At 40.4% G+C, this 63,914-nt stretch overlaps 6 non-coding genes and 14 pseudogenes across 6 annotated transcripts; all 20 read left to right on the top strand.

The window, feature by feature from the left end:
* Window positions 1–4,089: 4,089 nt before the first annotated feature.
* LOC121556019 lies at window positions 4,090–4,209 on the top strand (annotated as a pseudogene).
* Window positions 4,210–11,596: 7,387 nt separating this feature from the next.
* On the top strand, window positions 11,597–11,715 carry LOC121559347 (annotated as a pseudogene).
* Window positions 11,716–12,127: 412 nt separating this feature from the next.
* Window positions 12,128–12,246, top strand: LOC121559319 (annotated as a pseudogene).
* Window positions 12,247–12,658: 412 nt separating this feature from the next.
* Window positions 12,659–12,777, top strand: LOC123484824 (annotated as a pseudogene).
* Window positions 12,778–13,187: 410 nt separating this feature from the next.
* LOC123484828 lies at window positions 13,188–13,306 on the top strand. The gene has a single exon (XR_006658721.1). It is a non-coding gene; the product is annotated as a 5S ribosomal RNA (ribosomal RNA).
* An 18,243-nt stretch (window positions 13,307–31,549) lies between these two features.
* On the top strand, window positions 31,550–31,668 carry LOC123484818 (annotated as a pseudogene).
* Window positions 31,669–31,936: 268 nt separating this feature from the next.
* Window positions 31,937–32,054, top strand: LOC123484826 (annotated as a pseudogene).
* Window positions 32,055–32,876: 822 nt separating this feature from the next.
* Window positions 32,877–32,995, top strand: LOC123484820 (annotated as a pseudogene).
* Window positions 32,996–33,262: 267 nt separating this feature from the next.
* On the top strand, window positions 33,263–33,381 carry LOC123484827. The gene has a single exon (XR_006658720.1). It is a non-coding gene; the product is annotated as a 5S ribosomal RNA (ribosomal RNA).
* Window positions 33,382–33,782: 401 nt separating this feature from the next.
* Window positions 33,783–33,901, top strand: LOC123484819 (annotated as a pseudogene).
* Window positions 33,902–34,169: 268 nt separating this feature from the next.
* LOC123484821 lies at window positions 34,170–34,288 on the top strand (annotated as a pseudogene).
* A 743-nt stretch (window positions 34,289–35,031) lies between these two features.
* On the top strand, window positions 35,032–35,150 carry LOC123484817 (annotated as a pseudogene).
* A 6,200-nt stretch (window positions 35,151–41,350) lies between these two features.
* On the top strand, window positions 41,351–41,469 carry LOC121562793. The gene has a single exon (XR_006658717.1). It is a non-coding gene; the product is annotated as a 5S ribosomal RNA (ribosomal RNA).
* A 544-nt stretch (window positions 41,470–42,013) lies between these two features.
* On the top strand, window positions 42,014–42,132 carry LOC123484823. The gene has a single exon (XR_006658719.1). It is a non-coding gene; the product is annotated as a 5S ribosomal RNA (ribosomal RNA).
* A 270-nt stretch (window positions 42,133–42,402) lies between these two features.
* On the top strand, window positions 42,403–42,521 carry LOC123484822 (annotated as a pseudogene).
* A 359-nt stretch (window positions 42,522–42,880) lies between these two features.
* Window positions 42,881–43,000, top strand: LOC121560643 (annotated as a pseudogene).
* Window positions 43,001–49,445: 6,445 nt separating this feature from the next.
* On the top strand, window positions 49,446–49,564 carry LOC123484816 (annotated as a pseudogene).
* Window positions 49,565–49,974: 410 nt separating this feature from the next.
* LOC123484825 lies at window positions 49,975–50,093 on the top strand (annotated as a pseudogene).
* Window positions 50,094–50,503: 410 nt separating this feature from the next.
* Window positions 50,504–50,622, top strand: LOC123484829. Its single transcript, XR_006658722.1, has one exon. It is a non-coding gene; the product is annotated as a 5S ribosomal RNA (ribosomal RNA).
* A 279-nt stretch (window positions 50,623–50,901) lies between these two features.
* Window positions 50,902–51,020, top strand: LOC123484815. The gene has a single exon (XR_006658718.1). It is a non-coding gene; the product is annotated as a 5S ribosomal RNA (ribosomal RNA).
* Window positions 51,021–63,914: the final 12,894 nt, after the last annotated feature.

Genomic DNA, 63,914 nt, shown 5'->3' with positions numbered 1-63,914 from the left:
GGTGGGGATTCTGGATACGGTCGAGAGATATTATGAATGCTTATTTAAAAAGAAGAGGTTAATGATTCCTGTATGGATAAGGTGCTTGAACACGTGGATACTAAGTTAACAGAAGGGGAAAAAACATGTGTGATGAAGATATGAGTCTAACTGACATTAAGGAGGCCATATTAGATGCTAATTGCAATAGGAGTCCGGGGGGTCTGATGGCCTAACTGCGGAATTTTATAAATCTTTTGCAGATTTGTTGGCTCCAATTTTAAAAGAAAACTGTATGAATATATTGAAAAGACTCAAGTGGTGCCAGATTCACTGGCCACAGGAGTTTACTAACCATACTGTATAAAAATAAAGGGAAAGTCGTGTAAATTTGGATAATTATCGACCGTTGACACTTTTAAATTGTGATTATAAGATTGGGAACAATAAGGGATGTGATAAAGCATATGGGGAGGAAGGGGGTTTGTGATGAGTTTGGATCTAAATAAGGCTTTTGATAGAGTTGATCATTCCTTTTTACTGCGTACACTTGGGAAATTTGGGTTTGGTGAAAGAATGATAGGTTGGATTAGATTACTGAATGGATATGCAAGGAGCAGAGTAAAATGTAATGGGATTTTAACAGATTCTTTTCCTCTGGAGAGATCTGTTAGGCAGGGATGTCCGTTATCAGCTGCTCTTTATAGTTTATCGGTGGAGCCGCTTGCAGCAATGATTAAAGCAAACAAATTAATTCGAGGTATACTGGGATACCGGATGGGGGAGAGTGTTATACAGCAATATGCGGATGATACTACATGTACTGTGATAGATGTTGAAAGTGTGAAGAATGTAATGGAGTGTTTTGAGGTATATGGCAAGGCATCAGGGGCAAAACTTAATGTTGAAAAATCTGAAATAATGTATGTGGGGATAGATGAAAAAAGTGGACTGTGGATTCCCTTTCAAAAAGGCTGAAGGTTATATAAAGACTTTAGGGGTGGTTTTGGGGGTAGATAAAGAAGGGACGAGAGATGAGACATGGACTGGGGTTTTGAATAAAATAAAACATACTCTATCCTATTGGAAGGCAAGAAAACTGTTCTTGAGGGGGAAGGTGGTGGTGATTAATTCTTTGGTGGCATCCAAATGTATCTATGTTCTAGGTTCGTTGGATATGCCACAATGGGTGTTAAAAAGAATTTAATGGTTTGGTTACAGATTTCCTATGGGAGGGGAAGGTGACTAGGATTGCAAGGGCAACTCTTATCTCGGATTTAAAGGATGGGGGGTTGAAATTGGTGGATTTGGATGGGAAGAGAAAAGCAATGAGAATAAAAACTGTGCAAAAATACTTATATGGGGAGGTAGATTATGGATGGAAAAGGTTTTTCAAACATTTTTTGTACAAAAGTGAGGGTTGTGAAGAAAGTGGATTATTGATGTCATGGAAGAAGGATATGTTGGAGGGTTTGCCTGAGTTCTATAAAGAGGTGTTCTTGGCATGGGGGGAATTTCTTCCTAAGATTGAGTACACATGTACAAATAAGGACAACATATTTAATCAGCCTGTGTTTTTGAATCCGAAAATAGAGAGTGGTGGGAAGGTACTGTACAACAAAATGTTCATGAAGGCTGGGTTAATATTGGTAAAAGATTTTCTTTACGAGGTTATACCGGGGTTTTTAATGGGGCAGGCAATTCTGGATACTGTGTGGGAGTTTGATGATACAGTGGAGAGAAAATTAGTATTACAGATATATGAAAGAATTAAATTATGCATTCCGGGTGAGTGGATAAAAGTGATAAATTGGGAGGGGGAATATGAGGACTTGTATGTGCTGCCAAGTCTCTATGTGGGTAAAGGATCGGGGAAACAAGTATTATCAAAAGTAACACAGAAAAGATTGTACAAGTGTATGTTGAAGTCTGTGTGTGTGAGGCCTGCGGCTGAGAGGATTTTGAGAAAAATGTTTATTGATTTGGATGTTTCTTTGATGTGGGAGAATTTGGTTTTGTTTGGGAATAAACGAAATTGTGAGAACATGGATTTTATGATACGGCATAATCGTATATACACAAATATTATTTTACATCAGATAAACCGCGATGTACGGCGGGAATGTGATGTGTGTATGATGAAGCCAGAGTCTTTGTTGCATTTATTTGTTGAATGTCCAAGTCTGACAGGTTTTTTCAAGGAAGTAAAACTTTTGTTGTGGAGGCACTGGAGAAAAGAGTTTTTAGAAAGTTTTGCATGGGATAGGTTAATATTATTTGGAGTAATGGGGAAATGTTTGGGTGTGAATGTGTACCTCGTCAGATCTCGGAAGCTAAGCAGGTTTAGGGCTGGTTAGTACTTGGATGGGGGACCACCTTGGAATACCAGTTGCTGTAAAAGCATGTAAGAAGCTATGACGTGGACTGATAAATCTGTGTTATATGCTGAGATGTGAAGATGTGATGTGAAATATGAATGCTATGATATGTAAAAATAAGCTGTGAAGCTATGAGATGTGAAGATGTGATGTGAAATATGAAGCTATGATATGGAGAAAATAAGCTGTGAAGATGTGATGAAATATGAAGCTATGATATGTAAAAAATAAGCTGTGAAGATGTGATGTGAAATATGAATGCTATGATATGTAAAAATAAGCTGTGAAGCTATGAGATGTGAAGATGTGATGTGAAATATGAAGCTATGATATGTAAAAATAAGCTGTGAAGATGTGATGTGAAATATGAAGCTATGATATGGAAAAAAAAATAAGATGTGAAGATGTGATGTGAAATATGAAGCTATGATATATAAAAATAAAATAAAAAATAAAAAAATACGCCAGATCTCGTCCGATCTCGGAAGCTAAGCAGGGTCAGGCCTGGTTAGTACTTGGATGGGAGACACTCTTGGAATACCAGATGCTGTAAGCTTTTGTCCCAGTAGAGCGTGCTCTTGTGTCATGGAGCAACTGCCTTTTATTTATCAACCTAATAATATCATGGATTGTTTTGGACTAAATGCAGTTTGTGTGTGCTGCCCTGCCCTGATCAAATCAAATAATGGACAGTGCGTTTCCCTCAAAATATAGGCAGTACATGCAGCCTTTGTTTTTAGTCTAGGAGACAGTCAATGTCTGTAGTCCATTAGGGCACTATAAAATCCCTTCAATGTTTTGCCTGATTCTGTTAATTCCCAAGTTCCCTTTTCACCGTTTAGATTTCCCTGTTGACCGTTTGTCCCTGTTTTGGCAGGTTTTCGCTCTCAAAAGTACACCTTTTTAATAGCAAAACAGCACAATTGGATGTTCTATGTCCACAACAATGTTTAAACCCTATCAGGTGACCATTTGTGAGGTCTGGGAAAAATTTAAGACATTTAGATTTTGGGGGTGTAGTTACCCTTAAATGCAAGCGTGCACCAGGAAGAGACCTTTGTTTGGTTAAGCGGTGTTGCTGTAGAACAAATGGCCACTGGAGTGATGCAAATGATCGCGGTATAATTCTGCCAGGCAGGCATAGGCTACTTTGTAGTTAACATTTACTTGCGAAGGTTTTGGGGAAAGCCATTCCTTCCCTACCAGAAGAAGGTTATCATTAGCATCATCGCTAACGGCTACACAAAGTGTAGATATATGCGCGCACCGCACACATGCACACAGACAGGGGCATTCCTGTGCCGTTTCAGAAAGTTCCATGGAAATACGAATCACTGATGCATTTTGTTCATGTCTTATGATTGACTTGGGCAAATGAATGTGTTTTCTAACAAGTTGAATAGATTTAGTTGATTTCTTACTAAGTTCAATAAATGTTTGACTATTGTTGAATTTCGGTTTAATGTCTGGATTCCGTGATTCGGTCCGCAACGCCTATTTTATAGGGCCCTAGTCAATGAACTTGTCATAAATCAACATAGGATATGCCCTCTTCCCCCAACAAGACTCATATATATATATATATATATATATATATATATATATATATATTGGAGATTTAAGCAAGGGTTGAGCTTCTTCAGTTTGTGTCACAAAGTGGATACGTTTCTGTGTCCCTTTCAGAGTGAGTGACACATTGACTTTATATAGTGTACCAAGAGCTGTTCCCTCGCTTCACGGCCATACCAGCCTGAATACACCTGATCTCGTCTGATCTCTGGAAGCTAAGCAGGGTCGGGCCTGGTTAGTACTTGGTTGGGAGACCGCCTGGGAATACCAGGTGCTGTAAGCTTTTTGTCCCAGTAGAGCGTGCTCTTGTGTAATGGAGCAACTGCCTTTTATTTATCACCCTAATAATATCATGGATTGTTATTGGACTAAATGCAGTTTGTGTGTGCTGCCCTGCCCTGATCAAATCAAATAATGGACAGTGCGTTTCCCTCAAAATATAGGCAGTACATGCAGCCTTTGTATTTAGTCTAGGAGACAGTCAATGTCTGTAGTCCATTAGGGCACTTAAAATCCCTTCAATGTTTTGCCTGATTCCGTTAATTCCCAAGTTCCCTTTTCTCCGTTTAGATTTCCCCGTTGACCGTTTGTCCCTGTTTTGGCAGGTTTTCGCTCTCAAAAGTACACCTTTTTAATAGCAAAACAGCACAATTGGATGTTCTATGTCCACAACAATGTTTAAACCCTATCAGGTGACCATTTGTGAGGTCTGGGAAAAATGTAAGACATTTAGATTTTGGGGTGTAGTTACCCTTAAATGCAAGCGTGCACCAGGAAGAGACCTTTGTTTGGTTAAGCGGTGTTGCTGTAGAACAAATGGCCACTGGAGTGATGCAAATGATCACGGTATAATTCTGCCAGGCAGGCATAGGCTACTTTGTAGTTAACATTTACTTGCGAAGGTTTTGGGGAAAGCCAATCCTTCCCTACCAGAAGAAGGTTATCATTAGCATCATCGCTAACGGCTACACAAAGTGTAGACATACGCGCGCACCGCACACATGCACACAGACAGGGGCATTCCTGTGCCGTGCCAGAAAGTTCATGGAAATACGAATCACTGATGCATTTTGTTCATGTCTTATGATTGACTTGGGCAAATGAATGCGTTTTCTAACAAGTTGAATAGATTTAGTTGATTTCTTACTAAGTTCAATAAATGTTTGAATATTGTTGAATTTCGGTTTAATGTCTGGATTCCGTGATTCGGTCCGCAACGCCTATTTTATAGGGCCCTAGTCAATGAACTTGTCATAAATCAACATAGGATATGCCCCCCCCCCCAACAAGACTCAAATATATATATATATATTGGAAATGTAAGCAAGGGTTGAGATTCTTCAGTTTGTGTCACAAAGTGGATACGTTTCTGTGTCCCCTTCAGAGTGAGTGACACATTGACTTTATATAGTGTTCCAAGAGTTGTTCCCTCGCTACGGCCATACCAGCCTGAATACGCCCATCCTGATTGGAGAAGTGACGACAGGTGCGAGGTTTGAGCTGTGAGTGAGTGTTTGCTGAAGAGTGTTTGCTCGAGAGCTATTTTTGTTAATTATTTGGATTTCGAAATATATTTTTTTGTTTGTTCTTGCAGTTGAATAGTTTTAAGTTTGGTTAGTCTTCCCCCCTTGCAGTTTTGCTGCTTGGGGGAGAGTTTTTCTTTTCTGATTCTTTTTTGAATCACTATGACGGACAACATGGAAATGACAAACGGAATGGACAAAGACAACGAAAGGGCGCAACGGAAGAAAAATGAAGATAAAGAAGGAAATGAAATATGGCAAAGAATACACGGTGGCAATTGAGTTGGTAGGAGAAGACAAAGTGACGACAATGGAACTACTACGAGCAATTAAGGAGGGGTGTGGAGAGGTGGTGGGATGCCGAATGAAAGGAGAAAAAAAGTATGAAGTTACGATGAGAAACGGAAAAGGAAAAGAACGTTTAATGGATGGAATATGGATAAAGGACACCAGGATTTTGGCGAGAGATGTTAATGTGAAGGAATTGGTGGTGTCTTTTATGAATCTCCCAGTATATGTAGAAGATGGTGTGATACTGGGTAAGCTGAGTAGCTGGGGAGTGGAAGCCGTTTCGGAGATAAGGAGGAGAGTTTGGCCAGGAACGGAGGTGGTTGATGGGACACGTTTTTGCAAAGTCAAGTTCACAGAAAAAGTGACATCATTGCCTTACTCTACAAGAATTGAGACGTTGGAGGGAGCAGAATATTTTAGGGTCCTTCATGACAAACAGGTCAGAGTGTGTCGGTTGTGTATTCAACCCGGGCACATAGTTAAAGACTGCCCTGAATTTAAGTGTTTCAAATGTGGCAAGCAAGGACACTATGCGAGAGAATGTGTCGGAGAGAAGGAAAGGAATTTCTGTGGTGGATGCAGAAAGAGATTGGCGGAGTGCAACTGTGGAGAGGTTATGGCTGAAGAGGGGAGTCAAGCACTATTCGAGGAAGCAGGTGTATTGTCGCAAGAAGGAGAAGAAGATGGAGGAGAGGACGTGGTGGAGAGTGGAGAGACGGAGGAAGGAAGAAGGGAGAAGGACCAGAAGATGAATGAAATTGGGAGTAGTATGGACTCAGAAATAAGAAGAGGGAGTTTTCAGGAGGAGGGGGGAGTGGACTGGGGGAAGCACGGGGACTCACAGGTTTTGGGGGATAGCACAGTACTAACAAGTACCTCGGGGGTGAAGAAATGGAGAGGGGTTCGAGTTTGAGAACAATAACAGAAACGACAACGACGGCTATACATGAGACGGAGATGAACACGGGGAGCACAACGATGACAATACCAGAGACGGAGATGAACATGGGGAGCACAACGGATGAGGGTGACAAGAAGTTGAGTTGGCTGGATAACATGGACTTGGAGGAGATATCGGACACGGATGATGGAGAAAAGAGTGAAAGAACGAGGGAAGGATACAGGAAGAGGAAAGCGGGGGAAGAGGGAGAGGGGAAAGGGGGAAGAGGAAAGAAACTGGATAACAGGTAGAGGATAATGAAATTATATTTTACTATTTTATTATTTATTAGAATGGTAAATATAATGTCAATAAATGCAAATGGTTTGAGAACTATGGGAAAATTTAATAGAATAGTACAAATGAAGAATTCAGATATTTTATGTATTCAAGAGACGCACTGGGATAATGCATGTGTTTTAGGAGTTAAAAAAATATGGAGGGATTTTATTTATGTTAACAATGGCAGGGGAAATTCAAGTGGGGTTGCAATTTTATTAAGGAAGGATGTAGTAGAAAATGTGAAGAAGATATATAATGATAATAATGGGAGGATTTTAATTTTGGATTTTGAATATATGAATAGGGTTTTTAGGATTATAAATATTTATGCGCGAATAATGAGATAGAGCGAAATAATTTATTTTAGAAGTAGGGAAATGGTGTAAGGGTAACTGTATTTTAGTAGGGGATTTTAATGTAAAAATGAATAGATTAGATATGAAAAGGGGGAGCTATTTTTAGAAATGACGTATCTAGGGGGTCTTAAGGAAGATTATGTTTGAAAACAGTTTGATTGATATATGGAGGGAGGAGAATCCGAACAAGAGAGGAATTTCTAGAAGGCAGGTGGTTTTAGGGGAGTTGAAACAGACGCGAATAGATCTGGTTTTAGTAAATGAGGGTTTAAGGAATTTTATGAAAGAAATTAAGTATGTTTTTACAGCTTTTAGTGATCATGCGGCGGTGGTATTTTCTTGTGGAGTAAGGACACATACTAAATCTGGTGGGCTGTGGTGTTTAAATAATAGCTTGCTAGAGGAGGAAAATTATATTGAGATGATATCAGAATGTATTGGGGAGGCCAAAAGACAACAGTTAATGGAGGTGAATATGGGGTTGTGGTGGGAGGAGCTGAAAACCAAATGTAAGGAATTGACTATAAAATATGCTGTTAAGAGGAATTATTTTTTGAAAAAGAAGGAGAGGAAACTACGTAAGAAGGTTAAACATGAACTTGAGTGTATAGAAAAGGATGAAGGTCATGGGGTGGAGGATTATTTACTGGCTAAGGATGCACTTGATGAATATGAGAAGAAGAAATGTAATGCGGCGATTGTAAGGAGTAGAGTGCAATATGCGATAGAGGGGGGAAAGGTGTACTTCATTTTTCTTGAATTTAGAAAAAGAAGACAAGAGAAGATTTATATTACGGAGTTAATTAATGATAAAGGGAAAAGGTTAATGATTTGGTGGGGATTCTGGATACGGTCGAGAGATATTATGAATGCTTATTTAAAAAAGAAGAGGTTAATGATTCCTGTATGGATAAGGTGCTTGAACACGTGGATACTAAGTTAACAGAAGGGGAAAAAAAACATGTGTGATGAAGATATGAGTCTAACTGACATTAAGGAGGCCATATTAGATGCTAATTGCAATAGGAGTCCGGGGTCTGATGGCCTAACTGCGGAATTTTATAAATCTTTTGCAGATTTGTTGGCTCCAATTTTAAGAAAACTGTATGAATATATTGAAAAGACTCAAGTGGTGCCAGATTCGCTGGCCACAGGAGTTTTAACCATACTGTATAAAAATAAAGGGAGTCGTGTAAATTTGGATAATTATCGACCGTTGACACTTTTAAATTGTGATTATAAGATCTTAGCCAAGGTCTTAGCTAATAGAGTTAAAAAAGTTATGGGAGGAGTAATAGCAGAGACACAAGGATATAGTGTACCAGGGAGGGATATTTCTGACACAGTGGGAACAATAAGGGATGTGATAAAGCATATGGGGGGAGGAAGGGGGGTTTGTGATGAGTTTGGATCTAAATAAGGCTTTTGATAGAGTTGATCATTCCTTTTTACTGCGTACACTTGGGAAATTTGGGTTTGGTGAAAGAATGATAGGTTGGATTAGACTACTGAATGGATATGCAAGGAGCAGAGTAAAATGTAATGGGATTTTAACAGATTCTTTTCCTCTGGAGAGATCTGTTAGGCAGGGATGTCCGTTATCAGCTGCTCTTTATAGTTTATCGGTGGAGCCGCTTGCAGCAATGATTAAAGCAAACAAATTAATTCGAGGTATACGGATACCGGATGGGGGGAGAGTGTTATACAGCAATATGCGGATGATACTACATGTACTGTGATAGATGTTGAAAGTGTGAAGAATGTAATGGAGTGTTTTGAGGTATATGGCAAGGCATCAGGGGCAAAACTTAATGTTGAAAAATCTGAAATAATGTATGTGGGGATAGATGAAAAAGTGGACTGTGGATTCCCTTTCAAAAAGGCTGAAGGTTATATAAAGACTTTAGGGGGTGGTTTTGGGGGTGGATAAAGAAGGGACGAGAGATGAGACATGGACTGGGGTTTTGAATAAAATAAAACATACTCTATCCTATTGGAAGGCAAGAAAACTGTTCTTGAGGGGGAAGGTGGTGGTGATTAATTCTTTGGTGGCATCCAAATGTATCTATGTTCTAGGTTCGTTGGATATGCCACAATGGGTGTTAAAAGAATTCAATGGTTTGGTTACAGATTTCCTATGGGAGGGGAAGGGGACTAGGATTGCAAGGGCAACTCTTATCTCGGATTTAAAGGATGGGGGGTTGAAATTGGTGGATCTGGATGTGAAGAGAAAAGCAATGAGAATAAAAACTGTGCAAAAATACTTATATGGGGAGGTAGATTATGGATGGAAAAGGTTTTTAAACATTTTTGTACAGAAGTGGGGGTTGTGAAGAAAGTGGATTATTGATGTCATGGAAGAAGGATATGTTGGAGGGTTTGCCTGAGTTCTATAAAGAGGTGTTCTTGGCATGGGGGAATTTCTTCCTAAGATTGAGTACACATGTACAAATAAGGACAACATATTTAATCAGCCTGTGTTTTTGAATCCGAAAATAGAGAGTGGTGGGAAGGTGCTGTACAACAAAATGTTCATGAAGGCTGGGTTAATATTGGTAAAAGATTTTCTTTATGAGGTTATACCGGGGTTTTTAAGGGGGCAGGCAATTCTGGATACTGTGTGGGAGGTTGATGATACAGTGGAGAGAAAATTAGTATTGCAGATATACGAAAGAATTAAATTATGCATTCCGGGTGAGTGGATAAAAGTGATAAATGGGGAGGGGGGAATATGAGGACTTGTATGTGCTGCCAAGTCTCTATGTGGGTAAAGGATCGGGGAAACAAGTTTTATCAAAAGTAACACAGAAAAGATTGTACAAGTGTATGTTGAAGTCTGTGTGTGTGAGGCCTGCGGCTGAGAGGATGTGGAGAAAAATGTTTATTGATTTGGATGTTTCTTTGATGTGGGAGAATTTGGTTTTGTTTGGGAATAAACGAAATTGTGAGAACATGGATTTTATGATACGGCATAATCGTATATACACAAATATTATTTTACATCAGATAAACCGCGATGTATGCGGCGGGAATGTGATGTGTGTATGATGAAGCCAGAGTCTTTATTGCATTTATTTGTTGAATGTCCAAGTTTGACAGGTTTTTTTAAGGAAGTAAAAATTTTGTTGTGGAGGCACTGGAGAAAAGAGTTTTTAGAAAGTTTTGTATGGGATAGGTTAATATTATTTGGAGTAATGGGGAAATGTTTGGGTGTGAATGTGTACCTGTTGAATATTGTTTTGAGTTTTGTGAGGTATGCAATTTACTGTAGAAGGAATATGAAACATTTTGAAGGGAAAAAGGTGAATGTCTGGGTAATCTTTAAAGCAGGTTTAAGAAAGCAGGTGGAATTAATGTATAATGCAAAACTAGAGAAATTTGAAAGTATGTTTATAAAGGGGGAGTACTTTAGTGTCTATGGAGGAGGGAGGAGGGGGAGTTAGGGTTAACTTCTGAAATGGAGTATGTCTAATGTCTATATTAGATTATGTATTTTATGTTGATTAGTGAATAAGAATGGTGTAATTATGGGATGGAAGATTTTGATGAACATTTTGTTGAGGGGTGTGGGTTGTTTGCAAAGGTGGATGGTGGAGGAATCACTTATAATTTTGAAAGAATTATTTTGAATATTTTCTTTGTTTATTTTTATTTGGTAGGGGGTGGCTTTTATCTGCCTATTTTGTGGGTGGAATTTGTTATGTCTTAGTCATGTCTGAGTTTTTTTTGTATTTTTATTTCTTTGGGTTCTTTGATTTGATAGGGGGTGAATTGTTCACCTGCCTATGTTAGGATAGTGTCTTCTGTATTGTTCATTGTAATATTGTACTGTAAATATTGTAAAAAATTGAATTTTTTGATAATAAAAAGAAAAAAAAAAAATACGCCCGATCTCGTCCGATCTCGGAAGCTAAGCAGGATTGGGCCTGGTTAGTGCTTGGATGGGAGTCTGCCTGGGAATACCAGGTGCTGTAAGCCTTTTGTTCCACTAGAGAGTGCTCTTGTGTCATGGAGCAACTGCCTTTTATTTATCACCCTAATAATATCATGTATTTTTTTTTGACTAAATGCAGATTGTATGTGCTGCCCTGCCCTGCCCTGCCCTGCCCTGCCCTGCCCTGCCCTGATCAAATTAAATAATAGACAGTGCGTTTCCTTGAAGATATAGGCAGTACATTCAGCCTTTGTTTTTAGTCGGTTCATTAAGTTGCATGGAAATACTAATCGCTGATACATTTTGTTCATGTCTTTATATAGTGTATCAAGATTTGTTCTCCAGCTTACGGCCATACCAGCCTGAATATGCCTGATCTTGTCTGATCTCAGATGCTAAATAGAGTCAGGCTTGGATAGTACTTGGATGGGAGACCGCCTGGGAATACCAGGTGCTGTAAGCTTCTTGTTCAACTAGAGAGTACTCTTGTGTCATGGAGCAACAGCCTTTTTATTTATCACCCTAATAATATCATGTATTTTTATTGGACTAAATGCAGTTTGTATGTGCTGCCCTGCCCTGCCCTGATCAAATTAAATAATAGACAGTGCATTTCCCTCAAAATATATGTGTCATGGAGCAACTGCCTTTTATTTATCACCCTATTAGTATCATGTTTTTTTATTTGACTAAATGCAGTTTGTATGTGCTGCTCTGCCATGATCAAATTAAATAATAGACAATGCGTTTCCCCTCAAAATATAGGCAGTACATTCAGCCTTTGTTTTTAGTCGGTTCAATAAGTTGCACGGAAATTCGAATCGCTGATACATTTTCTTCATTTCTTTATATAGTGTACCAAGAGTTGCTCCCAAGCTTATGGCCATACCAGCCTTAATACACCCTATCTCGTCTTATCTCGGAAGCTAAGCAGGATTGGGCTTGGTTAGTATGTGGATGGGAGACTGCCTGGGAATACCAGGTGCTGTAAGCCTTTTGTTCCACTAGAGAGTGCTCTTGTGTCATGGAGCAACTGCCTTTTATTTATCACCCTAATAATATCATGTATTTTTATTGGACTAAATGCAGTTTGTATGTGCTGCCCTGCCCTAATCAAATTAAATAATAGACAGTGCGTTTCCCCTCAAAATATATGTGTCATGGAGCAACTGCCTTTTATTTATCACCCTAATAATATCATGTATTTTTATTGGACTAAATGCAGTTTGTATGTGCTGCCCTGCCCTGCCCTGATCAAATTAAATAATAGACAGTGCGTTTCCTTGAAAATATTAGTCAGTACATTCAGCCTTTGTTTTTAGTCGGTTCATTAAGTTGCATGGAAATACTAATCACTGATACATTTTGTTCATGTCTTTATATAGTGTACCAAGATTTGTTCTCAAGCTTACGGCCATACCAGCCTGAATATGCCCGATCTTGTCTGATCTCAGATGCTAAATAGAGTCAGGCCTGGATAGTACTTGGATGGGAGACCGCCTGGGAATTCCAGGTGCTGTAAGCTTTTTGTTCCACTAGAGAGTGCTCTTGTGTCATGGAGCAACTGCCATTTATTTATCACCCTAATAATATCATGTATTTTTATTGGACTAAATGCAGTTTGTATGTGCTGCCCTGACCTGCCCTGATCAAATTAAATAATAGACAATGCATTTCCCTCAAAATATATGTGTCATGGAGCAACTGCCTTTTATTTATCACCCTAATAATATCATGTATTTTTATTGGACTAAATGCAGTTTGTATGTGCTGCTCTGCCATGATCAAATTAAATAATAGACAATGCGTTTCACTCAAAATATAGGCAGTACATTCAGCCTTTGTTTTTAGTCGGTTCAATAAGTTGCACGGAAATTCAGATCGCTGATACATTTTCTTCATTTCTTTATATAGTGTACCAAGAGTTGCTCTCACGCATACGGCCATACCAGCCTAAATACACCCGATCTCGTCTTATCTCGGAAGCTAAGCAGGATTGGGCCTGGTTAGTACTTGGATGGGAGACCGCCTGGGAATACCAGGTGCTGTAAGCCTTTGTTCCACTAGGGAGTGCTCTTGTGTCATGGAGCAACTGCCTTTTATTTATCACCCTAATAATATCATGTATTTTTATTGGACTAAATGCATTTTGTATGTGCTGCCCTGCCCTAATCAAATTAAATAATAGACAGTGCGTTTCCCTCAAAATATATGTGTCATGGAGCAACTGCCTTTTATTTATCACCCTAATAATATCATGTATTTTTATTGACTAAATGCAGTTTGTATGTGCTGCCCTGCCCTGGTCAAATTAAATAATAGACAAAGCGTTTCCCCTCAAAATATAGGCAGACATTCAGCCTTTGTTTTTAGTCGGTTCATTAAGTTGCACGGAAATTCGAATCACTGGTAAATTTGGTTCATGTCTTTATATAGTGTACCAAGAGTTGTTCCTGCGCTTACTGCCATACCAGCCTGAATACGCCCATCCTGATTGGAGAAGTGACGACAGGTGCGAGGTTTGAGTTGTGAGTGAGTGTTTGCTGAAGAGTGTTTGCTCGAGAGCTATTTTTGTTAATTATTTGGATTTCGAAATATATTTATTGTTTGTTCTTGCAGTTGAATAGTTTTAAGTTTGGTTAGTCTTCCCCCTTGCAGTTTTGCTGCTTGGGGGAGAGTTTTTTTCTTTTCGGATTCTTTTTTTGAATCACTATGACGGACAACATGGAAATGACAAACGGAATGGACAAAGACAACGAAAGGGCGCAACGGAAGAAAAATGAAGATAAAGAAGGAATGAAATATGGCAAAGAATACACGGTGGCAATTGAGTTGGTAGGAGAAGACAAAGTGACGACAATGGAACTACTACGAGCAATTAAGGAGGGGTGTGGAGAGGTGGTGGGATGCCGAATGAAAGGAGAAAAAAAGTATGAAGTTACGATGAGAAACGGAAAAGGAAAAGAACGTTTAATGGATGGAATATGGATAAAGGACACCAGGATTTTGGCGAGAGATGTTAATGTGAAGGAATTGGTGGTGTCTTTTATGAATCTCCCAGTATATGTAGAAGATGGTGTGATACTGGGTAAGCTGAGTAGCTGGGGAGTGGAAGCCGTTTCGAGATAAGGAGGAGAGTTTGGCCAGGAACGGAGGTGGTTGATGGGACACGTTTTTGCAAAGTCAAGTTCACAGAAAAAGTGACATCATTGCCTTACTCTACAAGAATTGAGACGTTGGAGGGAGCAGAATATTTTAGGGTCCTTCATGACAAACAGGTCAGAGTGTGTCGGTTGTGTATTCAACCCGGGCACATAGTTAAAGACTGCCCTGAATTTAAGTGTTTCAAATGTGGCAAGCAAGGACACTATGCGAGAGAATGTGTCGGAGAGAAGGAAAGGAATTTCTGTGGTGGATGCAGAAAGAGATTGGCGGAGTGCAACTGTGGAGAGGTTATGGCTGAAGAGGGGAGTCAAGCACTATTCGAGGAAGCAGGTGTATTGTCGCAAGAAGGAGAAGAAGATGGAGGAGAGGACGTGGAGGAGAGTGGAGAGACGGAGGAAGGAAGAAGGGAGAAGGACCAGAAGATGAATGAAATTGGGAGTAGTATGGACTCAGAAATAAGAAGAGGGAGTTTTCAGGAGGAGGGGGGAGTGGACTGGGGGAAGCATGGGGACTCACAGGTTTTGGGGGATAGCACAGTACTAACAAGTACCTCGGGGGTGAAGAAATGGAGAGGGGTTCGAGTTTGAGAACAATAACAGAAACGACAACGACGGCTATACATGAGACGGAGATGAACACGGGGAGCACAACGATGACAATACCAGAGACGGAGATGAACATGGGGAGCACAACGGATGAGGGTGACAAGAAGTTGAGTTGGCTGGATAACATGGACTTGGAGGAGATATCGGACACGGATGATGGAGAAAAGAGTGAAAGAACGAGGGAAGGATACAGGAAGAGGAAAGCGGGGGGAAGAGGGAGAGGGAAAGGGGGGAAGAGGAAAGAAACTGGATAACAGGTAGAGGATAATGAATTTATATTTTACTATTTTATTATTTATTAGAATGGTAAATATAATGTCAATAAATGCAAATGGTTTGAGAACTATGGGAAAATTTAATAGAATAGTACAAATGAAGAATTCAGATATTTTATGTATTCAAGAGACGCACTGGGATAATGCATGTGTTTTAGGAGTTAAAAAAATATGGAGGGATTTTATTTATGTTAACAATGGCAGGGGAAATTCAAGTGGGGTTGCAATTTTATTAAGGAAGGATGTAGTAGAAAATGTGAAGAAGATATATAATGATAATAATGGGAGGATTTTAATTTTGGATTTTGAATATATGAATAGGGTTTTTAGGATTATAAATATTTATGCTGCGAATAATGAGATAGAGCGAAATAATTTATTTTTAGAAGTAGGGAAATGGTGTAAGGGTAACTGTATTTTAGTAGGGGATTTTAATGTAAAAATGAATAGATTAGATATGAAAAGGGGAGCTATTTTTAGAAATGACGTATCTAGGGGGTCTTAAGGAAGATTATGTTTGAAAACAGTTTGATTGATATATGGAGGGAGGAGAATCCGAACAAGAGAGGAATTTCTAGAAGGCAGGTGGTTTTAGGGGAGTTGAAACAGACGCGAATAGATCTGGTTTTAGTAAATGAGGGTTTAAGGAATTTTATGAAAGAAATTAAGTATGTTTTTACAGCTTTTAGTGATCATGCGGCGGTGGTATTTTCTTGTGGAGTAAGGACACATACTAAATCTGGTGGGCTGTGGTGTTTAAATAATAGCTTGCTAGAGGAGGAAAAATTATATTGAGATGATATCAGAATGTATTGGGGAGGCCAAAAGACAACAGTTAATGGAGGTGAATATGGGGTTGTGGTGGGAGGAGCTGAAAACCAAATGTAAGGAATTGACTATAAAATATGCTGTTAAGAGGAATTATTTTTTGAAAAAGAAGGAGAGGAAAACTACGTAAGAAGGTTAAACATGAACTTGAGTGTATAGAAAAGGATGAAGGTCATGGGGTGGAGGATTATTTACTGGCTAAGGATGCACTTGATGAATATGAGAAGAAGAAATGTAATGCGGCGATTGTAAGGAGTAGAGTGCAATATGCGATAGAGGGGGGAAAGGTGTACTTCATTTTTTCTTGAATTTAGAAAAAAGAAGACAAGAGAAGATTTATATTACGGAGTTAATTAATGATAAAGGGGAAAAGGTTAATGATTTGGTGGGGATTCTGGATACGGTGAGAGATATTATGAATGCTTATTTAAAAAGAAGAGGTTAATGATTCCTGTATGGATAAGGTGCTTGAACACGTGGATACTAAGTTAACAGAAGGGGAAAAAAACATGTGTGATGAAGATATGAGTCTAACTGACATTAAGGAGGCCATATTAGATGCTAATTGCAATAGGAGTCCGGGGTCTGATGGCCTAACTGCGGAATTTTATAAATCTTTTGCAGATTTGTTGGCTCCAATTTTAAGAAAACTGTATGAATATATTGAAAAGACTCAAGTGGTGCCAGATTCGCTGGCCACAGGAGTTTTAACCATACTGTATAAAAATAAAGGGAGTCGTGTAAATTTGGATAATTATCGACCGTTGACACTTTTAAATTGTGATTATAAGATCTTAGCCAAGGTCTTAGCTAATAGAGTTAAAAGTTATGGGAGGAGTAATAGCAGAGACACAAGGATATAGTGTACCAGGGAGGGATATTTCTGACACAGTGGGAACAATAAGGGATGTGATAAAGCATATGGGGGAGGAAGGGGGGTTTGTGATGAGTTTGGATCTAAATAAGGCTTTTGATAGAGTTGATCATTCCTTTTTACTCGTGACACTTGGGAAATTTGGGTTTGGTGAAAGAATGATAGGTTGGATTAGACTACTGAATGGATATGCAAGGAGCAGAGTAAAATGTAATGGGATTTTAACAGATTCTTTTCCTCTGGAGAGATCTGTAAGGCAGGGATGTCCGTTATCAGCTGCTCTTTATAGTTTATCGGTGGAGCCGCTTGCAGCAATGATTAAAGCAAACAAATTAATTCGAGGTATACGGATACCGGATGGGGGAGAGTGTTATACAGCAATATGCGGATGATACTACATGTACTGTGATAGATGTTGAAAGTGTGAAGAATGTAATGGAGTGTTTTGAGGTATATGGCAAGGCATCAGGGGCAAAACTTAATGTTGAAAAAATCTGAAATAATGTATGTGGGGATAGATGAAAAAAGTGGACTGTGGATTCCCTTTCAAAAAGGCTGAAGGTTATATAAAGACTTTAGGGGTGGTTTTGGGGGTGGATAAAGAAGGGACGAGAGATGAGACATGGACTGGGGTTTTGAATAAAATAAAACATACTCTATCCTATTGGAAGGCAAGAAAACTGTTCTTGAGGGGAAGGTGGTGGTGATTAATTCTTTGGTGGCATCCAAATGTATCTATGTTCTAGGTTCGTTGGATATGCCACAATGGGTGTTAAAAGAATTCAATGGTTTGGTTACAGATTTCCTATGGGAGGGGAAGGGGACTAGGATTGCAAGGGCAACTCTTATCTCGGATTTAAAGGATGGGGGGTTGAAATTGGTGGATCTGGATGTGAAGAGAAAAGCAATGAGAATAAAAACTGTGCAAAAATACTTATATGGGGAGGTAGATTATGGATGGAAAAGGTTTTTTAAACATTTTTTGTACAGAAGTGGGGGTTGTGAAGAAAGTGGATTATTGATGTCATGGAAGAAGGATATGTTGGAGGGTTTGCCTGAGTTCTATAAAGAGGTGTTCTTGGCATGGGGGGAATTTCTTCCTAAGATTGAGTACACATGTACAAATAAGGACAACATATTTAATCAGCCTGTGTTTTTGAATCCGAAAATAGAGAGTGGGGGGAAGGTGCTGTACAACAAAATGTTCATGAAGGCTGGGTTAATATTGGTAAAAGATTTTCTTTTTAAGGGGGCAGGCAATTCTGGATACTGTGTGGGAGGTTGATGATACAGTGGAGAGAAAATTAGTATTGCAGATATACGAAAGAATTAAATTATGCATTCCGGGTGAGTGGATAAAAGTGATAAATGGGGAGGGGGAATATGAGGACTTGTATGTGCTGCCAAGTCTCTATGTGGGTAAAGGATCGGGGAAACAAGTTTTATCAAAAGTAACACAGAAAAGATTGTACAAGTGTATGTTGAAGTCTGTGTGTGTGAGGCCTGCGGCTGAGAGGATGTGGAGAAAAATGTTTATTGATTTGGATGTTTCTTTGATGTGGGAGAATTTGGTTTTGTTTGGGAATAAACGAAATTGTGAGAACATGGATTTTATGATACGGCATAATCGTATATACACAAATATTATTTTACATCAGATAAACCGCGATGTACGGCGGGAATGTGATGTGTGTATGATGAAGCCAGAGTCTTTATTGCATTTATTTGTTGAATGTCCAAGTCTGACAGGTTTTTTAAGGAAGTAAAAATTTTGTTGTGGAGGCACTGGAGAAAAGAGTTTTTAGAAAGTTTTGTATGGGATAGGTTAATATTATTTGGAGTAATGGGGAAATGTTTGGGTGTGAATGTGTACCTGTTGAATATTGTTTTGAGTTTTGTGAGGTATGCAATTTACTGTAGAAGGAATATGAAACATTTTGAAGGGAAAAAGGTGAATGTCTGGGTAATCTTTAAAGCAGGTTTAAGAAAGCAGGTGGAATTAATGTATAATGCAAAACTAGAGAAATTTGAAAGTATGTTTATAAAGGGGAGTACTTTAGTGTCTATGGAGGAGGGAGGAGGGGGAGTTAGGGTTAACTTCTGAAATGGAGTATGTCTAATGTCTATATTAGATTATGTATTTTATGTTGATTAGTGAATAAGGATGGTGTAATTATGGGATGGAAGATTTTGATGAACATTTTGTTGAGGGGTGTGGGTTGTTTGCAAAGGTGGATGGTGGAGGAATCACTTATAACTCTTGAAAGAATTAGTTTGAATATTTTCTTTGTTTATTTTTATTTGATAGGGGTGGCTTTTATCTGCCTATTTTGTGGGTGGAATTTGTTATGTCTTAGTCATGTCTGAGTTTTTTTTGTATTTTTATTTCTTTGGGTTCTTTGATTTGATAGGGGTGAATTGTTCACCTGCCTATGTTAGGATAGTGTCTTCTGTATTGTTCATTGTAATAGTGTACTGTAAATATTGTAAAAAATTGAATTTTTTGATAATAAAAAGAGAAAAAAAAAAATATGCCTGATCTCGTCTGATCTCGGAAGCTAAGCAGGATTGGGCCTGGTTAGTACTTGGATAGGAGACCGCCTGGGGAAACCGCCTGGGAATACCAGGTGCTGTAAGCTTTTTTGTTCCACTGGAGAGTACTCTTGTGTCATGGAGCAACTGCCTTTTATATATCACCCTAATAATATCATGTAATTTTGTTGGACTAAATGCAGTTTGTATGTGCTGCCCTGCCCTGACCTGATCAATTTAAATAATAGACAGTGCGTTTCCCCTCAAAAATATATGTGTCATGGAGCAACTGCCTTTTATTTATCACCCTAATAATATCATGTATTTTTATTGGACTAAATGCAGTTTGTATGTGCTGCCCTGCCCTGGTCAAATTAAATAATAGACAAAGCGTTTCCCTGAAAATATAGGCAGTACATTCAGCCTTTGTTTTTAGTCTGTTCATTAAGTTGCATGGAAATACGAATCACTGATACATTTTGTTCATGTCTTTATATAGTGTACCAAGAGTTGTTCCTGCACTTACGGCCATACCAGCCTGAATACGCCCTTCCGGTGAGTTGAGTGAGACAGGTGCAGGTGATTAAGCTGTAAGTGAGTGTTTGGGAGAGAACTATTTGCTTGAGTTTCTTAGTTTATTGAAGTACATTTGTTTGATTTTGAATTCAATTAAGTTTAAGGTTAGTTAGTTTTTTCCCCCCCTTGCAGTTCTGCTGCTTGGGGGTGAGTTTTTTGAGACTTTTTTTCTGTTTGGTTAATGACGGACAACATGGCAAAGAATAATGGAACGGATAAAGACAAAGGCAATGCGCAACGGACAAAACTTGGACCTGAAGGTGGCTCAAAATATCGGCAAGGAACGAACAGTGGCAGTGGAATTGATGGGAGAAGACAAGATAACGACTGATGGAATTACTCAGATCAATTAAAGATGTGTGCGAAAGGTGGTGGGGTGCAGAATAAAAGGAGAAAGGAAATATGAAGTCACGATGGGGGATGAAAATGGAAAAGAGTGTTTAATGGATGGGTTCATGATTAAGAACACGAAGGTAATGGCGAGAGACATGATGGCAAACAAACTCATAGTCTCGTTTATGAATTTGCCAGTTTATATCGAAGACGGAGCTATACTGGATAAACTGCGGATCTGGGGTGTAGCTGCGGTCTCAGAAATCAGAAGGAGAGTCTGGCCGGGAAACTGGAAATCGTGGATGGGACAAGATACTGTAAGGTAAAGTTCACGGACACCGTGCAGTCCTTGCCGTATTCCACTAAGTTCGAGACAATGGAGGGTGGTGAATATTTCAGGGTGATTCATGACAAGCAGGTTAGGGTATGTCGCCTGTGTATTCAACCTGGACATATTTTAAAGGACTGCCCTGACTTTAGGTGTTTTAAGTGCGGAAACCAGGGACACTATGCGAGGGAATGTGCTGGAGCGAGGGATAGGGCAGTTTGCGCAGGATGTCGGAAGGGAACCGATGAGTGCAACTGTGGAGAGGTTGTAAGTGAGGAGGAGAGCCAGGACCTCTTAATGGAAGCTGATGTATCACCGGGAGGAGAAGAAGAGGATGGGGAAGAGGATGTGGAGGAAGGTGGAGAGATGGAAGAGCAAAAGGCAGACGAAATAGGGAGCAGCTTGGACTCAGAGATGAGAAGAGGGAGTTTACAGGAGGAGGGGGGATCGGGCTGGGTGGAGGCACTGGGGACGCGCAGATTTTTGGGGGAAAGCTCAGGCCCTGCGAGTACCTCAGGGGGTGAAGACATGGAGGGCAGTTTGAGTTTGACGACAATACCAGAGACGGAGAGAGATACGGGGAGCACAACGGATGTGGGAGTAAAGAACTTGAGTTGGTTGGACGAAATGGGCTTGGAGGAGATATCTGATACGGACGAAGGGGCAAAGGTAGAAAAACTAAGGGAAAGCTACAGGAAGAGGAAAGCGACGCGTGGGGAGAAGAAGGATAGAAGAGGAAAGAAACAGGACAAAAAAGTAGAGGACAATGAAGGTATTTCTTTTCATTTTATTATTTTTTTGAAATGGTTAAGTTTGTGTCCCTAAATGTAAATGGTTTAAGGACGATGGATAAATTTCAAAATATAGTTCAAATGAAGAATGTGGATATCTTATGCCTACAAGAGACGCATTGGGACAATGATTGTGTATTGAAAAGTAAAACAAATATGGAGGGATTTTATTTTTGTTAATAATGGTAGAGGGAATTCTAGTGGGGTTGCTATTCTAGTGAGAAAGGATGTGGTGGGAAAAGTGGTACATGTACATGATGATAATAATGGGAGGATTTTAGTTTTAGATTTTGAGTATATGGATACGAAGTTTAGAATTATAAATTTTTATGCGCCAAATAATGAAATAGAGCGCAAGGTTTTATTTGTTGAAGTGGGACGATGGAGTGTGGGAAATTGCATCGTGGTGGGGGATTTTAATGTGAAAATGGACAGATTAGATATGACAAGGGGAGCTGCTTTTAGAAATGATGCATCTAGAGGGGTTTTAAAGAAAATGATGGTTGAGAAAAACTTATTGACATATGGAGAGATGACAATCCCGATAAACGAGAATTTTCTAGAAGGCAGGTGGTTTTAGGGGAATTAAAACAAACCAGAATCGATTTGATTTTAGTTAAAGAAGATTTAAGGGATTGTATGAAAGATGTTAAGTATGTATTTACAACACTCAGTGATCATGCATGTTTAAATTTCTCGGTGGGTTTAGACAAAGAAAGAATAGGAGGTGGTACATGGTGTATGAATGCGAGTTATTTGGGGGTTGAGGATTATTGTAAACAACTTAAATCTTTGATAATATGTGAAATGGAGGATAAGCAGAAAGGGGAGGATAAGTGTGTATGGTGGGACAAGGTTAAGGAAAAATAACAGTTTTTAGTATAAGATATGCAAGGAAAAAGAGAGGCAGGATGAAAAGAAAAGAAAATGAGTTGAGAGCCAAATTGGTTGAGGAAATGGGGAAGTGTGACAGTGAACCTAATTATAATATAGAAACGTTTTTAGAGTTGAAAGCAAAATTGAGTAAATATGACATGGATAAGTGTATGAGGGCCATTATAAGAAGCAAAGCAAAGTATTTTTGGAGGGGTAGAAATGCACTTCTTTTTTCTTGGATTAGAGAAGAGTACTCAAAGAAGAACATATCTTAGACAGATTGAAAATGTAAAGGGGGGAAGTAGTAGATGATTATGTAGAGATTTTAGAGACAGTGCAGAGTTTTTATAAGGACTTATTTAAAAAGGGGAGGTGGATGAGGGGTGTGTACAGGAGATTTTAGGTAGTGTGGAGGTGAAAATTAATGGAGAAGATAAGGTGATGTGTGATGGGAAGATTACAGTAAATGAAGTGATGGATGCGATAAAGGGTTTACAGGTGAATAAGAGCCCTGGTGTAGATGGTATCATTGCAGAGTTTTATAAAGTTTATGAAAGTCTTTTAGCACCTATTTTATTGGAGGTTTATCACTATATGGAGGAGAATGATTGTGTATCAGAATCAATGGTGACAGGAATGATAACTATTTTATATAAAAACAAAGGAGTAAGGTGAAATTGGAAAATTATAGGCCAATTAGTTTATTAAATGTGGATTACAAGATTTTAGCCAAAATTTTAGCGAATAGGATGAAGAGAGTTTTACATGATATTATAGCATCAACACAGAATTATAGTGTTCCTGGGAGAGATATAGCTGACACAATTAATACGATTAGAGACGTGATACACAAAATGAATGGGGATAAGATAGGAGGTATTGTTTTAAGCATAGATTTAAATAAGGCTTTTGATAGAGTAGAACATGATTTTATGTTTAGGGTCTTGGAAAGATTTGGCTTTGGTAATAAAATAATAGGGGTGGATTAAATTATTATATAGAAATGCAAAAAGTAGGGTGAAATGCAATGGGGTTTTAACCGATTCTTTTACTCTGGAGAGATCTGTGAGACAGGGATGTCCTTTATCTGCTTTATTGTATGTTTTATCTGTAACGATCCCGGCAGTCTGAGTCGGGTCCTGTCTGTGGACTAGTTTTTCTGCTCAGGATCTCCAGTTTCCCGAGGGTTCTGGAACGCTCCGGGGAGCTCTCTTGATTTCCGCACCTGCATCCCATCTGCAATCTGCACACCTGGTCCTGATCATCACCCTTCTTAGGCTCTGGCCTAACATCCATTCCCTGCCGGATCGTTAGCCATGAACAGTAGGTTTACCAGAGTATCAGTCTTAGAGCTTCTAGCGTTAGTTTTGTTGTTTTGCACCTTGTTGGTTTGTTGTTTACTTACCTCCGTTTTGTTCCATCTGCAGTCACTCGTCCGGGAACCTTCATCCAACCTCTGCCTGGTGGTCGGCGGCTGCCGAGCCACGATTGGATCAACCACTGCACCCTAACAACTAATCAACGCCGCCCGCTCTGTTCCCTGGATTATTCAGCATCACTCTTGAATTTGTAAATAAACACTCACCTTCGTTTCAACTTACCTTGTCCTGGTCTGCTTCTGGGTTCTGGCTTTGTAACTCGTGACAGAACGATCCGGCCAGTAATGAACCCAGCGGACCTGGACTCTGTTCGCCATGCCATTACCCATCAGGAGAAGATGTTGGGCCATCATAGCACGGAGCTACAGGAGATCGCGTTGGCAGTTCGAACCTTTCTACCGGTCTGACGGAGGTCCAGAACCAGCGCAAGTTTCCGGTGGAGGATCCACTACCGGTTTCACCCATCTCGCCTGCCGCGTCTGAAGCGGTGTCCTTCCGTGAGCCCAAGGTTCCGACGCCGGATAAATATGAGGGGGAGCTGGGAAGATGCCGTTCTTTCCTTATGCAGTGTGGGTTAGTGTTCGATCTACAGCCCTACTCTTATGCCACAGACAAGGCTAGGATAGCCTTTGTGATTGAGTTGCTGCGTGGTCGAGCGCTGGAGTGGGCTTCAGCCGTTTGGGAACGACAAGACCCCTGCATGGCTTCATACCAGGGGTTCACGGCCGAGATGAGGAAGCTCTTCGACCATTCCGTCCGAGGGAGGGACGAGCTAGGCGCCTGTTTTCGCTCCACCAAGGAACTCGCAGCGTGGCCGACTTCGTGATCGAGTTCAAGACGTTGGCTGTGGAGAGTGGGTGGAATGAGGAGTCTCTGCAAGCGGCCTTTTACCAGGGTCTGTCGGAGCAGCTCAAGGATGAGCTGATCTCCTATCCGGAGCCTAGTGACCTGGACAGCTTGGTAGCCTTGTCTATTCGGGTGGATAATCGAGTCCGAGAGCGAAGGAGGGAGAAGCAATGGGGTCCGTCCAGTCGATCAGCTTCTCAGTTCCCAGTCGGGTCGGGTGGTGGACCAGAACACGTCGATCATTCTCCACCACAAAGGATTAGTGGAGAGGTCCTCTCTCCCGATTCTGAACCCATGCAAGTGGGGCGGCACGGGTTAACCAAGGAGGAGCGTCAACATAGACGTAAGACCAACTGCTGCCTCTACTGTGGTAGCTCGGGACATTACATCTCCACTTGTTCCCGGCGGTCGTCAAACTGCCCGGCTCGCTAAAGTTGGGAGGACTTTTGAGCGAGCCAGTTTCAACCTCTCAGTACCTCTGTCAGACCCCGTTTCCCGGCTACCCTTGTGAACAGGAATCAGAGCTTAGCGATTAACGCTTTTATCGATTCAGGTGCCGGTGGAAGCTTTCTTGATGCCGAGTTGGTGGAACAGCTGGGGCTTTCCAAGGAGCAATTGCCGGAAGCCATTGAAGCCGACCACTCTGAACGGCAGTAGTCTGGCACGTATCACGATGAGGACTGAACCGGTTAAGATGCTGTTGTCGGGGAATCATTCGGAGATGATTTCATTCTTCATTCTGCCGTCTTCCCATGTTCCCTCTGGTCCTTGGATACCCCTGGCTGAAGGAACACAATCCCACGTTCGATTGGGTGACGGGCAAGGTAACGAGTTGGAGCCTTGATTGTCATGCTAACTGTCTCAAGACTGCCTGTCCCCATTCGGTTCCCAGTCAGGTGATTGAGGCTAAACCCCCAGATTTGTCCCTGGTTCCCGAGACATATCACGATTTGGGGAAGTGTTCAGTAAGCAGAAGGCTCTGTCACTCCCTCCCCACCGACCATATGGATTGTGCCATCAACCTGTTCCCTGGAGCTGTCTACCCCAAGGGAAGGTTATACAGTATCTCCCGCCCTGAACGTGAGGCTTTGGAGACCTACATCAAGGAGTCCCTAGCTGCTGGTCTCGTTCGTCCTCGTCATCACCCCTGGGGGCAGGATTCTTCTTTGTGGGTAAGAAGGATGGCTCTCTCGACCGTGTATTGATTATCGGGGTTGAATGACATCACGGTCAAGAACAAGTATCCCCTGCCCTTGATGAGTTCTGCCTTCGACTCCTTACAGGGTGCTACGGTGTTCACCAAGCTAGACCTACGCAATGCGATCACATGGTCCGGATCAGAGAGGGGAGACGAGTGGTTGACGGGTTTCAATACACCGATGGGTCACTTCGAGTATCAGGTGATGCCGTTTGGACTGACCAATGCTCCAGCGGTATTCCAGAGTATGGTGAACGACGTCCTGAGAGATATGATCGGGTCTCTTTGTGTTTGTTTACCTGGATGACATTCTCGATCTTCTCGAAGGAACCTTCCGACCACGTCCAGCATGTCCGGCAGGTTCTGCAGCGATTGTTGGAGAATCGCCTGTTCGTGAAGGCCGAGAAGTGCGAGTTTCACGCCCACCACGACATCCTTTCTCGGGTACATCATCTCCAGGGGAGAGATTAGGATGGACCAGGAGAAGGTTAGAGCGGTTCTGGAATGGGCCCAGCCCGGTACGAGATTGCAGCTCCAGAGATTTTTTGGGGTTTCGCGAATTTCTACCGCAGATTCATCCGGGGATTACAGCCGTGTGGCCGCTCCCGTTAACTGCCTTGACTTCCAGTATCAGGAACTTCAAGTGGAATCCGAGGCGGATCGAGCGTTTCTGGATTTGAAGAGGCGATTCACCAACGCACCGATTCTCTCTCAACGGACACGGCCCGTCAGTTCGTCGTTGAAGTGGACGCGTCTGATGTGGGAGTTGGCGCCATCCTGCTCGCAGCGATGCTCCACGGACAGTAAACTCCATCCCTGCGCCTACTACTCGCGCCTTTCGCCTGCGGAGAGGAATTACGATGTGGGTAACCGGGAGCTTCTCGGGTGAAACTTGCCTTGGAGGAGTGGCGCCACTGGTTGAGGGGGCGGAGCAACCGTTTATTGTCTGGACTGACCACAAGAAATCTTGCTTACGTGCAATCGGCTAGACGTCTCAACTCCCGTCAGGCCAGGTGGTCGTTGTTTTTCGGACGATTCAATTTTTCCCTGACGTTCCGACCTGGATCTAAGAACTGCAAAGGCGGACGCCTTGTCTCGGATGTTCTCCAAGACGGAGGAGGGTGGGTCCAAGACCAGAGATACTTCTCCCCGGAAACTGCGTCGTGGGAGCTGTTAGGGTGGAAGATTGAGGAGGAGGTGATGGCGGCTCTTCGGACGCAGCCCGGTCCCGTAACGGTCCACCCGGTCGGTTGTTTGTGCCTGAGTCGGTTTCATCCTGCGGTCCTCAAATGGTCCCACGCCAGCAAGATGGCTTGTCACCCTGGCGTGGCTCGGACGATGGCGTTTCTTCGCAGACGTTTTTGGTGGCCTGCCACGGCCGAGGATACTCGGTTATGGTTGCTGCCTGTCAGTGTGTGCGCAGAATAAGGGTACCAATCGGCCCAGCTCAGGCTACTTCACCCCTTCCTATTCCCCGCGACCATGGTCGCATCTGGCCCTGGACTTTGTCACTGGGTTGCCCGCTTCTGAGGGGAACACGGTCGTTCTGACTATCGTGGACAGATTCAGCAAGTTCGCCCACTTTGTGCCAATTGCCAAGCTTCCCCTCTGCCTCGAGACGTCCGAGATCCTGGTTAGGGGAGGTTTTCAGGGTCCACGGGTTGCCCAGTGATCTCGTTTCCGACCGTGGCCCTCAGTTTACCTCTGCTGTCTGGAAGTCCTTCTGTTTGGCCATTGGAGCTACAGTCAGTCTCACATCTGGTTTTCACCCCCAATCTAATGGTCAGGCGGAGAGAGCCAACCAGAAGATGGAATCCACGCTACGCTGCCTGGCCTCTTCCAACCCCACCTCCTGGGTCTCTCAGTTGCCTTGGGTTGAGTATGCCCACAATACTCTCCCCTACATCTGCCACTGGGATGTCTCCCTTCCAGTGCCTGTATGGCTACCAACCTCCCTTGTTCCCTTCTCAGGAGAAGGAGCTCTCAGTGCCTTCTGTTCCAGGCCCATATTCGTCGTTGCCACCGGACCTGGCATCGGGCCAGAAAGGCACTCCTTAGGAGTTTCGGACCGGTATCAGCTCCAGGCGAATCGTCGCCGGATCCCCGCTCCCACCTACACCATCGGAGATAGGGTCTGGTTGGCCACACGATCTTCCTACGGACTGAGTCTAGGAAGTTGTTACCAAGTTCATTGGTCCGTTTGTGGTGGAGAAGGTGATCAATCCGGTGGCAGTTCGACTCAAACTCCCGAGGACGCTCAGAGTCCATCCCACCTTTCATGTCTCCTGCCTCAAGCCTGTTTTCCTCAGTCCTCTGTTGCCTCCTCCGCCTCCTCCTCCTCCTCCTCGGATGATCGGAGGTGGTCCTGCCTACACGGTGCGACGCATCATGGATTCCAGACGGCGGGGCCGGGGTTTCCAGGTATCTCGTGACTGGGAGGGGTATGGTCCTGAAGAGAGGAGTTGGATTCCGCGGCGACAGATCCTAGATGCTGACCTCATCCGTGACTTCTACCGCCTCCATCCTGGCGCTCCGGGAGTCCGCCCGGTGGCGTTCGGTCGGAGGGGGTACTGTAACGATCCCGGCAGTCTGAGTCGGGTCCTGTCTGTGGACTAGTTTTTCTGCTCGGGATCTCCAGTTTCCCGAGGGTTCTGGAACGCTCCGGGGAGCTCTCTTGATTTCCGCACCTGCATCCCATCTGCAATCTGCACACCTGGTCCTGATCATCACCCTTCTTAGGCTCTGGCCTAACATCCATTCCCTGCCGGATCGTTAGCCATGAACAGTAGGTTTACCAGAGTATCAGTCTTAGAGCTTCTAGCGTTAGTTTTGTTGTTTTGCACCTTGTTGGTTTGTTGTTTACTTACCTCCGTTTTGTTCCATCTGCAGTCACTCGTCCGGAACCTTCATCCAACCTCTGCCTGGTGGTCGCGGCTGCCGAGCCATGATTGGATCAACCACTGCACCCCTAACAACTAATCAACGCCGCCCGCTCTGTTCCCTGGATTATTCAGCATCACTCTTGAATTTGTAAATAAACACTCACCTTCGTTTCAACTTACCTTGTCCTGGTCTGCTTCTGGGTTCTGGCTTTGTAACTCGTGACATTATCAGCTGAGCCTTTAGCGGCTTTTCTTAAGAAGGATAATTTTATTAATTGTGTACAGTCTCCACAGGGGGATTTAGTTTGATTCACCAATATGCAGATGACACAACTATAACAGTTAGAGATGAGGACAGTGTAAAAAGGGTAATAGAAGGTTTTAAAGTATATGGAAGAGCATCAGGAGCTAAAGTTAATATGGAAAAGTCTGTTGTAATGTATATTGGGAAGGTAAATGAGGGGATTTTTCCTTTAAAGAGGCCAAAGAATATTTTAAGGTGTTAGGAGTTTTTTTAGGTGTAAAAGAAAAAGAAGCTAGGGATTTGACATGGAGTGGGGTGATAAATAAAGTCAGAAAGGTTGTAAATATGTGGAAGGGGAGGTTGTTAAAATTAAAGGGGGAAGGTTATTGTTATAAATTCTTTACTGATGTCAATTTGTATTCACGTCATGAATGTCTTAGATGTGCCAGAATGGGTTTTAATTGAAATGAATAAGATTTAGTTGAATTTTTATGGGATGGGAAGGGGAAAATCGCTTTTAAAACATTGATTGCGGGTTATGAGGAGGGGGGCTTGAAGGTAGTGGATCTAAGGGTGAGGAAAATAGCAATAAGAGTGAAAATGGTTCGGAAGTATTTATATGGGGAATTAGATTATGGGTGGAAAAGTTTTTGCAGAGTATTTGCAGGAGGTTGGGAGGATAGGGGATAATGGTTTATTAATGAGTGTAAAACAAGAAATGTTGGGAAATATACCTTTGTTTTATAAGGAAGTTTTCGAGGCTTGGGGGCAGGTTTTACCACACATTTCTGTATGAATGTAATATTTTGGAAAATATTTTAAATCAGCCTATCTTTTTGAATCCAAAGATCAAATATAATAATACAATGTTGTATTGTAAATATTTTATGAGAGCTGGGATGCGACAGATTGGTGATTTTCTATATGAGGTCAGGCCGGGGTTTCTACCGGTACAAGCTATTTATGACAATGTTGTTGAGGTTGATGATGAAATAAGCAAAACTACAGTAGAAAATATGTATAAGAGAATTTTAGGGTGCATTCTGGAGGAATGGGGTGTTTTAATAAATACAGGGGTGGTTAAGAGAGCCAGGGGTTTGCGGTTTATTTTATGAAAGTGGTGGAGTGAAACGTGATTTGTCAGGCTTGAAAGTTAAAACAGTCTATAGTAAATGTATTTTAAAAGAGATAAGAGTGCCTGCTTCTGAGAAAGTGTGGTCGGAGGTTTTTGTAGATTTGGATGTGAAGTCAATATGGAGGAATGTTAATGTAAAGGGGAATTCCATAGAATGTGAAGACAATGATTTTAAAATAAAACATAATAGGATTTTTACTAATGTGGTCTTACATCAAATCAACAGAAATATTAATAGAGAATGTGACATTTGTCATATAGAGGTGGAAAAACTTTATGCACTTTTTCATTGAATGCAGTAGAATAAGAGGTTTTCATGAGTTTTTAAAGGAGCTTTTAGTGAAACATTGGGGAAGAGATTTTTAATGGGGGATTTTTTCTTTTTGGTATTAATGGGAAAAGTAAAGTTTTGAATTTTAATTTGGTTAATTATGTTTTAAGTCATGCTCGATATGCTGTAAGACTAAGAAGGAACTTGGGGGCATTATGAAGGGAAATGTGTGAGTGTGGAGGTACTTTTTAAGAGTATGTTGGAGGGAAATATAGAGATAATGCAGAGATATGGTGGGGGCAACTTTGAAAAAGAATTTGTGTGGGGGAGTACATTTATTAGAATGTCATCAAATGGAAAACTTGTGTTTAACTATTAATTGGATTAGGTGAGTGTTTTAATTGTTGATTTATTGTATCTTCTTTCTGATTTTGTAAAAGGGTGAATTGTTCACCCTTTAATGATGATTGAAATGATGTAAAATTGTCTGATTTTCATAATAAAATATAAATAAATAAAATACACCCGATCTCGTCTGATCTCGGAAACTAAGCAGGATTGGGCCTGGTTAGTACTTGGATGGGAGACCGCCTGGGAATACCAGGTGATGTAAACTTTTTGTTCCACTAGAGAGTTATCTTGTGTCATGGAGCAACTGCCTTTTATTTATCACCCTAATAATATCATGTATTTTTATTGGACTAAATGCAGTTTGTATGTGCTGCCCTGCCCTGCACTAATCAATTTAAATAATAGACAGTGCATTTCCCTCAAAAATATATGTGTCATGGAGCAACTGCCTTTTATTTATCACCCTAATAATATCATGTATTTTTATTGGACTAAATGCAGTTTGTATGTGCTGCCCTGCCCTGACAATTTAAATAATAGACAGTGCGTTTCCCTCCAAAATATATGTGTCATGGAGCAACTGCCTTTTATTTATCACCCTAATAATACCATGTATTTTTATTGGACTAAATGCAGTTTGTAATGTGCTGCCCTGATCAATTTAAATAATAGACAGTGCGTTTCCCCTCAAAATATAGGCAGTACATTCAGCCTTTGTTTTTAGTTGGTTCATTAAGTTGCACGGATATATGAATCACTGATAAATTTTGTTCATGTCTTTATATAGTGTACCAAGAGTTGTTCCTGCGCTTACGGCCATACCAGCCTGAATATGCCTGATCTTGTCTGATCTCGGAAGCTAAGCAGGATCTGGCCTGGTTAGTACTTGGATGGGAGACCGCCTACGAATACCAGGTGCTGTAAGCTTTTGTTCCACAAGAGAGTACTCTTGTGTCATTGAGCAACTGCTTTTGTTTATCACCCTAAAAATATCATGTATTTTTATTGGACTAAATGCAGTTTGTATGTGCTGTCCTTACCTGATCAAATTAAATAATATATAGTGCGTTTCCCTGAAAATATAGGCAGTACATTCAGCCTTTGTTTTTAGTCGGTTCATTAAGTTGCACGGAAATTCGAATCACTGGTAAATTTTGTACATGTCTTTATATAGTGTACCAAGAGTTGTTCACTCGCTTACGGCCATACCAGCCTGAATATGCCTGATCTTGTCTGATCTCGGAAGCTAAGCAGGATCTGGCCTGGTTAGTACTTGGATGGGGACCACCTTGGAATACCAGTTGCTGTAAAAGCATGTAAGAAGCTATGACGTGGACTGATAATCTGCGTTATAGGCTGAGATGTGAAGATGTGAAATATGAAGCTATGATATGGAAAAAAAATAAGCTGTGAAGCTATGAGATGTGAAGATGTGATGTGAAATATGAAGCTATGATATGTAAAAATAAGCTGTGAAGCTATGAGATGTGAAATATGAAGCTATGATATGTAAAAATAAGCTGTGAAGCTATGAGATGTGAAGATGTGATGTGAAATATGAAGCTATGATATGTAAAAAAAATATAAGCTGTAAAAAAGCTATGATGGGTTAATTCTTTAAAAAAAAAAAAAAAAAATACACCTGATCTCGTTTGATCTCGGATGCTAAGCAGGTTTGGGCCTGGTTAGTACTTGGATTGGAGACCGCCTGTGAATACCAGATGCTGTAAGCTTTTTGTTCCCAGGAAAGAGTGCTCTTGTGTCATGGAGCAACTGCCTTTTATTTATCACCCTAAAAATATCATGTATTTTTATTGGACTAAATGAAGTTTGTATGTGCTGTCCTAACCTGATCAAATTAAATAATAGACAGTGCGTTTCCCTCCCAAATATATGTGTCATGGAGCAACTGCCTTTTATTTATCACCCTAATAATACCATGTATTTTTATTGGACTAAATGCAGTTTGTATGTGCTGCCCTGATCAATTTAAATAATAGACAGTGCGTTTCCCTCAAAATATAGGCAGTACATTCAGCCTTTGTTTTTAGTTGGTTCCTTAAGTTGCACGGATATATGAATCACTGATACATTTTGTTCATGTCTTTATATAGTGTACCAAGAGTTGTTCCTGCGCTTACGGCCATACCAGCCTGAATATGCCTGATCTTGTCTGATCTCGGAAGCTAAGCAGGATCTGGCCTGGTTAGTACTTGGATGGGAGACAGCCTGCGAATACCAGGTGCTGTAAGCTTTTGTTCCACAAGAGAGTACTCTTGTGTCATTGAGCAACTGCTTTTGTTTATCACCCTAAAAATATCATGTATTTTTATTGGACTAAATGCAGTTTGTATGTGCTGTCCTTACCTGATCAAATTAAATAATATATAGTGCGTTTCCCTGAAAATATAGGCAGTACATTCAGCCTTTGTTTTTAGTCGGTTCATTAAGTTGCACGGAAATTCGAATCACTGGTAAATTTGTACATGTCTTTATATAGTGTACCAAGAGTTGTTCACTCGCTTATGGCCATACCAGCCTGAATACACCTGATCTCGTTTGATCTCGGATGCTAAGCAGGTTTGGGCCTGGTTAGTACTTGGATGGGAGACCGCCTGTGAATACCAGATGCTGTAAGCTTTTTGTTCCGCGAAAGAGTGCTCTTGTGTCATGGAGCAACTGCCTTTTATTTATCACCCTAAAAATATCATGTATTTTTATTGGACTAAATGAAGTTTGTATGTGCTGTCCTAACCTGATCAAATTAAATAATAGACAGTGCGTTTCCCCTCCAAATATATGTGTCATGGAGCAACTGCCTTTTATTTATCACCCTAATAATACCATGTATTTTTATTGGACTAAATGCAGTTTGTATGTGCTGCCCTGATCAATTTAAATAATAGACAGTGCGTTTCCCTCAAAATATAGGCAGTACATTCAGCCTTTGTTTTTAGTTGGTTCCTTAAGTTGCACGGATATATGAATCACTGATACATTTTGTTCATGTCTTTATATAGTGTACCAAGAGTTGTTCCTGCGCTTACGGCCATACCAGCCTGAATATGCCTGATCTTGTCTGATCTCGGAAGCTAAGCAGGATCTGGCCTGGTTAGTACTTGGATGGGAGACAGCCTGCGAATACCAGGTGCTGTAAGCTTTTGTTCCACAAGAGAGTACTCTTGTGTCATTGAGCAACTGCTTTTGTTTATCACCCTAAAAATATCATGTATTTTTATTGGACTAAATGCAGTTTGTATGTGCTGTCCTTACCTGATCAAATTAAATAATATATAGTGCGTTTCCCTGAAAATATAGGCAGTACATTCAGCCTTTGTTTTTAGTCGGTTCATTAAGTTGCACGGAAATTCGAATCACTGGTAAATTTTGTACATGTCTTTATATAGTGTACCAAGAGTTGTTCACTCGCTTACGGCCATACCAGCCTGAATCGCCCGATCTCGTCAGATCTCGGAAGCTAAGCAGGTTTAGGGGCTGGTTAGTACTTGGATGGGGGACCACCTTGGAATACCAGTTGCTGTAAAAGCATGTAAGAAGCTATGACGTGGACTGATAATCTGTGTTATATGCTGAGATGTGAAGATGTGATGTGAAATATGAAGCTATGATATGTAAAAATAAGCTGTGAAGATGTGATGTGAAATATGAAGCTATGATATGTAAAAATAAGCTGTGAAGATGTGATGTGAAATATGAAGCTATGATATGTAAAAAAATAAGCTGTGAAGCTATGAGATGTGATGTGAAATATGAAGCTATGATATGTAAAAAAAATAAGCTATGATATGTAAAAATAATAAGCTGTGAAGCTATAAGATGTGATGTGAAATATGAAGCTATGATATGTAAAAAATATAAGCTGTAAAGCTATGATGGGTTATTTAAAAAAAAATAAAAAAATAAAAATAAAAAATACACCTGATCTCGGATGCTAAGCAGGTTTGGGCCTGGTTAGTACTTGGATTGGAGACCGCCTGTGAATACCAGATGCTGTAAGCTTTTTGTTCCGCTAGAGAGTGCTCTTGTGTCATGGAGCAACTGCCTTTTATTTATCACCCTAAAAATATCATGTATTTTTATTGGACTAAATGAAGTTTGTATGTGCTGTCCTAACCTGATCAAATTAAATAATAAACAAAGCGTTTCCCTCAAAATATAGGCAGTACATTCAGCCTTTGTTTTTAGTCAGTTCATTAAGTTGCACGGAAATTCGAATTGCTTGTAAATTTTGTTCATGTCTTTATATAGTGTACCAAGAGATGTTCCTGCGCTTATGGCCATACCATCCTGAATATGCCTGATCTCGTCTGATCTCGGAAGCTAAGCAGGATTTGACCTGGTTAGTACTTGGATAGGAGACCGCCTGGGAACACCAGGTGCTGAAAGCTTTTTGTCCCAGAAGAGCGTGCTCTTGTGTCATGGAGCAACTGCCTTTTATATGTCACCCTAATAATATCATGTAATTTTATTGGACTAAATGCAGTTTGTATGTGCTGCCCTGCCCTGCCCTGATCAATTTAAATAATAGACAGTGCGTTTCCCTGAAAATATAGGCAGTACTTTCAGCCTTTGTTTTTAGTCTGTTCATTAAGTTGCATGGAAATTCGAATCACTGATACATTTTGTTAATGTCTTTATATAGTGTACCAAGAGCTGTTCCTGCGCTTACGGCCATACCAGCCTGAATACGCCCCTTTCGGTAATTGAGGAAGTGGAAACAGGTGCGGTGGTATTGGAGGAGAAGGAGAGGGAATTGGTTGCTGCGTTTTGAAATCTTTTTTTGTTTGGTTATTTATGTGGAATTTGATTTTTGTTTTTGATTTATTAGTAAGAGTTGTTTCTCCCCTAGCAGCTTTTGCTGGGGGGGGAAGGAAAGGAGGGAAAAATACAGATATAATTAGTTAATCGGACGGACAACAATAGATACAACGACCTACGCGATGGAACAGACAAAGAGTACTGGACATGGAGGAAAAGTTCCTGATGCACCATCATCGAGGGAAAAGTCCTATGATAAGACTTGTACGGTGGCGGTGGATATCACTGGGGAAAAGAAATTAACGATGATGGAATTGCTGAGAGGGATAAAGGAGGCGTGTGGAACGGTGATAGGGTGCAGATTTAAAGGTGATCAGAAGTATGAGATTACGATGTCCCATGTCCATGGGAAGGAGAGGTTAATGGATGGACTAAAAATCAAATGCGTGCACGGTAATGGCGAGGGACATTTCAGCGGATGAGCTGGTGGTGTCCTTTATGAATTTACCAGTGTATATTAGTGACGATACTATCGTGGCAAAATTGGAAGGATGGGGTGTGAAGGCGGTTTCTGGGATTAAGAGGAGATTATGGCCAGGAACAGAGATCGCTGATGGCACAAGATTCTGTAAAGTTCGGTTTACAGACGTGGTGCGCTCACTACCATATTCTACCAAGTTTGAGACGTTGGAGGGGACTGAGTACTTTCGAGTGATACATGACAGGCAAGTTAAAGTGTGCCGAATTTGTATTCAGTCTGGCCACGTAGTACGGGACTGTCCTGATTTTCTATGTCGGAGATGCGGAGCACAAGGGCACTATGCAAGAGAGTGCGTCGAGAGAGAGGAGAGACCATGTAATGGATGTGGGGAGAGAAGAATGCGCTGTACGTGTACTGGGCCAACAGATGGTGAAGACATGGAACAACAGGAGGAGGAGATGGAAGAAGAGAGAGTGGAGGAGGGGGACGTGATGGAGGACGGGGAAAAAAGGAGACAAGGATGGTGGAGGAGGAGGAGATGGTGAATCTACTGCGACAGAGGGGGGATGGAATTGGGGGCGAGCATGGATGTCGAATTCCTAGATGACTACTGCACAGATGGAAAGGAGCCTGATGGTGGAGAAGGAGGAGGAGGTGAGCAGGAAACGGAAACATCTGAAGGTGAGGGAGATGAAGATAATGGAGGGGTTGTACCTGACACTATTCCTGAAAGTATGGATGTGAAGGGGGAATCCGCGAAGAGGAAGGACTCTGAGAGTGAAGTGTCCGCGGGTGAAGTCCAAAGGGTGAGGGAAGAAGCAAAGGAAAGTAGGAAGAGCAAGATCAAGAAGAAGAAGAAAAAGACTGGGTCTTGATGATGGGAAAAATCAACATATTAATTGTACTTATGGTGAGTGTTGTATCTGTTAATATTAATGGACTAAGGAATATGGGAAAGTTAGAACAGACAGTGAGTCTACTACAGGCTGATATTTTATGCTTCCAAGAGACACACTGGACTGACAGTATGATGGATGGAGTAAGAAAGAGATGGATGGATTTGATTTATTATAATAATGGTGGGGAGAGGACGTGTGGGGGTTGCTATATTAATTAAGAGGGATAGTGTACAGAATATTAGGCAAGTGTATGCGGATAAAGAGGGTAGACTTTTGAGTGTTAAATTTGAATTTCTAAATGTGCAATACACTTTATTGAATGTTTATGCACCTAATAATGAGAGTGACCGAGAAGTATTTTTTAAGGCACTTGAGCAACATTGTGTGGGTAACTGTATATTGGTTGGGGATTTTAACGTTAGATTGACAAAACTGGACACGTCAAGGAGTACTTTGTTGCGCTCTGACATGTCTAGGCGAGTATTGTTGGGGATAATGAAGGATCATTGTCTGAGTGATGTATGGAGGGGAATGCATCCAGGTCAGAGAGTTTTTTCAAGGAGGCAGGTTGTTTTGAAGGTTCTCAGGCAAAGCCGCATAGATTATTGTTTAGCGGCGGAAAATATAGTGCAATATATACAAAAAGATTAGGTATGATTTTAATACATTAAGTGATCATGCCTCTCTTGGTTTCCTGCTGGGTCCTAGTGTGCCTTCTAGAGGGGTGGTGTATGGTGTTTGAATGCTGAGCTACTAAAAGAAGGAAAATATATTGATATGATTTCTGATTGTATAAATAGAGAAATATTGAGTGATTTTAAAAGTGTTAATATTGGTTTGTGGTGGGAGGGTCTAAAAGAGAAGATTAGAGGGTTGAGCATTAAATATGCAAGACGAAGGAATTTTCTTTTAAAGAGGGAGAGGATAGCTTTGAATAAAAGACTAGACATTGAGCTGGGGAAAGTTGATACGGTGGAGGGTTATGATATGGCAGGTTTTATGGAAGCTCAGGCTGCGGTACATAACTTTGAAAAGAGTGCATGTATGGGGGCAATAGTAAGGAGTAGAGTACAGTATGCCATAGAAGGAGAGAAATGTACATCCTTCTTTTTAGGGTTAGAAAAGAAGAAGCAGGCTAGAAACTATATTACAGAAATCGAGAATGAGAGGGGGGAGACAGTGAATGATCTGGTGGGGATTTTAGATACAATAGAATGTTTTTATAGTAATCTTTTTAAAAAAGAATGCAATGATCAAGGATGTATAGAAGAGGTGTTGAGCTATGTAGATGCCAGAATATCAGAGGATGAAAGACTCATGTGTGACACAGACTTGGCGGTCACAGAGATACGGGAGGCGATTTTGTCTGCTCATAGAAATAAGAGCCCTGGCTCTGATGGGCTGACAAGTGAGTTTTACAAAACATTTGTGGATATAATGGCACCTGTTTTATTAGATGTGTACAAATATATGGAGCAATCTCAGGAAGTCTCGGAATCGATGGCGACTGGCTTAATAACTATAATATATAAAAACAAGGGAAGTAGGAAAAGATTAGAAAATTTTAGGCCATTATCTATTTTAAATGTAGATTATAAGATCTTAACTAAGGTGCTGGCTAACAGAATTAATAAAGTAATGGGAAGTATTATTTCAGAGACACAGGCTTACAGTGTTCCTGGTAGAGAAATAGCAGACATTATTTGCACTTTAAGGGATGTCATAAGACATATGAAGGGTGAGGGAGGTGTAGTATTGAGCATTGATTTAAATAAAGCTTTTGATAGAGTAGAACATTCATTTCTAATGCAGACGCTTAAAACTTTTGGATTTGGGAGCAGAATGGTGGCCTGGATACAGCTGCTATACGGTGCTGCAGTAAGTAGAGTAAAATGTAACGGGTTACTTACTGATGCTTTCCCATTGGAGAGGTCGGTGAGGCAAGGATGTCCATTGTCTGCGGCCTTATATTGTATGTCGGTTGAGCCTCTGGTGGCTCTCCTTAAAGCAGACCACCAGATCCGAGGCGTTTCTATTCCAGGGGGTGGAGTCAGCATTGTGCAGCAATATGCAGATGACACTACAATTACTGTTAGAGATGTGGAAAGTGTAAATAGAGTGATGGAGTGTTTTGAGCTCTTTGGGGAAAGCATCAGGTGCTAAGATTAATGTAGAAAAGACTGAGGTTTTGTATGTGGGGCTAGTGAATGATAATGGGTGTAGGTATCATTTTAAAAGAGCTAATGGCTATTTTAAAGCGTTGGGAGTTATTTTGGGTATTGATGAAAAGGAGGCATGTGATAGGACTTGGGCAGGTGTATTGAATAAAATCAAACAAACTATGGCATTTTGGAGATGGAGGAATTTAAAATTGAAAGGAAAGGTAGTGGTAACAAATTCTTTACTAATATCTAAATGTGTATATGTCATGGATGTGCTTCAGATGCCAGAGTGGGTTTTAAAAGAACTTAATTCTATTGTTTCTAACTTCTTGTGGGATGGCAAAGGGGCTAGAATATCTAGGTCTACACTTGCTGCAGAATATAAAGATGGGGGTCTAAAATTAGTGGACATAGACGTGAAAAGAAAAGCATTAAGAATTAAAATTATACAGAAGTATTTATATGGGGAGGAAGAATATGGGTGGAAGAGGTTCTTTAGGAATTATTTGTATAATAATGGAGGATGTGAAGAGAGTGGGTTATTAATGATATGGAAAAAGCCTATGTATGAACAAGTTCCTCTGTTTTATCAGGAAGTGTTACGTGCATGGGGAGAATTTCTTCCTCGTGTAAAATATGTGTGTGAACATAAGGATATAATACTGAATCAACCTGTGTTTTTAAATCCCAAAATTATGTTCAATGATGAAGTGTTGTATAATCCCCTTTTTATGAGGGCTGGACTGAGACTTATTAAAGACTTTGTATATGAAGTTATTCCTGGGTTTCTAAGAGGCCAGGCCATTTATGACAATGTGAAGGATGTGGATGATACAGTTTGGAAAGGTACTATATTGAATGGATTTGAACGGGTGAAAAGTAGCATTCCAGCAGAATGGGTTTCTGTCATTAATGGAGATGGAATTTGGGAAGATTTATATGTATTACCGAATTTATATATTGACAATGGGGATAAATGGAAAACATTGGCTAGTGTCAGAACAAATGTTTTTTATAAACAATTACTGGTTACTGACAGGCCTGCTGCTGAGAAGAGGTGGGTAGAACTGTTTCCGAAGATGGATCGAAAAGTATTATGGAAAAACTTATACTTACATGGGAATAAATTGGAATGTGAAAATAACGATTTTAAAATAAGACATAATCGGATATACACAAAAGTAGTGCTGCATCAAATAAATAAAGAAATAAAAAGAGAATGTGATATATGTGGTAAGGCACCAGAAAATTTATTACACTTATTTGTAGAATGCGAGGATTTAAAAGATATGTTTTGTAAAGTAAAGGAAATAATATGTAAAAACTGGGGGAGTGGTTTGTTGGAAAAGAATGCGTGGGAGGAATTGGTTTTATTTGGAGTGGGAGATGAATGTAAAGGGGTTAATGTGAGGTTGTTGAATATTGTATTGAGTTTTGTTAGGTATGCTATTTTTTGTGGGAGGAATTATGCTTATTTTGAAGGGAGGAGGGTAAGGGTGTGGGGTATTTTTGTAGCTTTGTTTAAGAAGCACATCGATATGTTTTATAGTTATGGATTGGAAGATTTTGATGAACTTTTTGTAGAGGGAGTGGGTTAATTGCAAGGGTGGATGGTGGAGGAATCACTTATAATTTTTGAAAGGAATATTTTGATATTTTCTATGTTTATTTTTATTTGACAGGGAGATGCTTTTAAATCTGCCTATTTAATATGTGGAATTTGATATGTCTTAGTCATGTCTGGTTTTTGTATACTAGGTTTTTGTTTTTATTTCTTTGGGTTCTTTGATTTGATAGGGGGTGAATTGTTCGCCTGCCTATGGTAGAATAGTTTCTAGTGTATGGTTTTTGTATATAACACTGTACATGGTATAATATAAGTGTATTTGATGAATATTTTACAATAAAAAAAAATAAAAAAAAAATATGCCTGATCTCGTCCGATCTCGGAAGCTAAGCAGGATCGGGCCTGGTTAGTACTTGGATGGGAGACATCCTGGGAATACCAGGTGCTGTAAGCTTTTATTCCACTAGAGAGTGCTCTTGTGTCATTGAGCAACTGCTTTTATTTATCACCCTAAAAATATCATGTATTTTTATTGGACTAAATGCAGTTTGTATGTGCTGTCCTAACTGATCAAATTAAATAATATATAGTGCGTTTCCCTGAAAATATAGGCAGTACATTCAGCCTTTGTTTTTCGTCTGTTCATTAAGTTGCACGGAAATACGAATCACTGATACATTTTGTTCAAGTCTTTATATAGTGTACCAAGAGTTGTTCCTTTGCTTACGGCCATACCATCCTGAATATGCCTGATCTCGTCCGATCTCGGAAGCTAAGCAGGATCGGGCCTGGTTTGTACTTGGATGGGAGACTGCCTGGGAATACCAGGTGCTGTAAGCTTGTGTTCCACAAGAGAATACCCTTGTGTCATTGAGCAACTGCCTTTTATTTATCAGCCTAATAATATCATGTATTTTTATTGGACTAAATGCAGTTTGTATGTGCTGCCCTGCCCTGATCAAATGAAATAATAGACATTGCGTTTCTCTCAAAATAGATGTGTCATGGAGCAACTGCCTTTTATTTATCACCCTAATAATATCATGTATTTTTATTGGACTAAATGTAGTTTGTATGTGCTGCCCTGCCCTGCCCTGATCAATTTAAATAATAGACAGTGCATTTCCCTCAAAATATATGTGTCATGGAGCAACTGCCTTTTATTTATCACCCTAATAATATCCTGTATTTTTATTGGACTAAATGCAGTTTGTATATGCTGTCCTACCCTGATCAAATTAAACAATAGACAGTGCATTTCCCTGAAAATATAGGCAGTACATTCAGCCTTTGTTTTTAGTCTGTTCATTAAGTTGCATGGAAATACGAATCACTGATACATTTTGTTCATTTCTTTATATAGTGTACCAAGAGTTGCTCCTGATCTTACGGCCATACCATCCTGAATATGCCTGATCTCGTCTGATCTCGGAAGCTAAGCAGGATCGGGCATGGTTAGTACTTGGATGGGAGACCGCCTGGGAATACCAGGTGCTGTAAGAATTTTGTTCCACTAGAGTGTGCTCTTGTGTCATGGAACAACTGCCTTTTATTTATCACCCTAATAATATCATGTATTTTTATTGGACTAAATGCAGTTTGTATGTGCTGTCCTAACCTGATCAAATTAAATACTAGACAGTGCGTTTCCCTGAAAATATAGGCAGTACATTCAGCCTTTGTTTTTAGTCTGTTCATTAAGTTGCATGGAAATACGAATCACTTATACATTTTGTTCATTTCTTTATATAGTGTACCAAGAGTTGTTCCTGCGCTTACGGCCATACAATCCTGAATATGCCTGATCTCGTCTGATCTCGGAAGCTAAGCAGGATCGAGCATGGTTAGTACTTGGATGAGAGACCGCCTGGGAATACCAGTTGCTGTAAGCTATTTGTTCCACTAGATAGTGCTCTTATGTCATGGAGCAACTGCCTTTTATTTATCACATTAATAATATCATGTATTTTATTGGACTAAATGCAGTTTGTATGTGCTGCCCTGCCCTGCCCTGATCAAATTAAATAATAGTCAGTGCGTTTCCCTCAAAATACATGTATCATGGAGCAACTGCCTTTTATTTATCACCCTAATAATAACCTGTATTTTTATTGGACTAAATGCAGTTTGTATGTGCTGCCCTGCCCTGCCCTGATCAATTTAAATAATAGACAGAGCATTTCCCTCAAAATATATGTGTCATGGAGCAACTGCCTTTGTCTTTATATAGTGTACCAAGAGTAGTTTCTGCGCTTATGGCCATACCAGCCTGAATATGCCTGATCTCGTCCGATCTCGTGAAGCTAAGCAGGATCGGGCATGGTTAGTGCTTGGATGGGAGACCTCCTTGGAATACCAGGTTCTGTAAGCTTTTGTTCCACTAGAGAGTGCTCTTGTGTCATGGAGCAACTGCCTTTTATTTATCACGCTAATAATATCATGTATTTTATTGGACTAAATGCAGTTTGTATGTGCTGCCCTGCCCTGCCCTGATCAAATTAAATAATAGTCATTGCGTTACCCTCAAAATACATGTATCATGGAGCAACTGCCTTTTATTTATCACCCTAATAATATCATGTAATTTTATTGGACTAAATGCAGTTTGTATGTGCTGCCCTGCCCTGGTCAAATTAAATAATAGACAAAGCAATTCCCTCAAAATATAGGCAGTACATTCAGCCTTTGTTTTTAGTCGGTTCATTAAGTTGCACGGAAATTCGAATCACTGGTAAATTTTGTTCATGTCTTTATATAGTGTACCAAGAGTTGTTCCCTCGCTTACGGCCATACCAGCCTGAATACGCCCATCCTGATTGGAGAAGTGACGACAGGTGCGAGTTTTTGAGCTGTGAGTGAGTGTTTGCTGAAGAGTGTTTGCGCGAGAGCTATTTTTGTTAATTATTTGGATTTCGAAATATATTTTTTGTTTTAGTCTTCCCCCCTTGCAGTTTTGCTGCTTGGGGGAGAGGTTTTTTTTGAAGCACTATGACGGACAACATGGAAATGACAAACGGAATGGACAAAGACAACGAAAGGGCGCAACGGAAGAAAAATGAAGATAAAGAAGGAATGAAATATGGCAAAGAATACACGGTGGCAATTGAGTTGGTAGGAGAAGACAAAGTGACGACAATGGAACTACTACGAGCAATTAAGGAGGGGTGTGGAGAGGTGGTGGGATGCCGAATGAAAGGAGAAAAGAAGTATGAAGTTACGATGAGAAACGGAAAAGGAAAAGAACGTTTAATGGATGGAATATGGATAAAGGACACCAGGATTTTGGCGAGAGATGTTAATGTGAAGGAATTGGTGGTGTCTTTTATGAATCTCCCAGTATATGTAGAAGATGGTGTGATACTGGGCAAGCTGAGTGGATGGGGAGTGGAAGCCGTTTCGGAGATAAGGAGGAGAGTTTGGCCAGGAACGGAGGTGGTTGATGGGACACGTTTTTGCAAAGTCAAGTTCACAGAAAAAGTGACATCATTGCCTTACTCTACAAGAATTGAGACGTTGGAGGGAGCAGAATATTTTAGGGTCCTTCATGATAAACAGGTCAGAGTGTGTCGTTTGTGTATTCAACCCGGGCACATAGTTAAAGACTGCCCTGAATTTAAGTGTTTCAAATGTGGCAAGCAAGGACACTATGTGAGAGAATGTGTCGGAGAGAAGGAAAGGAATTTCTGTGGTGGATTCAGAAAGAGATTGGCGGAGTGCAACTGTGGAGAGGGTATGGCTGAAGAGGGGAGTCAAGCACTATTCGAGGAAGCAGTTGTATTGTCGCAAGAAGGAGAAGAAGATGGAGGAGAGGAGGTGGTGGAGAGTGGAGAGACGGAGGAAGGAAGAAGGGAGAAGGACCAGAAGATGAATGAAATTGGGAGTAGTATGGACTCAGAAATAAGAAGAGGGTGTTTTCAGGAGGAGGGGGGAGTGGACTGGGGGAAGTACGGGGGACTCAAAGGTTTTGGGGGATAGCACAGTACTAACAAGTACCTCGGGGGGTGAAGAAATGGAGAGGGGTTCGAGTTTGAGAACAATAACAGAAACGACAACGACGGCTATACATGAGACGGAGATGAACACGGGGAGTACAATGATGACAATACCAGAGACGGAGATGAACATGGGGAGCACAACGGATGAGGGTGACAAGAAGTTGAGTTGGCTGGATAATATGGACTTGGAGGAGATATCGGACACGGATGATGGAGAAAAGATTGAAAGAACGAGGGAAGGATACAGGAAGAGGAAAGCGGGGGAAGAGGGGGAGAGAAAGGGTGGAAGAGGAAATAAACTGGATAACAGGTAGAGGATAATGAAATTATATTTTATTATTTTATTATTTATTAGAATGGTAAATATAATGTCAATAAATGCAAATGGTTTGAGAACAATGGGAAAATTTAATAGAATAGTACAAATGAAGAATTCAGATATTTTATGTATTCAAGAGACGCACTGGGATAATGCATGTGTTTTAGAAGTAAAAAAAAATATGGAGGGATTTTATTTATGTTAACAATGGCAGGGGAAATTCAAGTGGGGTTGCAATTTTATTAAGGAAGGATGTAGTAGAAAATGTGAAGAAGATATATAATGATAATAATGGGAGGATTTTAATTTTGGATTTTGAATATATGAATAGGGTTTTTAGGATTATAAATATTTATGCGCCGAATAATGAGATAGAGCGAAATAATTTATTTTTAGAATTAGGGAAATGGTGCAAGGGTAACTGTATTTTAGTAGGGGATTTTAATGTTAAAATGAATAGATTAGATATGAAAAGGGGAGCTATTTTTAGAAATGACGTATCTAGGGGGGTCTTAAGGAAGATTATGTTTGAAAACAGTTTGATTGATATATGGAGGGATGAGAATCCGAACAAGAGAGGAATTTCTAGAAGGCAGGTGGTTTTAGGGGAGTTGAAACAGACGCGAATAGATCTGGTATTAGTAAATGAGGGTTTAAGGAATTTTATGAAAGAAATTAAGTATGTTTTTACAGCTTTTAGTGATCATGCGGCCCGGTGGTATTTTCTTGTGGAGTAAGGACACATACTAAATCTGGTGGGCTGTGGTGTTTAAATAATAGCTTGCTAGAGGAGGAAAATTATATTGAGATGATATCAGAATGTATTGGGAAGGCCAAAAGACAACAGTTAATGGAGGTGAATATGGGGTTGTGGTGGGAGGAGCTGAAAACCAAATGTAAGGAATTGACTATAAAATATGCTGTTAAGAGGAATTATTTTTTGAAAAAGAAGGAGAGGGAACTACGTAAGAAGGTTAAACATGAACTTGAGTGTATAGAAAAGGATGAAGGTCATGGGGTGGAGGATTATTTACTGGCTAAGGATGCACTTGATGAATATGAGAAGAAGAAATGTAATGCGGCGATTGTAAGGAGTAGAGTGCAATATGCGATAGAGGGGGAAAGGTGTACTTCATTTTTCTTGAATTTAGAAAAAAGAAGACAAGAGAAGATTTATATTACGGAGTTAATTAATGATAAAGGGGAAAAAGGTTAATGATTTGGTGGGGATTCTGGATACGGTCGAGAGATATTATGAATGCTTATTTAAAAAAGAAGAGGTTAATGATTCCTGTATGGATAAGGTGCTTGAACACGTGGATACTAAGTTAACAGAAGGGGAAAAAAACATGTGTGATGAAGATATGAGTCTAACTGACATTAAGGAGGCCATATTAGAGGCTAATTGCAATAGGAGTCCGGGGTCTGATGGCCTAACTGCGGAATTTTATAAATCTTTTGCAGATTTGTTGGCTCCAATTTTAAGAAAACTGTATGAATATATTGAAAAGACTCAAGTGGTGCCAGATTCGCTGGCCACAGGAGTTTTAACCATACTGTATAAAAATAAAGGGAGTCGTGTAAATTTGGATAATTATCGACCGTTGACACTTTTAAATTGTGATTATAAGATCTTAGCCAAGGTCTTAGCTAATAGAGTTAAAAAAAGTTATGGGAGGAGTAATAGCAGAGACACAAGGATATAGTGTACCAGGGAGGGATATTTCTGACACAGTGGGAACAATAAGGGATGTGATAAAGCATATGGGGGAGGAAGGGGGTTTGTGATGAGTTTGGATCTAAATAAGGCTTTGATAGAGTTGATCATTCCTTTTTACTGCGTACACTTGGGAAATTTGGGTTTGGTGAAAGAATGATAGGTTGGATTAGATTACTGAATGGATATGCAAGGAGCAGAGTAAAATGTAATGGGATTTTAACAGATTATTTTCCTCTGGAGAGATCTGTTAGGCAGGGATGTCCGTTATCAGCTGCTCTTTATAGTTTATCGGTGGAGCCAGCTTGCAGCAATGATTAAAGCAAACAAATTAATTCGAGGTATACGGATACCGGATGGGGGGAGAGTGTTATACAGCAATATGCGGATGATACTACATGTACTGTGATAGATGTTGAAAGTGTGAAGAATGTAATGGAGTGTTTTGAGGTATATGGCAAGGCATCAGGGGGCAAAACTTAATGTTGAAAAATCTGAAATAATGTATGTGGGGATAGATGAAAAAGTGGACTGTGGATTCCCTTTCAAAAAGGCTGAAGGTTATATAAAGACTTTAGGGGTGGTGTTGGGGGTGGATAAAGAAGGGACGAGAGATGAGACATGGACTGGGGTTTTGAATAAAATAAAACATACTCTATCCTATTGGAAGGCAAGAAAACTGTTCTTGAGGGGGAAGGTGGTGGTGATTAATTCTTTGGTGGCATCCAAATGTATCTATGTTCTAGGTTCGTTGGATATGCCACAATGGGTGTTAAAAGAATTCAATGGTTTGGTTACAGATTTCCTATGGGAGGGGAAGGGGACTAGGATTGCAAGGGCAACTCTTATCTCGGATTTAAAGGATGGGGGTTGAAATTGGTGGATTTGGATGTGAAGAGAAAAGCAATGAGAATAAAAACTGTGCAAAAATACTTATATGGGGAGGTAGATTATGGATGGAAAAGGTTTTTAAACATTTTTTGTACAGAAGTGGGGGTTGTGAAGAAAGTGGATTATTGATGTCATGGAAGAAGGATATGTTGGAGGGTTTGCCTGAGTTCTATAAAGAGGTGTTCTTGGCATGGGGGGAATTTCTTCCTAAGATTGAGTACACATGTACAAATAAGGACAACATATTTAATCAGCCTGTGTTTTTGAATCCGAAAATAGAGAGTGGTGGGAAGGTGCTGTACAACAAAATGTTCATGAAGGCTGGGTTAATATTGGTAAAAGATTTTCTTTACGAGGTTATACCGGGGTTTTTAAGGGGGCAGGCAATTCTGGATACTGTGTGGGAGTTTGATGATACAGTGGAGAGAAAATTAGTATTACAGATATACGAAAGAATTAAATTATGCATTCCGGGTGAGTGGATAAAAGTGATAAATGGGGAGGGGGAATATGAGGACTTGTATGTGCTGCCAAGTCTCTATGTGGGTAAAGGATCGGGGAAACAAGTATTATCAAAAGTAACACAGAAAAAGATTGTACAAGTGTATGTTGAAGTCTGTGTGTGTGAGGCCTGCGGCTGAGAGGATGTGGAGAAAAATGTTTATTGATTTGGATGTTTCTTTGATGTGGGAGAATTTGGTTTTGTTTGGGAATAAACGAAATTGTGAGAACATGGATTTTATGGTACGGCATAATCGTATATACACAAACATTATTTTACATCAGATAAACCGCGATGTACGGCGGGAATGTGATGTGTGTATGATGAAGCCAGAGTCTTTGTTGCATTTATTTGTTGAATGTCCAAGTCTGACAGGTTTTTCAAGGAAGTAAAACTTTTGTTGTGGAGGCACTGGAGAAAAGAGTTTTTAGAAAGTTTTGCATGGGATAGGTTAATATTATTTGGAGTAATGGGGAAATGTTTGGGTGTGAATGTGTACCTGTTGAATATTGTTTTGAGTTTTGTGAGGTATGCAATTTACTGTAGAAGGAATATGAAACATTTTGAAGGGAAAAAGGTGAATGTCTGGGTAATCTTTAAAGCAGGTTTAAGAAAGCAGGTGGAATTCATGTATAATGCAAAACTAGAGAAATTTGAAAGTATGTTTATAAAGGGGAGTACTTTAGTGTCTATGGAGGAGGGAGGAGGGGGAGTTAGGGTTAACTTCTGAAATGGAGTATGTCTAATGTCTATATTAGATTATGTATTTTATGTTGATTAGTGAATAAGGATGGTGTAATTATGTTTGTATTTGTTGTATTGTTTTGTTGATTTTGTTTTTTATAAATAAAGAGAAAAAAATAAATAAAAAAATACACCCAATCTTGTCTTATCTCGGAAGCTAAGCAGGATTGGGCCTGGTTAGTACTTGGATGGGAGACTTCCTGGGACTACCAGGTGCTGTAAGCCTTCTGTTCCACTAGAGAGTGCTCTTGTGTCATGGAGCAACTGCCTTTTATTTATCACCCTTATAATATCATGTATATTTATTGGACTAAATGCAGATTGTATGTGCTGCCCTGCCCTGCCCTGCCCTGCCTGATCAAATTAAATAATCGACAGTGCGTTTCCCTCAAAATATATGTGTCATGGAGCAACTGCCTTTTATTTATCACCCTAATAATATCCTGTATTTATATTGGACTAAATGCAGTTTGTATGTGCTGCCCTGCCCTGCCCTGATCAAATTAAATAATAGACAGTGCGTTTCCCTGAAATATAGACAGTACATTCAGCCTTTGTTTTTAGTCGGTTCATTAAGTTGCATGGAAATACGAATCACTGATACATTTTGTTCATGTCTTTATATAGTGTACCAAGATTTGTTCCTGTGCTTATGGCCATACCAGCCTGAATTAGCCTGATCTCATCAGATCTCGGAAGCTAAGCAGGATCGGGCCTGGTTAGTACTTTGATGGGAGACTGCCTTGGAATACCAGGTGCTGTAAGCTTTTTGTCCCAGTAGAGCGTGCTCTTGTGTCATGGAGCAACTGCCATTTATTTTTCACCCTAATAATATCATGTATTTTTATTGGACTAAATGCAGTTTGTACGTGCTGCCCTGACCTGCCCTGATCAAATTAAATAATAGACAGTGCGTTTCCCTCAAAATATATTTGTCATGGAGCAACTGCCTTTTATTTATCACCCTAATAATATCATGTATTTTTATTGGACTAAATGCAGTTTGTATGTGCTGCTCTGCCATGATCAAATTAAATAATAGACAATGCGTTTCCCTCAGAATATAGGCAGTACATTCAGCCTTTGTTTTTAGTCGGTTCAATAAGTTGCACGGAAATTCGAATGACTGATACATTTTCTTCATTTCTTTATATAGTGTACCAAGAGTTGCTCCCACGTATACGGCCATACCAGCCTGAATATGCCCGATCTCGTCTGATCTCAGATGCTAAATAGAGTCAGGCCTGGATAGTACTTGGATGGGAGACCGCCTGGGAATACCAGGTGCTGTAAGCTTCTTGTTCCACTAGAGAGTGCTCTTGTGTCATGGAGCAACAGTCTTTTATTTATCACCCTAATAATATCATGTATTTTTATTGGACTAAATGCAGTTTGTATGTGCTGCCCTGCCCTGCCCTGATCAAATTAAATACTAGACAGTGCGTTTCCCTCAAAATATATGTGTCATGGAGCAACTGCCTTTTATTTATCACCCTAATAATATCATGTATTTTTATTGGACTAAATGCAGTTTGTATGTGCTGCTCTGCCATGATCAAATTAAATAATAGACAATGCGTTTCCCTCAAAATATAGGCAGTACATTCAGCCTTTGTTTTTAGTCGGTTCAATAAGTTGCACGGAAATTAGAATCACTGATACATTTTCTTCATATCTTTATATAGTGTACCAAGAGTTGTTTCCTCGCTTACGGCCATACCAGCCTGAATACACCCGATCTCGTCTTATCTCGGAAGCTAAGCAGGATTGGGCCAGGTTAGTACTTGGATGGGAGACTGCCTGGGAATACCAGGTGCTTTAAGCCTTTGTTCCACTAGAGAGTGCTCTTGTGTCATGGAGCAACTGCCTTTTATTTATCACCCTAATAATATCATGTGTTTGTATTGGACTAAATGCAGATTGTATGTGCTGCCCTGCCCTGCCCTGCCCTGATCAAATTAAATAATAGACAATGCGTTTCCCTCAAAATATAGGCAGTACATTCAGCCTTTGTTTTTAGTCGGTTCAATAAGTTGCACGGAAATTCGAATCACTGATACATTTTCTCCATTTCTTTATATAGTGTACCAAGAGTTGCTCCCATGCTTACGGCCATACCAGCCTGAATACACCCGATCTCGTCTTATCTCGGAAGCTAAGCAGGATTGGGCCTGGTTAGTACTTGGATTGGAGACTGCCTGGGAATACCAGGTTCTGTAAGCCTTTTGTTCCACTAGAGAGTGCTCTTGTGTCATGGAGCAACAGCCTTTTATTTATCACCCTAATAATATCATGTATTTTATTGGACTAAATGCAGTTTATATGTGCTGCTCTGCCATGATCAAATTAAATAATAGACAGTGCGTTTCCCTCAAAATATATGTGTCATGGAGCAACTGCCTTTTATTTATCACCCTAATAATATCATGTATTTTTATTGGACTAAATGTAGTTTATATGTGCTGCTCTGCCATTATCAAATTAAATAATAGACAGTGCGTTTCCCTCAAAATATATGTGTCATGGAGCAACTGCCTTTTATTCATCACCCTAATAATATCATGTATTTTTATTGGACTAAATGCAGTTTGTATGTGCTGCCCTGCCCTGCCCTGATCAAATTACACAATAGACAGTGCGTTTCCCTCAAAATATATGTGTCATGGAGCAACTGCCTTTTATTTATCACCCTAATAATATCTTGTATTTTATTGGACTAAATGCAGTTTGTATGTGCTGCTCTGCCATGATCAAATTAAATAATAGACAATGCGTTTCCCTCAAAATATAGGCAGTACATTCAGCCTTTGTTTTTAGTCGGTTCAATAAGTTGTACGGAAATTCGAATCACTGATACATTTTCTTCATTTCTTTATATAGTGTACCAAGAGTTGCTCCCACGCTTACGGCCATACCAGCCTGAATACGCCCATCCTGATTGGAGAAGTGACGACAGGTGCGAGTTTTGAGCTGTGAGTGAGTGGTTGCTGAAGAGTGTTCTTGAGAGCTATTTTTGTTAATTATTTGGATTTCGAAATATATTTTTTGTTTGTCCTTGCAGTTGAATAGTTTTAAGTTTGGTTAGTCTTCCCCCTTGCAGTTTTGCTGCTTGGGGCAGAGTTTTTCTTTTCGGATTCTTTTTTTGAATCACTATGACGGACAACATGGAAATGACAAACGGAATGGACAAAAGACAACGAAAGGGCGAACGGAAGAAAAATGAAGATAAAGAAGGAATGAAATATGGCAAAAGAATACACGGTGGCAATTGAGTTGGTAGGAAAGACAAAGTGACGACAATGGAACTACTACGAGCAATTAAGGAGGGGTGTGGAGAGGTGGTGGGATGCCGAATGAAAGGAGAAAAGAAGTATGAAGTTCCGATGAGAAACGGAAAAGGAAAAGAACGGTTAATGGATGGAATATGGATAAAGGACACCAGGATTTTGAGCGAGAGATGTTAATGTGAAGGAATTGGTGGTGTCTTTTATGAATCTCCCAGTATATGTAGAAGATGGTGTGATACTGGGCAAGCTGAGTAGCTGGGGAGTGGAAGCCGTTTCGGAGATAAGGAGGAGAGTTTGGCCAGGAACGGAGGTGGTTGATGGGACACGTTTTTGCAAAGTCAAGTTCACAGAAAAAGTGACATCATTGCCTTACTCTACAAGAATTGAGATGTTGGAGGAGCAGAATATTTTAGGGTCCTTCATGACAAACAGGTCAGAGTGTGTCGTTTGTGTATTCAACCCGGGCACATAGTTAAAGACTGCCCTGAATTTAAGTGTTTCAAATGTGGCAAGCAAGGACACTATGCGAGAGAATGTTCGGAGAGAAGGAAAGGAATTTCTGTGGTGGATGCAGAAAGAGATTGGCGGAGTGCAACTGTGGAGAGGTTATGGCTGAAGAGGGGAGTCAAGTACTATTCGAGGAAGCAGTTGTATTGTCGCAAGAAGGAGAAGAAGATGGAGGAGAGGGACGTGGTGGAGAGTGGAGAGACGGAGGAAGGAAGAAGGGAGAAGGACCAGAAGATGAATGAAATTGGGAGTAGTATGGACTCAGAAATAAGAAGAGGGAGTTTTTCAGGAGGAGGGGGGAGTGGACTGGGGGAAGCACGGGGGACTCACAGGTTTTGGGGGATAGCACAGTACTAACAAGTACCTCGGGGGGTGAAGAAATGGAGAGGGGTTCGAGTTTGAGAACAATAACAGAAACGACAACGACGGCTATACATGAGACGGAGATGAACACGGGGAGCACAAGCGATGACAATACCAGAGACGGAGATGAACATGGGGAGCACAACGGATGAGGGTGACAAGAAGTTGAGTTGGCTGGATAACATGGACTTGGAGGAGATATCGGACACGGATGATGGAGAAAAGAGTGAAAAGAACGAGGGAAGGATACAGGAAGAGGAAAGCGGGGAAGGGGGAGAGAAAGGGGGAAGAGGAAATAAACTGGATAACAGGTAGAGGATAATGAAATTATATTTTATTATTTTATTATTTATTAGAATGGTAAATATAATGTCAATAAATGCAAATGGGTTGAGAACAATGGGAAAATTTAATAGAATAGTACAAATGAAGAATTCAGATATTTTATGTATTCAAGAGACGCACTGGGATAATGCATGTGTTTTAGAAGTAAAAAAAAATATGGAGGGATTTTATTTATGTTAACAATGGCAGGGGGAAATTCAAGTGGGGTTGCAATTTTATTAAGGAAGGATGTAGTAGAAAATGTGAAGAAGATATATAATGATAATAATGGGAGGATTTTAATTTTGGATTTTGAATATATGAATAGGGTTTTTAGGATTATAAATATTTATGCGCCGAATAATGAGATAGAGCGAAATAATTTATTTTTAGAATTAGGGAAATGGTGCAAGGGTAACTGTATTTTAGTAGGGGATTTTAATGTTAAAATGAATAGATTAGATATGAAAAGGGGAGCTATTTTTAGAAATGACGTATCTAGGGGGTCTTAAGGAAGATTATGTTTGAAAACAGTTTGATTGATATATGGAGGGATGAGAATCCGAACAAGAGAGGAATTTCTAGAAGGCAGGTGGTTTTAGGGGAGTTGAAACAGACGCGAATAGATCTGGTTTTAGTAAATGAGGGTTTAAGGAATTTTATGAAAGAAATTAAGTATGTTTTTACAGCTTTTAGTGATCATGCGGCGGTGGTATTTTCTTGTGGAGTAAGGACACATACTAAATCTGGTGGGCTGTGGTGTTTAAATAATAGCTTGCTAGAGGAGGAAAATTATATTGAGATGATATCAGAATGTATTGGGAAGGCCAAAGACAACAGTTAATGGAGGTGAATATGGGGGTTGTGGTGGGAGGAGCTGAAAACCAAATGTAAGGAATTGACTATAAAATATGCTGTTAAGAGGAATTATTTTTTGAAAAAGAAGGAGAGGGAACTACGTAAGAAGGTTAAACATGAACTTGAGTGTATAGAAAAGGATGAAGGACATGGGGTGGAGGATTATTTACTGGCTAAGATGCACTTGATGAATATGAGAAGAAGAAATGCAATGCGGCGATTGTAAGGAGTAGAGTGCAATATGTGATAGAGGGGGGAAAGGTGTACTTCATTTTTTCTTGAATTTAGAAAAAAGAAGACAAGAGAAGATTTATATTCCGGAGTTAATTAATGAGAAAGGGGAAAAGGTTAATGATTTGGTGGGGATTCTGGATACGGTCGAGAGATATTATGAATGCTTATTTAAAAAAGAAGAGGTTAATGATTCCTGTATGGATAAGGTGCTTGAGCACGTGGATACTAAGTTAACAGAAGGGGAAAAAACATGTGTGATGAAGATATGAGTCTAACTGACATTAAGGAGGCCATATTAGATGCTAATTGCAATAGGAGTCCGGGGGTCTGATGGCCTAACTGCGGAATTTTATAAATCTTTTTGCAGATTTGTTGGCTCCAATTTTAAGAAAACTGTATGAATATATTGAAAAGACTCAAGTGGTGCCAGATTCGCTGGCCACGGAGTTTTAACCATACTGTATAAAAAATAAAGGGAGTCGTGTAAATTTGGATAATTATCGACCGTTGACACTTTTAAATTGTGATTATAAGATCTTAGCCAAGGTCTTAGCTAATAGGAGTTAAAAAAGTTATGGGAGGAGTAATAGCAGAGACACAAGGATATAGTGTACCAGGGGGGATATTTCTGACACAGTGGGAACAATAAGGGATGTGATAAAGCATATGGGGGGAGGAAGGGTGGTTTGTGATGAGTTTGGATCTAAATAAGGCTTTTGATAGAGTTGATCATTCCTTTTTACTGCGTACACTTGGGAAATTTGGGTTTGGTGAAAGAATGATAGGTTGGATTAGATTACTGAATGGATATGCAAGGAGCAGAGTAAAATGTAATGGGATTTTAACAGATTATTTTCCTCTGGAGAGATCTGTTAGGCAGGGATGTCCGTTATCAGCTGCTCTTTATAGTTTATCGGTGGAGCCGCTTGCAGCAATGATTAAAGCAAACAAATTAATTCGAGGTATAAGGATACCGGATGGGGGGAGAGTGTTATACAGCAATATGCGGATGATACTACATGTACTGTGATAGATGTTGAAAGTGTGAAGAATGTAATGGAGTGTTTTGAGGTATATGGCAAGGCATCAGGGGCAAAACTTAATGTTGAAAAATCTGAAATAATGTATGTGGGGATAGATGAAAAAAGTGGACTGTGGATTCCCTTTCAAAAAGGCTGAAGGTTATATAAAGACTTTAGGGGTGGTTTTGGGGGTGGATAAAGAAGGGACGAGAGATGAGACATGGACTGGGGTTTTGAATAAAATAAAACATACTCTATCCTATTGGAAGGCAAGAAAACTGTTCTTGAGGGGGAAGGTGGTGGTGATTAATTCTTTGGTGGCATCCAAATGTATCTATGTTCTAGGTTCGTTGGATATGCCACAATGGGTGTTAAAAAGAATTCAATGGTTTGGTTACAGATTTCCTATGGGGGGGAAGGGGACTAGGATTGCAAGGGCAACTCTTATCTCGGTTTAAAGGATGGGAGGTTGAAATTGGTGGATTTGGATGTGAAGAGAAAAGCAATGAGAATAAAAACTGTGCAAAAATACTTATTGGGGAGGTAGATTATGGATGGAAAAGGTTTTTTAAACATTTTTTGTACAGAAGTGGGGGTTGTGAAGAAAGTGGATTATTGATGTCATGGAAGAAGGATATGTTGGAGGGTTTGCCTGAGTTCTATAAAGAGGTGTTCTTGGCATGGGGGAATTTCTTCCTAAGATTGAGTACACATGTACAAATAAGGACAACATATTTAATCAGCCTGTGTTTTTGAATCCGAAAATAGAGAGTGGTGGGAAGGTGCTGTACAACAAAATGTTCATGAAGGCTGGGTTAATATTGGTAAAAAGATTTTCTTTACGAGGTTATACCGGGGTTTTTTAAGGGGGCAGGCAATTCTGGATACTGTGTGGGAGTTTGATGATACAGTGGAGAGAAAAATTAGTATTACAGATATACGAAAGAATTAAATTATGCATTCGGGTGAGTGGATAAAAAGTGATAAATGGGGAGGAATATGAGGACTTGTATGTGCTGCCAAGTCTCTATGTGGGTAAAGGATCGGGGAAACAAGTATTATCAAAAGTAACACAGAAAAGATTGTACAAGTGTATGTTGAAGTCTGTGTGTGTGGAGGCCCTGCGGCTGAGAGGATGTGGAGAAAAATGTTTATTGATTTGGATGTTTCTTTGATGTGGGAGAATTTGGTTTTGTTTGGGAATAAACGAAATTGTGAGAACATGGATTTTATGATACGGCATAATCGTATATACACAAATATTATTTTACATCAGATAAACCGCGATGTGCGGCGGGAATGTGATGTGTGTATGATGAAGCCAGAGTCTTTGTTGCATTTATTTGTTGAATGTCCAAGTCTGACAGGTTTTTTTCAAGGAAGTAAAACTTTTGTTGTGGAGGCACTGGAGAAAAGAGTTTTTAGAAAGTTTTGCATGGGATAGGTTAATATTATTTGGAGTAATGGGGAAATGTTTGGGTGTGAATGTGTACCTGTTGAATATTGTTTTGAGTTTTGTGAGGTATGCAATTTACTGTAAAAGGAATATGAAACATTTTGAAGGGAAAAAAGGTGAATGTCTGGGTAATCTTTAAAGCAGGTTTAAGAAAGCAGGTGGAATTAATGTATAATGCAAAACTAGAGAAATTTGAAAGTATGTTTATAAAGGGGAGTACTTTAGTGTCTATGGAGGGGGGAGGGGGGGAGTTAGGGGTTAACTTCTGAAATGGAGTATGTCTAATGTCTATATTAGATTATGTATTTTATGTTGATTAGTGAATAAGGATGGTGTAATTATGTTGTATTTGTTGTATTGATTTGTTGATTTTGTTTTTTATAAATAAAGTTTAAAAAAATAAATAAAAAAAAATACTCCCGATCTCGTCTTATCTCGGAAGCTAAGCAGGATTGGGTCTGGTTAGTACTTGGATGGGAGACTGCCAGGGAATACCAGGTTCTGTAAGCCTTTTGTTCCACTAGAGAGTGCTCTTGTGTCATGGAGCAACTGCCTTTTATTTATCACCCTAATAATATCATGTATTTTTATTGGACTAAATGCAGTTTGTATGTGCTGCCCTGCCCTGCCCTAATCAAATTAAATAATAGACAGTGCGTTTCCCTCAAAATATATGTGTCATGGAGCAACTGCCTTTTCTAACCCTAACCCTAACCCTAACCCTAACCTAACCCAACCTAACCTAACCTAACCTAACCTACCTTAACCTTAACTTACCCTAACCTTAACCCTAACCTTAACCCTAACCTCAACCTCAACCTTAACCTTAACCTTAAACTTAACCTCCATAACTCTCCCGGGAGAACTCACACAGAACCACAGATTATACCCATTATCAGCACCTTCTCCGCGTAAACAGACTCCTTCACTCTAGACTAAAATTCGCTTTCACCCAAACACAACGCACATTCCCCCCCCACTTCAGAATTCAGACCCATATCAGCTTTCCGTAGAAACCCCAATTTTAGGGATCTCTTAATTTTACCAAAGTTTTCCAATAAACCTACTCTAAACTACCCATTGAACAACAGTATCATAGACAACTTTCACACATTCAAAATCCACATGCACAAACCTCCAGTCCTATTTCACAGCTCATTACCATCCATAGTACCAATATTGTCTATGCCATAACATGCACACTATGCCACAACATTTATATAGGAGAAACCGGTCACACAGTCTGACACGCCTCAAATAGCACCTCTACACAATTAGAAAAAACATATTACAAACACACCTGGTCCAACATTTTCAGATTCACCCAACAACTTCCCTCCATATTACCGGTCTGGAGATGAAATCCACCTGGACCAGAGGCCAGAAAAGCGGCAGAATCCAGGTGGATTTCAAAACTTAATACTTTGGCTCCACTGGGGATGAATATCAAGGAATAAATAAAAAACATTAACACTTTTGAGTTCTCGAGACCGGGCAAAGGTGCAATAGGCCCGTGCAACCTAAAGGTTTGAAACCAGTACAAACATAAACCCTCTTAAACCTAACCCTAACCCTAACCCTAACCCTAACCCTAAACCAGCTCCCCACGACATTACCTTCTCCACATACAGAATTGGACAGGGGTGTCCAATGGAGTTTTTATCCCTGTACCTAACCCTAACCCTAACCCTAACCCTAACCCTAACCCTAGCCTCCTCCAAAGCACATCGATGGACATCTACGGCCTCCCAGGAGTACAACAAAACAAACACCAGCTCCCCACGACATTACCTTCTCCACATACAAAATTGGACAGGGGTGTCCAATTGAGTTTTTAACCCTGTACCTAACCCTAACCCTAACCCTACCTTCTCCACATACAGAATTGGACAGGGGTGTCAGATGGAGTTTTTATCCCTGTACCTAACCCTAACCCTAACCACATTTTGAAATCCACCTAGGCCCCTCCAAAGCACATCGATGGACATCTCCGCCTCCAAGGAGTACAACAAAACACACCCCAGCTCCCCACGACATTACCTTCTCCACATACAGAGTTGGACAGGGGTGTCCGATGGAGTTTTATCCCTGTACCTAACCCTAACCCTAACCCCTAACCAATAACCCTAACCCTAACCTTAACCCTTACCCTAACCGGTTCGTATCCTGTTCTAACTCCTAACCCTACCCCCAACCCTACTCCTAACCCTACTCCTAACCTAAGCCTAACCTTAACCCTTACCCTAACCCGGGTTCGTATCCTGCTCCCGCCCCTGACCCTAACCTTAACCCTTACCCTAACCCTGGTTCGTATCCTGTTCCAACTCCTAACCCTACCCCCAACCCTACTCCTAACCCAAACATATAACTATAAAACCAGCAGACAAAGGCTCAAAGATAATTATTATGGACAACCAACAGTACCTCTTTGAGCTCACCGCCAACTCTCTAACACACAACACTATACCCCTATTCCTGCCTCTACACAGATCCAGACACAAATAATTAGACACATAATATTAGATCTTTATAAAAAAAATACATTACATGTAGACAAAAGGAATATCTAGATGGACCAGACTTACCCAGGAGACTCTTCTATCTTCTCCCTAAATACATCAAACACCAGATACCTGGACAGTCCCTTTTGAGGTCCCGAAGGAAGAGACCTTGTGTCGGATTGTGGGAGTGAGTCCTCGCCAGCAGCGGAGTTTATTGACTATTTCCTCAACCCCATTTCACAAAGGCACCCCAGCTATCTGAAGGACACATACCACTTCATAGACACGCTTCACAACATTCCAGTCCCAGCAAACGCATACCTATTCACTATAGATACTAGATTCTCTCTACACCAACATAGATATCTTGTCAGGTTTAGCAGCAGTGAAATCTGCACTCCAGAGATATCCAGATCCAGATAGACCAGACTCACACCTCCTACAGCTTCTAGAGCTTGGATTAAGAAACAATGATTTCACATTCAATAATAAACACTACTTACAGATTCATGGGACGGCGATGGGCAAAAAGTTTGCCCCAGCCTATGCTAATATTGATATGGCGGACTGGGAGTTGACAGCCTTAGATAAATGCCCATTGCGTCCCATGTTTTATAGAGCGATACCTGGATGATATCTTCGGAGTGTGGGAACATGATCTGGTACATTTCAAAACATTTATTGAAATACTCAATAACCATCACCCAACCATAACTGTTAAATATGTCATTCACCCACATACAATTAACTTCCTGGATACAATAATATTCTTTCCAGAGACTGACACACACATAGTCTCTTTACAAACAAAAGTATACTTTAAAGACACAGACACACATGCCTTACTTCACAAGTCCAGTTATCACCCAAAACATACATTCACTGGTATTGTAAAATCACAACTCATTCGATTTCATAGATTATGTACACAACATAAATACTTTAATCTAGCCACACAGACTCTTTTTAGTGCACTGAGAAAGAGGGGATATTCAAAGCGATCACTGAGGTACATAAAGGCTAACACACTGTCGGGCTTCACCCAGAACAGATTGCCTGATCCTCCTAACCCTACCTCTAACCCTAACCCTAACCCTAACCCTAACCCTAACCTTAACCTTAACCTTACCTCTAACCTTAACCTAACCTTAACCCAACATTAACCCTAACCTTAGCCCTAACCTAACCTAACCCTAACCCAACCTTAACCTAACCCTAACCTTAACCTTAACCCTAACCTTACCCTAACCTTACCCCAACCTTACCCCTAACCTTACCCCCAACCTTACCCCCAACCTTACCCCCAACCTTAACCCCCAACCTTAACCCCAACCTTAACCCCAACCTTAACCCCAACCTTACCCCTAACCTTAACCTTACCTCTAACCTTAACCTTCCCTATCCCCCCATCCTATCCCGGTCCTCCACTCTCAGACCTTTCCCAGACCCCCTGTTCCTATTCCCCCCAACAAGACACAGAACCCCAGATTATACCCATTATCAGCACCTTCTCCAACGTAAACAGACTCCTTCCTCTAGATTCAAATTCGCTTTCACCCAAACACAACGCACATTCCCACCACTTCAGGATTTCAGACCCATATCAGCTTTCCGAGAAACCCCAATTTAAGGGATCTCTTAATTTTTGCAAAGTTTTCCAATAAACCTACTCCTAAACTACCCGTTGAACAACAATATCATAGACAACTTTCACACATTCAAAATCCACATGCACAAACCTCCAGTCCTATTTCACAACTCATGACCATCCATAGTACCAATATTGTCTATGCCATAACATGCACACTATGCCACAACATTTATATAGGAGAAACCGGTCACACAGTCCTGACACGCCTCAAACAGCACCTCTACACTATTAGAAAAAACATATTACAAACACACCTGGTCCAACATTTTCAGATCCACCCAACAACCTCCCTCCATATTACCGGTCTGGAGATGAAATCCACCTGGACCAGAGGCCAGAAAAGTGGCCAAATCCAGGTGGATTTCAAAACGTAATACTTTGGCTCCACTGGGGATGAATATCAAAGGAATAAATAAAAACATTAACACTTTTGAGTTCTCGAGACCGGGCAAAGGTGCAATAGGCCCGTGCAACCTAAAGGTTTGAAACCAGTACAAACATAAACCCTCTTAAACCTAACCCCTACCCCTAACCCTAACCCTAACCTTAACCCTACCCTAACCCGGGTTCGTATCCTGTTCCCACCCCTAACCCTGCTCCTAACCCTAACCCCACCAAACCCCCTCTCTGAATCACAACCTTCTCTCCTCCTCTGATTCCTCTTCCAATCAGCAGACAATCCTTATCCCCTTAGTCACTACATTCTCACATAGGATCAGACCGCTACATCAGGCATTCAAACATAATTTTCTCATTACTCAACAGGCATACACACCCTTCCAGCCATATAGAATTATCTCAGCATTCAGAAGGAATAAGAGTCTCAAAGACGTCCTAATCAAAAGCAAAATACACACTAAGCCCCCCACAACCACCCAAACCTCACACGGCCCACTTCAAACCAAGAAAATTCATTTTCAAATCCACACAGCAAGACCTCCACTCCAGTTCTAGACTCTATCTCACTCAACACTCCAAATGTCATTTATATAATTACCTGTACATTATGCAAAAACACTACATCGGGAAACTCAGTATACAATAGAAACTAGACTTAAACAACATCTATACAACATCAAACGGGCCCATCTACACACAGAACTAGTCACTCATTTCCAGGATCACCCCATCACTTACCTCAATATATCCGGCTTACAGTCATGTTCTGGGTGGACCAGTGGGTGGCGAAAAGCAGTGGAACGTGGGTGGATAAGAGATCTTCAAACAATTACACCCACCGGTCTGAATTAGTGTTTTTAACCAGTTAGATGGGATCAATCGAAAGGGATAGCACTTGTTTACAGGGATCTCAAGGAGGTGAAAGAAGGATGCACTATTCAAACAAAAATAAAGTTTAAGTGGGTTTGTCTAATATTTAATATTTGCATGCTTATCTTAAATAGTTTTATTCCTTCCTTTTTTAGGTATTTGATTTTGTTTTGACATTTTTAGCACTTTATCTCTTAGCACTTTGTCTTCTAGCGCTTATATATGTGGATATAATTGTGTTTGTATATGTATTATTAAAGCATCTATCCCCTGATCCCTTGTATATTTTAATATCTCAGTCCCTTCATGGTCCTAGATAACCACTCAGACTATCATTTAGAAACAATAATACCTACTTACTTTTGGTAAGGTTTGGAGGGGTAATCTAGATAATTTTAACAGTTGAATGGTTTATAGCATTATATTGGAGGGCACACAACAATAGGCCTGCACACCACAAGACAAACCAGTCTCTTTTTAACCCTACCCCTAATTCAAAACCTAACCCTAACCCTAACCCTTAACCCTAACCCTAAACCGTAACCCTAACCCCAACCTAAACCCTAACCTAAACCTAACCCTAAACCCTAACCCTACCCAACCCTAACCCTAGCCCGTGCCATTGTTGTGGTGACCCTCCACCGTTGTAAATGCTTTTCACATTGGATGTTCGCTGCCTACTGGGGACCCAGGTTTGTGCCCACCGAGAAAACAATTATGTTTCCACTGTGATTAACAACTCTTTCCACAACAGAACCACACCAAAGGAGTCCAACACCAAAACAATATGGAACCCCAATCACAATGCCCATTTCCTCTGTCATTTAATTTTGTTTATTTCTTTGATTTTGTCTCATTGTGCCACAGGGAACCTCACAGATGCCAAACAGCTAACCAAATAAAATACATAGAGTGACAGACACATGATCTGAAAGAAGTGGTAGAATTGATAGAGAGTAGGGTCAGAATAAGGACAGAACAGGGTCATAATAGGGAAAGATAGGAACAGTAGAGAATAGGAAAGATAGGGAAAACTTTAGGGTTAACAATTAGCATCACAGTCACTGGGTGTACACAGTTGTCAGGTGGGACTTGCACTTGCATTCTGGTACCCAGCGGGGGATTGAACCCACAACCATGGTGTTGGGGGAGCTGTGATCTGATAGTTGAGCCACAAAGGATCCTGATGGTCAACAGAAATGGCAATGGTTTCACTATTCCCCACTTTTACGGCAATGATTTTCATAGCAGAAAATAACAGGGAGATATATACGTATATATTATATCTAAATCAACATAGAAGGCCTTAAATATTCCCCACCCCTTTTCTCTCTCTCTCTCTCTCTTCCCCCCTCTTCTCTCCCCATTAGAAACTCCCACAGATTTTCCCTCCATATTTTTACCAATCAGCAGTCTTTAAGATTTAGATTCAAATTCAAAAGTGGCCAATAGAATAGACACAGTCATGTATTAGCCTATAGGGAAGGATACTCAGAACAGAGTAGAGTGAGTGACAACAGATTCAACCAATGAAAATCAAGGAATAGATATTCAAGCACTTGGAGCAGTGGGAAGGTCTTCCCCTTTCCAACTGACCCCCTTTTTAAGCACTGGGGTGTTTCCCACTAGGAAAAAAATGCCCTCT

The sequence above is a fragment of the Coregonus clupeaformis genome, unplaced genomic scaffold, assembly GCF_020615455.1.
Source record: "Coregonus clupeaformis isolate EN_2021a unplaced genomic scaffold, ASM2061545v1 scaf0476, whole genome shotgun sequence".
Lineage (NCBI taxonomy): Eukaryota > Metazoa > Chordata > Actinopteri > Salmoniformes > Salmonidae > Coregonus > Coregonus clupeaformis.
This window is presented reverse-complemented; position numbering and strand designations above follow the sequence as displayed.